The 55,503-nt window shown below is 36.2% G+C and overlaps 5 protein-coding genes across 5 annotated transcripts in view; 4 read left to right on the top strand and 1 right to left on the bottom strand.

The window, feature by feature from the left end:
- Positions 1-1,728: 1,728 nt before the first annotated feature.
- LOC123321058 lies at positions 1,729-2,892 on the bottom strand. The gene has a single exon (XM_044908564.1). The coding sequence runs from the start codon at positions 2,890-2,892 to the stop codon at positions 1,729-1,731; it is 1,164 nt and encodes a 387-aa protein (XP_044764499.1).
- Positions 2,893-8,841: 5,949 nt separating this feature from the next.
- On the top strand, positions 8,842-14,076 carry LOC123321057. The gene is made up of 2 exons (XM_044908563.1): positions 8,842-10,354; positions 13,787-14,076. The coding sequence occupies exons 1-2, from the start codon at positions 8,842-8,844 to the stop codon at positions 14,074-14,076; spliced, it is 1,803 nt and encodes a 600-aa protein (XP_044764498.1).
- A 22,504-nt stretch (positions 14,077-36,580) lies between these two features.
- LOC123321056 lies at positions 36,581-39,421 on the top strand. Its single transcript, XM_044908562.1, has one exon. It carries the CDS (start codon positions 36,581-36,583, stop codon positions 39,419-39,421), a length of 2,841 nt encoding a protein of 946 aa, XP_044764497.1.
- Positions 39,422-44,924: 5,503 nt separating this feature from the next.
- On the top strand, positions 44,925-46,811 carry LOC123321055. Its single transcript, XM_044908561.1, has 2 exons — positions 44,925-45,109; positions 45,175-46,811. Exon 2 carries the CDS (start codon positions 45,321-45,323, stop codon positions 46,809-46,811), a length of 1,491 nt encoding a protein of 496 aa, XP_044764496.1. The 5' UTR covers positions 44,925-45,109; positions 45,175-45,320.
- Positions 46,812-55,111: 8,300 nt separating this feature from the next.
- LOC123321054 (uncharacterized protein K02A2.6-like) overlaps positions 55,112-55,503 on the top strand; it is a 3,978-nt gene continuing 3,586 nt past the window's right edge. The window contains exon 1 of the mRNA XM_044908559.1: positions 55,112-55,503. This exon is cut by the window's right edge and continues 1,979 nt beyond it. Within this exon, the coding sequence (XP_044764494.1) occupies positions 55,112-55,503 (392 nt within the window).

The following is a 55,503-nucleotide window of genomic DNA, read 5'->3' as shown; positions in this document are numbered from 1 at the left end:
TCCAGGAGTTCACAGACTTCCATTTTTCAGTCAGTCAGTCAGTCAGTTTTCAGTTTTTCAGTCAGTTTTCAGTTTTTTTTTATTTTAGTGTTCTGTGGTCAGAACCGTTTATAATCAATGTATAATAATAGAAGTGTTTTTTCTAAATGTTACCGAATGTTCAAGTTATCGTAATCTGACATTCTATCACGGACTCTGAAGATTTTACCGAGATTTTCACTAAATAAATTTATATTTAGTGATATATAACAATATGAAATTCGTTCCGTCAGATCCGAAATATCTCTTTCAAGCAGAAATATCGGTTTATTTCGAAATAGATAATAAACCGCTACGACGGAGGTATTGAAGATCCGTAAGACGGGCCTGTATCGATCCATCGATCGATAAGTGAGCCTCCACATGCGAAGCTGCCATCTAGTGGTTCGCATCAAAGCTTCGTTCCCTTAGCGTTACACTACTATGTGGTCATAGATACCCTTGCTCGCAGTATAAAATATTTTTCGACATTGACAATTCATATTCTAAAGAAGAGACGTCGAACTTTTGATGAGGTGACGTTTGAGCTGCAGTCGTAGAATAAAAAACCAAAAATACGTGAAACACTGACATCCACTGACAGTCCTTTAATCGCATGTGATGTATATATTAAGCAATTTGAATATATTGATCTTGCTTGGGCGGTGTCCCATTATTTGAAACTATCCAATATACCAGCTTGGGTTGGATATAATAGTAGAAGACCTGAAGACAACAGTGTCAAACAAAAAATATCTTACCTCACCACCAATAATCTCCATCCATCTCGCTATCGCGAAAGTTGCTCTTCAACTGCGAAGCACAGAAAAACCGAAATTCGACAATTTATTCGTTCACCTTGGATCATTTCACATTAGGTCCTTTCGTTTGCACAAAAAGTGTAGCACTTTTCTACACTCGATTTTAGTATTCGTTTGCTGATTGAATTTACACCAGTTTAGAGGAGGTGTATAGTTTATCTACATCTCCTTTTGACTATGTGTAGATAAAATACACTTCCTCTACACTGGTGTAAATCATTTGATTAACACGAGTGTAGAAAAGTGCTACACTTTTTATGCAAACGAAAGGACCTATCATGATGGCGTATTTTAAAGCAGTGGGAAAATTCATTGATAATTGTGGACTGACAAACATTATGGAAAACGCCGATATATCAGCAAGTGGTTCTGTAAATTCAGTAATTTGTCGATCGTATTCCTTCAACTAAATGATTGATAGTGGTCGTGGGGTCGGAACAAATTTTGCAAAGAACTTCAACTTCTTTTATGAGCGACGTTTCGCAACTTTATTGTTGCTTTCTCAAGCTCTAAAAAACATACAAACAACAGTGAATATATAAACATTACACAACAATAAAAAAAATTCTCTACCTAGAATTCAACTGTGTTCCTCTAGTCCATGACAAAAAGATCGTAATAACATGTAGGTAAAACAGGTTCAGCGACAAACTCCTTTCCGTCGTCAAATGCATACTGAATTTCATATGGTTGAATATTTATTATTATAGTATATCTGAACGGAAAAGAAATGCGCTCCGTCATCGCTTTCATAAGAAGAGAAACATGAAAATACCGTTGAACAGAGAATTCACAAAATCTCACGAACTGGACAAATATTGGACAAACTAACTATTCTATTTTGAACATCAATATTTCTTCAATAAAATTAAATTACACCTAAAAAAAATTACCTGAATTTAATATTTTGTCGGGCGTACATATTTAGTATGTTGCTATATATAATGCTATGATTAGCGCTGTCACTTCTTAGGTTGACAGTGTCGGCCAAGTTTATTTGGATCATCTCCCCCACGTTGCGTTTAAACCAATTGGCCTCCCGATCTAACACTGTGACATCTTCGAATATAAAAGAGTGTCCAGTTTCAAAATGGTGTGAAGCTAACGCTGTTTTGTTTGGTTTATTCTGATTCTGGTTTTTACAATCGTTGGTATGTTGGCTTATCCGTGACTTTAGGTACTGTTTGGTCTGGCCAATATATGATTTCCCACAAGAACATGGTATCTTATATATTACGTCTGACAACGATAGTAACGGTGTGGGATCTTTCAAACGCGTGTATAAACACTTGTTGGATCTGACATTGTAAAAGGCCAATTTGGTATTGCTGTCAAACACTGTACTTATTCTCTGTGATAGCCCATCAATGAAAGGAAACTTATATAACTTACACAGAGGCTTTTCTGAATTGTTTAAGGCCCTATGTTGTCTGAGGTAAGAATTTATGCATTTATTCACGAAAGTATTCGGGTAATTGTTCACCTTGAGAATGTTTTTAATAGTTCTCAAATTGGAGTCATGAAAGGTATGGTGACTGAGGTTCATCACTCTGTGAAGTAAACCCTTAACAGTACTCAACTTATGGCCAATAGGGTTGTAGGAGTGGTGGTTTATAATTCTGCCCGAGCTAGTTGGCTTGGTGAACCAATTCGTAAGTAGGGTTCCACACTCTTTTCTATGTACTTCAACATCTAGAAAGGCCAGTTTATTATCTCTTTCCGTCTCCATGGTAAACTGAAGTTTTGGGTTGAATGCATTGAAGTAATCTAGGATGGTATCGAATTCGTCCTCGGGCACTGCTGTGATCGAATCATCCACGTATAACCAGAAGAAGGGAAGAACAAAAGGTAAGTTCGTCAACACCGAAGACCCCAACTCATCCATTGCTATCTCTGCTAGAATTGGGCTAAGAGGGTTGCCCGTGGCACTTCCGTCTAGCTGTAAATATATGTTACCTCCAAAACTGAAGTAACTCGAATCGAAATAAAACTCGATCATTTCTAGAAATATCTTCTTTGGAATGTTAGTATATGCGGATATATGCAAGACCATCGTTTAGAGAGTGTGCTCAGAACTAACCCTTTTGGAATATTTGTAAAGAGTGAAATGACATCTAATGAAATGAGCTTGTACTGATCAGGCAGCTGTACATTGTTTAAGTTCTTCACAAACTCAAATGAACTTTTTTACCTTGTAATTGAAAGTTATTGTTACTGGTAAGAGTATCTGATGTAAAAAGGTTGCCAAGTTATAACAAGGGGCGTTAACACAGCTAACAATTGGTCTTAAGGCAAAATTTTCTTTATGTGTTTTTCTCAACCCGTAGATCTTAGGGGGGACCGAATTGTGAGTCATAATCTTTTTGCCAAGTGTTTCACTTATAAACTGATTCTCTACCAAATTTTTCGCAAACTCATTCACACGTTTTTGATATTTCATGGTAGGATCTTTGCAGATTGGTTTATAGATGTTTCTATCACTAAGCATTTCGAATTGGTTCACCAAGCCAACTAGCTCAGGCAGAATTTTAAACTACCACTCCTACCACCCTATTGGCCATAAGTTGAGTACTGTTAAGGGTTTTCTTCACAGAATGATGAACCTCAGTCACCATACCTTTCATGACTCCAATTTGAGAACTATTAAAAACATTCTCAAGGTGAACAATTACCCGAATACCTTCGTGAATAAATGCATAAATTCTTACTTCAGACAACATAGGGCCTTTAACAACTCAGAAAAGCCTCCGTGTAAGTTTTATAAGTTTCCTTTCATTGATGGGCTATCACAGAGAATAAGTACAGTGTTTGACAGCAATACCAAATTGGCCTTTTACAATGTCAGATCCACCAAGTGTTTATACACGCGTTTGAAAGATCCCACACCGTTACTATCGTTGTCAAACGTAATATATAAGATACCATGTTCTTGTGGGAAATCATATATTGGCCAGATCAAACAGTACCTAAAGTCACGGATAAGCCAACATACCAACGATTGTAAAAACCAGAATCAGAATAAACCAAACAAAACAGCGTTAGCTTCACACCATTTTGAAACTGGACACTCTTTTATATTCGAAGATGTCACAGTGTTAGATCGGGAGGCCAATTGGTTTAAACGCAACGTGGGGGAGATGATCCAAATAAACTTGGCCTAAGAACCTAAGAAGTGACTGTGCTAATCATAGCATTATATGTAGCAACATACTAAATATGTACGCCCGACAAAATATTAAATTCAGGTAGTTTTTTTTTAGGTGTAATTTAATTTAATTTAAGAAATATTGATGTTCAAAATAGAATAGTTAGTTTGTCCAATATTTGTCCAGTTCGTGAGATTTTGTGAATTCCCTGTTCAACGGTATTTTCATGTTTCTCTTCTTATGAAAGCGGTGACGGAGGCGCATTTCTTTTCCGTTCAGATATACTATAATAATGAATATTCAACCATATGAAATTCAGTATGGATTTGACGACGGGAAGGAGTGTGTCGCTGTCACCTGTTTTACCTACATGTTATTACGATCTTTTTGTCATGGACTAGAGGAACGCAGTTGAATTCTAGGTAGAGAATTTTTTTATTGTTGTGTAATGTCTATATATTCACTGTTGTCTGTATGTTTTTTTAGAGCTTGAGAAAGCAACAATAAAGTTGCGAAACGTCGCTCATAGAAGAAGTTGAAGTTCTTTGTAAAATTTATTCCGATCCCACGACCACTATCAATCGTTCTGTAAATTGTTTTATAAATGGTAAACATTTCAACAGATGCAAGCGCCTTCATCCTCTCTTGTACTTAGCACTTGAGAATTTACATTTTGAAAGTTTTGTTGAGCGATGTAACATCCAAGTGACCGATAATATCAAAAATTATTTATTTGAATTCAGTAATGAAAAATCTAGGAATCCAGCAATTGCACATGATGATATGATAGCATTTTTCGAAAAATATGCCGAATATAAAAGACAAACATAAATTGGCGAACATGGTAAAACGCCTCAATTCTATATGATCTATATGAATTTAATTAGCCATTATTTCATGCTATGCCGAAGTATACGCACTGGGAATGTCGAACTCTTCAAACTCATATTACCTAATATTGCAAATATCTTCTTCGCATTTGATCAGCCAAACTATGGACGTTATACCGTAATATACAATGACAAATTAATGAAAGTATATGAAACACATCCAGGATTATTTTTGCGATTAAGTAGTGGATCAATGGGAATCAAACGCACTGACAAACCATTCTCTCGACAGCCCATAGACTTGACATTGGAACAAACCATAAATGCAGATGCTGCCAATAAATTGACAGGAATCAGTCACACTACCAATTCAATCAAGGCTCGTCAGCGATGGTGTAAAAGTCACAGCATATGTTCAAAAATTATTGCCCACGTTATGGAGGAAACCGACCTTTGGCCTGACCAAGACATAACAGCTGATCTTGAGAAGAGCAGAATAAAGAGACATTCCTTACAGTTGGAGAATTGTATTAATCATATAAAACAAAATATGAACCTTTTTTCGAAAGACATAGACAAAAATTCATCATATAATATTTCAACAGGTCAAGCCGTTACAAAGGACAATTTTTTGCTGAATGTGGAGACACTTGGGAATGAACAACGGAAATAATTTATATTAGAATGTTCGGCAGATCGGGAAAGATTTGAAAAAGTCATCAAGAGAAGTAACATCCTGAATTTCGCAGCGGCTGCACCGAAGCAAAAAATGTTGGTTGCCGGAAGATCCCATTCAATTCAAATGCTATTTTCACTTGGAACAAACTCTAAATATCGATAAAGTTCTAGCATATCCTTAACACCTGTCCCACTAGCTTTGTGTCACCTAGATGGGACGATTTGCAAAACCGATAAATCGGTATTGTTGAAAACTCTTCAGAAGGACCTCGACAGCATCCCACCATATCAGTGCGACGTAATTATTTATGACGGTTTTTTCATTATGCATTCAATCAGAGATGTGCCATCATCATTTAGTAAGATATCACAAAATCTGATGCCATCTGTAAAGGACAACGAGCATGCATTAAGAAATAGGGTCAGAGGGCAGCGATTTCAAATAAATGGACCCGATCAAATACGTCCAGCAAATTTCTCAGATGCATTGAAAAATATTTTTTTCAAAGAAGCACTTGTTGAATTTTTAATAGACGACTGGTCAAATGATCACATGGCATCGTGGATTGGGAATAAAACAGTTTTCGTAAACTATATAGAATGCCCCAAATATGAAGTTGAACAAGGTAAAGTTCAACCATCATCCGATCCATTGTTCGTGTCCAGGTCACGAAGAAGCAGTCACAAAGATGGTTTTCCATGTCTGTCACTTGAAGTCTGATGTTCATGTAACAATGCGACGTTCTGATACAGATATCTTGATCATCATGTTGGGAAATATGAATTTCATCGAAAAGAACGTCCAAATCTCGATGCATGATGGGACCAGCAATAATCAGACATTCATTGATGTCACCAAATTGTTTGTATCATTGGGTCCAAATTTGTGCTCTGCATTGCCAGGATTTCATGCCTTTAGTGAATGCGATTTCAATTCAGCATTTTACCGTAAAGGAAATAAAAACCGTTTGAAATTCTCCGGAAGTCTCCAACGTGCATCCAGGCACTGAGTGGCATTTCACAAATTCCCAATTGTGACATCGATCAATTGTTCACATACTTGGAAAGCTATGTTTGCAGAATATATGGATTGATGATATTAACACTGATCGTGTGTTAACATTCAATAGGGCATACGGCAATAAAGATGATTGCAATCCAATAAACTTGGAAAAAAAAATTACGGATCGTTATTCCTGCCCTGTAAGGCTGAACTGAATCAGCATTTCATCCGAACGGCATACATCGCCCACCTTTGGAGAAATGCACATCTCCCTGCGCCTACTGATTTATTACCATCCGACTATGGATGGGAGAAAATTGAAGACAAATATTTTTTTAAATGGTTTGTGGGAGACCAATTGCCACCATCCATTACGAGCATCAGTAATATCGACTTGAACATTGAAGGTATGAAATTTTTTTTTCGTTTATTTATATATGCCAAAAAAAGCATAAAACAACATGATTTTATTGATTGATTGATTTTTTTATTCCAGAAGAAAACGAAACAGAAACCGATGGAGTGTGCGACATAACCATCGATAACTCGGACGATAGTGATGGTTCGGATGAAGAGGATAATTTATAATTACTCAATTCAAATTTTTGTTCCTTCATGTGAATAAATGAAAAAATGATATTTGAATGTTGATAACTAAATAAAAATATGTATTACCTATTGCATATAATTAAGTATATTATATGATGTTGCTGCTTTACCTACTTGTATCATGGGTAAATCGTAACAAACCCGTTTGGTATCAATAAAAATCATATTTTCGATAAATATAAATGTTAAAATATCCGTAAGCTGATCAACTGATGAGAAAAAGTCATCAGTCATACCAATGAAAATTCCGCGCGCCGTATAAATGCATGAGCGCGCTCATACATTTTAGCTCTGACTGACGGTCTTTCCTCCGCTAGACACGCAGCTGACGGTCATTTCTATATTTCCATATATGTAAGGAATCATATGGAGGTGTTTTCATTCGGGATGAAATAACTTGATTTTCAAATTTTTTTCCCAACTTCACGCGCTCGACTGACGTATTTTCCACCCTCCGCCGATCGGCTGACTTCACTATTTTGTTTCTAATTATCATCAATATTACACATAAAAATTTTCAGCCGGGATGAAATCATTTAAAATTTTGCATTTTTTCCGAAGTTCCGCCGCCTCCCAGGCCCACACCCACCGATGGTATTGAAGCTGACAATCGGTTTCGTGATTTCCCATGTGACTACAACATACAGTATTAAATTCAGTCGGAATGGAATTCCTTGAAAACAAAGCCCCTGCCTCCCGGACTAATAAGGTTACGAAATGTATATTTGAAAATATGGAGGTTGGAAAAAAGGTAATGGGCATTTTCTTGGACCTTGCGAAGGCATTTGACATGTTCCAGCACGATATTCTACTAAAAAAAATGGAAGGGATTGAAATCAGAAAAATACCAAACCAACTATTCAAATCATACTTCAACAACAGAATACAAAAGGTAAAAGTATCAGATGCGAGAAATGGAGCCACGAATGTGAGTTGTAGAGTACCGCAGGGAATGGTCATGGGGCCACTTCTATTTAGCATCTACATGAATAATGTGCTTTCGATACTTGAGGAGCAATCAGTATTCTGCTATGAGAACGACACCGTGATCATCATAAGTGAGCAATCATAGGAGGGAGCTGTTGGAAAAGGGGAAGAAGCGATATATGCAATAAAGAACTGTTTAGACTACAACTTGCTATCTTTAAATACTGATGAGACTAAAGTCCTGATGTTTGGACTAAAGAAGAATAATCTTCTAATATTTCGGAAGTTGAGAAGAGTTCATGAAAACTATATAGAATGTAAGACCAAAGGATTTGTATGCGGAACAACATATAGAATACACCACTAATAAGATAAGAAAGTTAACATATAATTCGAAATTGGGATCACAGGGATAGGACAAAAACCATTGAACAGATTCTTCAACAAGCCGACGTTTCGCATATATATTTACGCTTCTTCAAGGCTAAAAAACATACAAAGATATAAAACAATTATAAGCCAACGTCAAGGATACACAAGAAAGACATAACTCACCACATCGAATAACTGTTAGGTTAGACAAACATTAGCTGAACGGCAGGTACATACAGGTGAAGTCTGCATTAAGACTTTACGGTTTAAAATTATAATTCGGAGTACTATAAATACTAATTACAAATTATTGCAATAGACCTTCTTCAAAACTGTACAACCCGATTAAAAAAGATTTCCAACAAACCAAATTATTTTTGAGAAACAACCCAGAATTGATTATTTCAAGGTAAGATAAGGGTGGCTCAACGGTAATTATGTATAAGGAAGAATACATGAACCTAATGCACGAAATGTTAGAGGACACATCCACCTACAGTAAACTTGGTGGAGACCCAACCGATAGATTCCAACGAAAGGGAAATGAGATAGTAAAAGAGATGGTTCTATGTAATGTTATTGATGATGATTCAGCTAAGAGTCTTAAATCCCACAATGCGGTCCCTCCTGAATTATATGGGTTAAGAAAGACCCATAAACTAACACCAACTATGAGACCGGTAGTTAGCTGTGTAAATTCACCAACATACAACTTATCAAAGTTCATCCAGAACATTTTAACACAGGTGTCAACAACTTCAGAATATAATGTGAAAAACTCTTTCGTGTTTGCGGAGTCCATACAAGGTTTGGTCATACCTGAAAATTACATCCTTGTGTCTTTGGATGTGGTTTCCCTATTTACGAACGTACCAAAAGATTTAGTTGTAGAGCTGACCAAGTCAAGATGGAGTTATATAGCAGCCTACACTGACATGACCAAGGAAATGTTCATTAGAGTAATTGAATTTATATTCCAGAGTAGTTACTTCTCATTTAATGACGAAATTTACTCTCAAAACGAGGGTACTGCCATGGGAAATCCTGCCTCGGGTGGTTTCGCGTACCTGGTCATGAACGATTTGATTAAGAAGTCTCTGAAAAGACTTTCTTTCCATATACCCTCACTCAAGCTTTACGTGGATGATACGTGGATGGCTATCCCAAAAAACGGTATTGATGAACTTCTCGCTGTCTTCAACGGTTACCATAGTAAGCTAAAGTTCACAATAGAAGTAGAGACGGACAGACAAATTCCATTTTTGGACGTTATGGTCTACCACCAAGATGACGGAACACTGAAGACCTGCTGGTATAAAAAACCTAGTAGCTCTAATCGAATTTCAAATTTTTCATCCAACCAACAGTTTTCACAGAAGATCGCAACTGTAAATAACTTAATTATTAGAGCTAATCAATTGAGCCACAGCGATTTCCATGACGATAATAAAAGAATAATAAAAAACATGTTAGTTGTCAACAACTATCCAAGAGGACTTATCAACGGTATTTTTAACAGTTGTACTAACACCCACGAGAATCGAGTAAACAGGACTGCTGAGAAATTTTTCAGATTCCCATATATACCCGACCTATCAGAGAAAATGAACAGATTGTTTAGATCAAAATTATCGGTAAAACTTGCCTGTTATAACTTAAAAACTGTTAATTCTGTTTTCACTAAGCTCAAGGATAAGACTAGCAGATTGAAGTGTTCCTGTATAGTTTATAAGATTAATTGTAAAGATTGTGAAAAGTGCTATGTGGGCCAAACTAAACAGTATATTACTAACCGGCTGAAACAACACGAATATGACGGTCGTAATGTTAATATGAACAAAAGGGAAAAAACAGCTTTAGCGGACCACCATTTCGAAAATGGCCATAGCTTTGATTTTGTTGACTTTAAGATTTTGGATGTGGAAAGGAACTATTTGATGAGAAACATAAGTGAGATGATTTATATACATTTAAATGAAACTGTTAATTTCAGGACGGACCCTATATCTCTAAGTTCACAATATTCGAACCTATTCAATATACATAAAAAGTTTCAGAAATTCTAGATGATCAATATTTCGAGTTAATATATGGAACTGAAGTGTGAATTTCTACGCCGCTGCATTGTTTCAATCTGATTTCTGGCGATTGCATTGATTTTATCGATTGTGACGTTCTGACTGATCCTTAATAATTGTCTCCTTGCGCGGTGGAATATTTTTGTTGTTAGGGTAAAAAAATTTTTTTTATAGACTTGCTTTCGATAACCTATGGACCTTTATAGTACTCCGAATTATAATTTTAAACCGTGAAGTCTTAATGCAGACTTCACCTGTATGTACCTGCCGTTCAGCTAATGTTTGTCTAACCTAACAGTTATTCGATGTGGTGAGTTATGTCTTTCTTGTGTATCCTTGACGTTGGCTTATAATTGTTTTATATCTTTATATGTTTTTTAGCCTTGAAGAAGCATAAATATATATGCGAAACGTCGGCTTGTTGAAGAATCTGTTTAATGGTTTTTGTCCTATCCCTGTGATCCCAATTTCGAATTCTTTCTGAGGACGTGAAATAACTCAATTATGTTAACATATAATCTCAGAGAACTGAGATATATTCTTCACAGGGGACTGATGCTGGGTATATATTGTGCACTTGCTGAGTCAATAATTAACTATGGCCTAGTAGTGTGGGAAGGAGATTACGGGACAAACACAGCGACACTATTCACAGAACAAAAATACCTAATAAAAACCATGTTTTTCAAGGAACGGAGATTCCCCACTAGACTATTTTTTGAAGAGAGCCAACTACTCACCATTCACCAGTTGCCTGGAAAATCATTATGTCGCTTGATGATAAATACCCCATCGTAAGCGAATCATTAACGATAACAGAAGATTGGAAAGAAGTCAAATCAAGGAAAAATAAACCAACGCGAATGAAAGGAACTATATGCAATGGTTCAATATCAGAAAATTCGGCGTTTTCGGGTGCTCCTTTGAGGAAATGGATCTATCTTGGCAGAGTCGTTGGAAAAGATGTTGAGGAGGATACAATTAGGAAATTTGTGTGTGACTCTCTGAAATCTCAAAAGGTAGAAGTAAAAAAACTTGTCTGCAAAGGAAAGAACTCATCTTTTAGTGTCGGCGTGACATAAGACAGGTATGATGAAATTATGAATAAGAACTTCTGGCCAGAAGGTGTCCTAATAAGAGATTTTAATATTCGAGGTTTTTTTCAAAAGAATTCGAGGTATTTTATGAATCCTCCGATATTAACCCAATAGTTGCTGACAAAGCTTTTCATCACAAGAACTCATGTTTCATGCATCAGAATCAACAGTCTATAGGGTCTTCTTTTAGTGTACTCCAGTACATTGTTAATGAACATGGTGTTGATTTTTTAGAGGTTACTGAACATTGGAGAACTTCTGAACAATTAAAACATTACAAACTGTTAGGTTAGGTTAGGTTAGGTTAGGTTAGGTACTCATCTTTTAGTGTCGGCGTGACATCAGACAGGTATGATGAAATTATGAATAAGAACTTCTGGATAGAAGGTGTCCTAATAAGAGATTTTAATTTTCGAGGTTTTTTTCAAAAGAATTCGAGGTATTTTATGAATCCTCCGATATTAACCCAATAGTTGCTGACAAAGCTTTTCATCACAAGAACTCATGTTTCATGCATCAGAATCTACAGTCTATAGGGTCTTCTTTTAGTGTACTCCAGTACATTGTTAATGAACATGGTGTTGATTTTTTAGAGGTTACTGAACATTGGAGAACTTCTGAACAATTAAAACATTACAAATTGTTAGGTTACAATCTTGTATCCTCCTTCTGCAGAAATGAGGGAGAGCATGGGGGTAGTGCCATATTTGTCAGAGATGATATCCCATTCAAGATGGGGGAGGATATGAATAACTGCAGAATTCCATTTGTCATTGAATGCTGTGCAGTCCAGGTACGCCTAAACACGAAAAATATTAATATTATCTGTATTTATAGACCTGAATCCTCAGTCGCCAATTTTGAAATTTTCTTGGAAAAACTGTCACTGGTATTAACCTGCTGCTTAAAAGAAAAATCTGAAATTATACTGGCAGGTGATTTCAACATACTATCGGATACGCCAGCAACTAGGAACTCTTGGTCTCTGATAGAAACTTTTGGGTATCGCATAACAATCCAAGAGCCAACAAGAATTTCAAAAAATTCTTCAAAATGCATAGATAATATTGTTACTAATATTGAAGGCACTGCAGCAGTTATCGAAGAACACATATCTAATTATTCTGCTCAAAAATTTGTCTTCTCAGGAAAGCAAGAGAACAAAAACAACTTAGAGATTTCAGTCAGGACAACATGAAGTTTGTGGATTGTATATCAGACAGTTTGGACTGAGCTGTTCGATAATGTTGATGGAGATGTAAACTTAATGTGGGATTCATTCTTCGGAAGATTCCATGAGGCTTTCACTTCCAGCTTTCCCATTAAAACTTTTAGTTTTCATAAGAACACAAAACAAAAATCTACAAATAGTACTGTTCAAGAGTATTAGAAACTTTTGGATTGTCTATTCCTTCTCTCCAGGGAGTCTGACAGATATTTATCCGCTTACAAAGAAACAAAGTATGACTCTATGATAAAAAAAAAATTGAACAATATAGAGAAATCGTCCAAAAGTCCACAAATAAATCCAAAACTGTCTGGAATCTTGTCAATAAATCATTAGAGAAACAACAAGTTCACACTGAACTCAAGGATGTGCTCTACCCTCAACAACTATTGGACAAATTCAATAACTTCTTTGTTAATGTTCAATCAGCACTTAATGATGAAAATCAGCCAAATGCAGAGTACGATTCTGATTCCATACCACATCTTGAAAAAATCATTTTACATGTTTGATATCACCAAAGAGGAAATAATTGCTACAGTAAGAAAGATGAAGATGTCCAAATCTACGGTTATGATGGAATACCTATCGAAGTGATACAACAATGTATACATTTGTATACTTTTATTTGATTTTGAAGGGTTTACAAAAAACAATCAAATCAAATTTTACGTTTCGGGCTCTGTGCCCTTTTTCAAATTTATAAAATTACATGACAAAAACAAAAACAAATAGTAGATTTATGATTCATTGGAACAAGTAGCTGAGGTTATGTATCAATCTTTTCTTCTTCTTTTGTTGGACTCAAGTTCTTCTCTTCTTTTTGGTGTTGTCAATGATTGTCGAGTATATGCAACTCAAGTTTCTTATGTCATCAAAATAGCACATAGACCACAGGTATATTCTAGACTAAAAGCACCAACCCCCAAGGAAGAATGTTCACACGTTGTATATAGGATACCATGTAATGACTGTGCAGGCGTTTATGTGGGACAAACACAACAGAAGTTAAAGGACAGACTGAAGGGACATAAGTACTCAAAGGCGCCGATAGCCCTATACAAACACACCATCGAAAACCAGCATTCTTTTGACTTCGGGAAAACAGAAATATTGGAGAAAGAAAAAAATCGAAAACCAAGGGAATTCCTCGAAATGATTCATATCAAACAAGATGTCAATTTCATCAATGACAGAACAGACATAAGAAACTTGAGTTGCATATACTCGACAATCATTGACAATACCAAAAAGAAGAGAAGAACTTGAGTCCAACATAAGAAGAAGAAAAGATTGGAACATAACCTCAGCTGCTTGTTCCAATGAATCATAAATCTACTATTTGTTTTTGTTTTTGTCATGTAATTTTATAAATTTGAAAAAGGGCACAGCCCGAAACGTAATATATATCATATGTGAACGATTTGATTGTTTTTTGTAATCCCATCAAAATCAAATAAAAGTATACAAAGTAAAAAAAAAGGGTAAATACATCCAATTGATGACAATGTATACATGTTATAGCAGAACTTTTAGCCCATATAATGATCAGACCATATATGGATGGTGTCCTGAAGCCCTTAAAATTGCTATTATAAAAACAATCTTTAAAAAAGGCAATCCGAAAAATCCAAGTAGCTATCGTCCAATTTGTATTCTTTCTAACTTTGCGAAGATATAAATTTCTTCAAGAAATTCAAGATATTTTCGCCAAGTCAGCATGGCTATATTCAGGGAAGAGGCACAGAGACAGCAATATTCGAATTATCAACTCCATAATAACAGCATTAGAAAGAAAGGAACTGCCAATTGGGTTATTTTTGGATTTGTCGAGGGCATTTGACAGTGTGGATACAGAGATATTATTGAAAAGCTAGAGAAGTACGGAATAAGAGATGAACAACTGAAACTCATCGAGAGCTATTTGAAGACAGACCTCAGACTGTAAAGGTGATTATAAATGGTAAAGAATATCAGTCCTCACCAAACTTAAGCAACACTGGTGTACCTCAAGGAAGTATCTTGGGACCATTGCTCTTTTTAATTTACGTTAATGATCTTCCTTCAGTGCTGCGTGATTATATCTTTAAGATACTTTTTGTGGAGCTTGTATCTTTTGCTGATGATACTAATGTTATCATGAGGTCTCCGTCATTTGTGTCTACTCTGGAGATGGTTCAAACAGTTCTGGCTGATATAGAGGACTGATGCAGCAAGAATCATCTTATGTTGAACGTGGCCAAAACAGAATGCATAATTTTCAGTACAGATAGATTTACAGCCGCAATCCCGCACACTATAAACGAACATATTACTGTTTCCACCTCTGCAAAGTTCCTGGGAGTTTATCTGGATAGTTCCATTTTAGGTGATTGACCAGATGAAGTAAGTCCATTCTAGTTTTGAAAACACGCACTGAATATTCAACAGAGTTTAGTTTTTTCACAAGATTGTCAAGACACAAGATACTTTAAAAATTGTATATTTTTCCAACTATCAATCTCTATTAGGATATGGCATAATTTTCTGGGTAGGAAGCTCCAATTCTGAATTAGTATTTTTGAGGCAGAAATCTATGTTAAGAACGTTGTTGAATTTAGGTTACAGAGAGTCATGTAGGGGTCACTTCAGAGAACATAATTTACCGACACTACATGGTTTATATATTCATAGATTTCTTGTCTTCATGTGCCTTCATCCTCACTATTTTGAGGATTATAGAAATGTCAACTCAAGGACTAGAAAAAAAGAACCTTTCTTTCATCCCTATCATAGCTTGACAATAACAGAGAGTTCTCTTCTTTATCTGGCAATGAAATTAATGAATGCACTTCCTAAAGTGATAAAAGAAATGAAAGATTTTGAAATTTTCAAGAAAACTCTGTATGAGTTTAGTATTAGGTCAGAACCATATTCATTGTCTGAATTTTTTTCCTTTTGTAAGTAACTGTGTGTTTGGCGAATTTCAATTTTATTGTATTTGTGCAATAATTCTTTATATGAATAAATATCTATCTATTTATCTATCTAGATCGAATATAGAACATGAAAAGAACAATAGAAGTGTATCAAGCCAGTATCTGTAGATACCCTACAAGAGACTTACGCTATGCCAAAGGCATCCTAACTTGGGCCTAGGATGTACAATCAGCTACCGGGAGAGTTATGAGCAGCTTAATATGGGACCATCAGAAATAAGATCATGGAAAGTAGCATACTTTAAAATTTCTTTGGATATGCTATTTGAACGGAGGAAGGATAGAAGTACTTGAAGATAACAGTAGGACTAACTATGTGAGTGTGACCCACATTGAGGAACGCTCTGTACACTCAGATCTTGATCCATCTCAGCTAAATGGCATTTGAGAAGACTGAACTTTAGGTGAATTATTATTGTTGTTATTGACTAATTGGGTTTATTATTGTTATTCTTTTATTATTATACATATATATTGTTGAAAATTTCAAAGTGCCAATAAATTTACAAATTCAAATTCAGAGTCCCCCAGAAAGAATTTCAATCGATATCTGAATGGGTTATGTTTGAATCTGGTACCTATGTCTTGTACGAAATGAAATGAATAACGATAAAATATGGTAACATATTGGAGAGGTATAGGAGAACTGATCAATATGGGTGGTTTCAAGCTGAATTCGTTATTAATATCGAAAACAATCAGGAGGAGAATATTTAATATTTGTCGCCAAAGAAATTGCGGTAATTCATTTATTGTATAATAAATACCTACTTCTTTTTTGAAAAGATGAAATGGAAAGATGCTTGATGATCTAATATAGTAGCTTATATACACCGTGTATATCGACCCCAGCAAAATCGATTGGTCAATATTATGTTGGGACCTTCATTACTTTTTTAGGCGTATCTTGAGAATTTTTGGGTTGGTCAGATGTCCAAAATTACTATAATTACCTTCAGCAGAACAAAGCAGAAGCTCCAGACCGAGTCCACAGAATCCAGCTCCTCTTACTCCGGGTATTGTTGATGCCTTTTTGATAAAATGACGCATTTTCCAGATTTGGCTGCCGATTAAAACTGTTGCAGTAAGAAGGCTTCCCAATATCAACAATTGGGTGCTACTAAAGATGACAGCTCCATATGTCTCTATAGTTCCCATTGTTTGTACCTGCAAATCGATTATGTTAGATTGTACACACGACCTTACATACATGATACTAGTCTACCCACTTGTGAAGTGTCTTTGAAATGATTTCAATATCGCAGTGGGTGTCAATTTTGAAATTCTATGATATTTTGAAAGCCCCAGTAAGAAGCACAACAGACAAAATAAACCATGTCCATATTTTCAATTACCTCGTAATGGGTGTTTCTAAAGTATAAGGTGATCTGAAAAAACTCTCATAATTTGGGGTTGCCATTCCATTTTGGAGATCAAATACAAGGTGTTATATTTAAAAAAGTGTAACTTTAGTCTATATCTTCGTTTTCAAATACCCTGTATATATGACAATAATTTTAAATTGTGCTTTTGAACACCCTAAACACACTCAAAATATCTTTATTTACTCCCTCAAAATTAGCGCCGAGTCTGCTGTGGGCCACCAGCTACAGACGAGCAGCACCCCTAAATCACAAAAACTTATTTTGGATGGTACAGATCGTTTGTCAAACCTATTCATTCATTCATTGCTGTATCCCGTTACCGGGAATAAATCTACAAAAAGACATAAAAAAAGAACAGACTTATAATTTCTTGGGGCTAATTGCGACTTTGTGCCCTCCTGTAACTGAAGAGACCCAACCGTGACCTACAGATCCTTCCACACTCCGGGCATGGATAGTCACCAACCAGATCTGGCCGCATCTGAATTATTCTCGAGTCTTCATTATAACTGTGCATAGATCTCCACTGTGACCTGTCCAACGCTAGTTAATCCCAGTTATGATTGGCATTAATTGATTTTAGGGATTGATGTAGTGTATCCTTAAACCGCTTATACTGGCATCATGGTTTCAGGGCTCCCTCTGTGAATTCGCCATATAGAGCTATTTTGGGGAGTCTTGTGTCTTGCATCCTCAGAATGTGGCCGCTCCATCTGAGTCGGGCCCTCGTTACTTGAGTCCCAATTTTCGTACAACTCGCGCGTTGCAAGACATCTGCATTCGAAACTTTGTAGAACCATCTGATGTGCATTATCTGTCTTAGATGACGTTGTTGCGTTTGTTCAAGCTGTTCTATGTCGCCTGTAAGGCCTCCAGCCTTCGCTTCCGTAAAGAAGCGTTGGGAGGACGACTGCTTTGTAAACAGCTGTCTTGGTCTTCAGATTGAGGTCATGATTTCGAAACACTCTGACCTTAAGCTTGCAGAATGCCCGTGATGCCGAATTGATACGGTTGTGTGTTTCCGTGTCTAGGTTAGCCCTAGTACTTATGAAGCTTCCCAAGTATTTGAACTGCTGTGCTGTGTGTGTTCTAGGGTTTCATTCTCTAGGCTGACATGTGTTTGCAGGCTTTCTGGCGGACTTATCAGGATTTTGGTTTTGTCGATATAGAGTCTAAGGCCTAAAGCTTCGTATATATGTTTATAGGTGTGCAGCATTATCTGTAGATCCTCTGGGCTGCTAGCGATAAGTGCGCAGTCGTCTGCATATTCAAGTTCCGTGATAAACTTTCAACGGGTTTTTGCTCTGAGGCGCTTCAGGTTAAATAGGCCTCCATCAAATCTGAATCTTATTCCAACACCTTTTACAGGCATACTCATGTCAGCAATTATCGAGACAGCTATGGCGAAAATATTGAACAGTAAAAGCGCTGACACGCAGCCTTGTTTTATTCCAGAGTTGGTTAAGAAATGGTCGGTTGTAGAGCCATTATGCTGTATTCTATCAGTGTTGTTGGTATGAAGGCTTTTACACACTGCTAAGAATTTTTTGGGTACTCTAAGGCGGGCCATGATTTTCCATAGCGCTCTTCGATTCACCGAGTCGAAGGCCTTACTTAAATCGATGTAGGCTGTTAAGATAGATCCTTGATTGTTGTTAACGGGCCTTCTCTTGCAGCTATCGCAGTTTGAAAATTAGGTCCACCGTACCTCTATTTGGTCGAAAGCCTCACTGGGATTCAGGTTGAATCTTTTCTAAGAGTGGAATCAGAAGATTAGCCATAATCTTCGAGAGAATTTTGCCGGCCACGCTAAGCAACGATATGCCCCTGTAATTTTTGCTATTTGACGTAAGTCCACTTTTGTTCACCCACAGAATCATAAAGAAGAAGAAAATTTTAGAAAGTGTGAAGTTGTCACCTCCAAATAAAAATTTTCGAACCGAAATTACAGGATCGTTCATCCATCGTAGGTCCATGTTTGTCCACCTTCTGTATTTTGTTTTCTTGATTATGCTTTCAACATGCTTATTCCATCTCATATTACAGTCATAATCAATTCCTAGATATTTAGTAGTTGAAGCACGAACAAGATAAACCCCATTAACCGAAGTTCGGAAGACATCAGGAACTGAGTCACTATAGATCCTAAAAGTAACAACATAACACTTGTTGACGTTGAGAACAAGGTTATTATAATACAACCATGCATAAATAGAATCCAATCTTTCTGACAATTGAAAAGCAAGATCATTCCAGTCAGGACCACTCAGAGGAACAGCGCAGTATCATCTGCATAATCTGCATAAGCAAGCAGATCACCTTGAAAAACCAATAGATCATTAATATGTAAAACGAATAGTAGTGACCCTAGAATAGAACCTTGCCGAACACCAACATTAATAACGACTGGCTGACTTATAGTGCCATTTATTTTAACAACTTGAACTCTATCTTTGAGATAACTCTCAATGAGCTCCAAACAATTCCCCCTCACTCCCATATTATATAGCTTTGATACTAAATTTTCGTGATTGACAGTATCAAAAGCTCTACAATAATCTAGGAAAGTAACTGCCGCTGGTTTACTGCAATTAAGATTTTTATAGATGAAATCACTTAATAGTGCTATTGCATCATCTGTGCCCTTATTTTTCAGAAAACCAAATAGTCTTGCACTAATTAAATTACATGATTTTTTTGAAGTTATAGGTGTTTCAGCTAACAAATGAAATTATATGAACGAAAAGTTTCAATTCGTGTCATAGAGATGGGGATTTATTGGGAGAGAACAATTTTGAGGTCAATGGTTTCATAGAATTCTATCAAAAATGCAAATTTCACTAAAATGTTGATTTTGCCTTTAGTGAGAAAGTAATATATCGACATATATATATATTTTTTTGAAAAGCTTATTTTTTTTTTATGATATGAGGTCAAAACAAGAATGCATTCGTATTTAAAATAACGAAGTTGTTTTTTTTTTCCACACTTAGTACAAGAGATACAAAAAAGTTGAATACGGTATCGTATTTCCAATGAAAAAGGAGAAAATTTTTACCGGCACATTTCCGAAATCGACAAAATATCAAAATTTGGTCATATCTTCAAGACAAATGCAGATGAAACGGTGAAACGGTTTTCAGTTATGAAATTTTCACGAAAATCGAGCCCAGGACTCCTTTCAAAATTTTTACCCATCTAGTCTAGAAATACCAGAAATAGCCAAAATCAAGCAATTTGGGATACTCTGTACAGAGCTTCAAGGTAATGGTTGGATCCTCGATAGTGGTGCCTCTGCTCACATGACATTCAGAAGAGAATTTTTTGCAGAACTTTTTGAATGCGAACAGAAATTTGTGATATTAGGCAACAAACTGTATGTGAATGTATCTGGAATGGGAAAAATATTCTTTAAGAGGTACATCAATGGTGAATGGAATACAAGTGTTTTAGAAAATGTGTTATATGTACCAGACCTGAAAAGAAACTTGTATTCAGAAGGGGTGATAACGCGTTAGGGTTACACCATTATCAAGAAAAATTGTAAGTCTTTGATTTATAATGACAATAAATTAATTTTGGTTGCAGAAATGACAGAGAACATTTTATATGAACCCAAAATAACACGGTAGTTCAAAACTCTGTATGCAATGTAGTTCAAAGCGATCGAAATAATATACAAAATAGCATGCAAGATTAGGTCATGCTAACCTTAAACAAATAAGAAATATGTGTTCAAATGAAATAGTGAATGGCTTGAAAATTGAGGATGTAGATGAGAAAGAATTTATTTGTGAAGCTTGTGCATATGAAAAATAATATAAATTTTCATTTAAAAAATCTGAAAAAGTGAATTTGAAACCCGGTGATCTTGTATATGGTGATGTATGTGGACCAATGAGTATTTCATCAATTCGAGGGTTGAAATATTTTGTTCTGTTCAAGGGTGCTGTCACCAGCTACAGACATGTGTACAGGGTGGGCAAAATTCGTTGTCTACTGAGGGGATCTCGAGAACTATAGCAGCAGGAAGAAAAGGGACGGCAGATACTCTAGCTCTTCTTTTTGACCAATCCAGAACTGAAAACAGATCCAGGCTAACGTTCATAGATTTTGAGTTATGAACGATAATTGAGAAATTATCATTTTTAATGAAGCTGAATAACTCTCTTATTTGAACTCGTATTCGAAATCTGTTTTTACATCATACAGGCACTTTTTTATGAAAAATTCGAATATGATATCAATAAATTTTTTGATCCAGTCATTTTCGAAATACGACAGGGATTTCTGATTTTTCAAATGTAAACTATTGTTGAAAGTTCTTTCATCTTGCTGCAATTTTTTTGCTGATTTCAAAAATGTATCATATGTCGCTATTCACATGAATATAACGTAAGAAAAAAAATTCAATACTTTTTCCTGCTTTTCGATTCCCTGTTGAATTTTCAGGAGGCTGGCGTAACCATAGCGACCGTTAAAAATCCATTATGGTTCGTGAACTCCAAATAATCCCATGTGAACTCAATCTTCTGCGATAGGAATCACCGACTGACGAATAATTATTTCTTTTATACAGGGTGGCCATTTGAAAACGAAACAGACGAGATTGCAGACGAAAAGAATTTTTTCGATAGAAATGCTCGGACAGGTCGATTTCTGTTTCGAGGGGGACAACTTAAGATGTAGGTTACGGACGCATAGCGCTTCAACCCTTGCTACTACAACCCTCACCCCCAATTTTTGAATAGGGAAGATGGGGTGAGTTATACCTCATTTGAAAGGTATTTTTATACTGATTTCAGCACAGTAATTGTTTTTTCATTTTATGCATTAGTTCTCGAAATATTCCTAACTAAGTATTTGAAAATGAAGTGGTGTTTTCATGGCACTTGTAGTGTTTTTTTGTGAAAAATCGACATTTTGAGCTTCAAAACAACCATGACTGTGGCTTCCTTCCTCCAATCCACTGACATAGAAATCTTTAATCAAGATGTCGAACAAACAAAGCGTATTGCGAAAGAGCTCAATCTTGCTGAAACTCAATCTAAATCATCTTCGATATAATTTGCAGTATTTCCAATAACATGCGGTAACACTTGATCGATAGAAATCTCTAAAAAGTCCAAAAACGTACATATCTCTAATCAGATTACCAGGTAAGAAAATCAAATCATTAATGATGCCACAGAAATATTCCAGTCCCAATTCGTGAAACGATTTCCGACTTAATTATGAAGTGTTTTCTCAGTTGGCTTCAATAATGTTTTCATTTTGTTGATTATTGAATTCATATCTTTTTCAAAAAAATGAGAATCGATAATTTTTTATTTATTACGAACAGATCATTAAGTTGGCTTACTGGTTCTTTGACATGTGAATTATTCTTAGTTTTGAATCGAGACTTGTATGTGTTCTAATTCATTGTTCGACATGGTTTATTCATTTGCAGAGCGGGTGGAAATAATTTCACTTTTTTTTGCAAACAATCAATGTGCGAATAGAACCGCAGAATTCTCCAATCAACTTGTGGCTTCAAAGGAAGCCACAGTCATGGTTGTTTTGAAGCTCAAAATGTCGATTTTTCACGAAAAAACACTACAAGTGCCATGAAAACACCACTTCATTTTCAAATACTTAGTTAAGAATATTTCGAGAACTAATGCATAAAATGAAAAAACAATTACTGTGCTGAAATCAGTATAAAAATACCTTTCAAATGAGGAATCACTCACCCCATCTTCCCTATTCAAAAATTGGGGGTGAGGGTTGAAGCGCTATGCGTCCGTAACCTACATCTTAAGTTGTCCCCTTCGAAACAGAAATCGACCTGTCCGAGCATTTCTATCGAAAAAATTTATTTCGTCTGTAATCTCGTCTGTTTCGTTTTCAAATGGCCACCCTGTATATCGATAGAAGAATATCGAGACCGATATCCTTTTAAAGAGAGTAAAAGACTTTCTTCTGATTAATAAAGAAGAAAATTTATTCAATTATCGTTTTTCTATTTATGAAAAAACTTTAAGAGTTAGTAATATTATAAATGAAATACGATAGGTATCTATAATTATAATTTTTACAGAAGTAAGATGATGAAAAATAGGTACTTCTGTCAACGGTAGTGTTTGAATTGTGGACCATCGTAAGATAAGCATGCCAAACATCCCAAGAACAAACGATGGCAAATAAATCATCAAAATATTTATTCAGCAATCCGTGATTTCAATCATAGAGGCTCAGGTTCACAAAATATAATGCATAAAATCAACGGTTGCTATGGTAAGCCAGCCTACTTATAATTCAACAGAGAGTCGAAAAGCCGGAAAAAGTATTGAATTTTTTTCTCGTGTAACATTCATGTGAATACCAACATATGATACATTTTTTAAATCAGCAAAAAAATTGCAGCAAGATGAAGAACTCTCAACTATAGTTTACATTTGAAAAATCAGAAATCCCTGGATGAAATGACTGGATCGAAAAATTTCTCAATATTATATTCGAATTCCACATAAAAAAGTGCCTATAGAATGTACCAACGGATTTCGAATACGAGTGCAAATGAGCGAGTTATTCAGCTTCATTGAAAATGACAATTTCTCAATTTTCGTTCATAACTCAAAATCTATGACCGTTGGGGCTAGATCTGCTTTCAGATTTGGAATAGTAAGGAAAAAAGAGCTCGAGAATGTGTCATCCGTTTTCTTCTAGCTGCTATAGTTTTCGAGACAACGAATTTTGCCCACCCTGTACTTTATTAGAAATAAAAGTGATGTTTCTGAAATGTTCAAAAAATATGACTCTATAAGAAGAATAAGAAATTCAAGAACAACGTGAAAGTTCTCCACTTATATAATGGAGGAGAATATGTGAAAAGAATTTTCAAGGATTATTTGGACAAACAAAGAATTGTTCACGAATGTACTGCTCCATACACTCGTGATAGTATACCGTGTTTTTATAGAATTGTTATCCGTCAAATAAATTCATATGAAAGCACCAAAATAAGGTAGCATCCTTCAGATTATAAATTATTTGACAAATTCACATTTATCATATATTCAAAAATTATTCGAAGATGAAAGTACCTGGCCTTAGAGTATTTATTTCATTCGAATATGAATGAATCATAATTAATCTTCCGCTTCGTCATTTCAATTTCATCAAACTGTCGAAATAGAATCTGAAATTTTCTGTTGGTTTCAACTAATGTGAGCAATCAAAGCTAGGATTAGTTATTTTGATAGTCTGGAAAACCATACTTGTTGGATAATCACTTTGGTTCTTTCCATCATTTCTTCTGAATAGTTCGAAACACACAAACCGAAGAGATGATAAAAACAGCCTAAATAATTATAAAGTTTGAGTAATTAACTCAATGTTCATTATCAATAATTTCATGTTCATACCTACGGGGTCTTTCTGAGCTTCGATGAGCATTTAAGATATCCTTCAATCTGGACCTGGATTTTTCAATTGACCAGTAAGAAAATAAATGGGTGAAATTGACTTAACACCTTTTCTTTTTCGATAATGGAACTCGAAAAACATGTGGCGTTTTTCAAACACTCTGGGTACCTAATTTACACACCATGCTGGAAGCACTTTTCCTATACAATTGAATCTAAATCAAATTAGTCACCTGAAATTCTGTGGGAAGAGCTTGTTGAGACATCAATATTCAACCACTGGAAATAAACTTTGCGAAGATTGTTGTCTCCGTAACCTATTATATTGGAAAAATGTTGGGGTAGGCCAAACACATGTTTTGCGGAACAACAGATGTTCCTCGACAATTTCATAGTTTGAAAAATTCCATTATTAATTAACACGAGACCAAATCCATTATTCTAGTAACCGTTGAAAACGAATAAATTAACACCCAATAACTATGAAAAAGTGTTTTCGTGTATTTCTCGTTTTGAGGAAATGCTTGTCATTTCTCTATTTGAATAATTGTTTTCTGAATAAACCGTAAATAATAATTCATGAGGGTCGACAATTTTGTTCACAGTCAAATCAAAGCAAGGAAAACACGATTCGAAATTTTCCTGGAAAAAATATATTGACATTGAATCAATGAGAACTCCTAATTGTAGTTGAAATAATTGAATTATTTTTGTGCAGAATTTCTACTTACGATAATTCGGATTAACGAATGAAAAACAGGTAGATAGATAGATTTGACTCCTACAAGGCGATTAGGGGAACAACCAGTAGAGAAGAAAAGAAATTTTTACTCTCGAGAAATTACGGAAAATCCCGGTGATCTTTGTTGAAATACAGGGTGAGTCTTGGACTTGTACATTAATTTTGAGGGAAGATTCTTGACGTCAAAAGAAACTTTTCCTATTCGTCTTGGTTGAAAAGATAGATACATGCTGTTAAAAATGAATGATATTTTCAGTTATATCACACAAACTATTTTTTCTGAAGCCGTCCCGAAAATGGAACTTCTGGTATGTTTTATTGAATCGAAACTAAAACTTTACAGAAACAGTACCTATGAGAACGAATTTGACAATAACTTTGTCTTATTATTATTATGAGAGCGCTTTCCATGTAACATTTTTGTGTATTTCTTCTCTTCCCAAGTCTAAAATATTTAAGGGAATAACGAACATAAGGCTGCAGAAAAAAATATTTTACGTAACAAAGTGATTCCACCAGACTCGCTGGAGATTCTACTGTCTAGGTAAAACTCTCGTAAAAAAATGAAAAATAAATAAAACAGCCTTCATCGAAACTTTTCTGATCTGAAGACATTATGATAACTAAAAAAAAAATGAATTTCCTGTTCTCCAATTGCACTGTAAAGAATATAATCTCTGTGTCATAAACCTTCTGCAGATTTTTGTGAAGGATCACTCTCGTCGTTAAAAATTCCTTTAGTAATTAATAACAGTCCAAACCTTTTTTTTGACCAGGAGGGTCTTGCAACCAGGTCCAGTCTTCCAAGTGATGATTCTTCTGTTCTTCATTTGTTCGAGGAACACTACAGGACCCTTTAGTTATTCATTAGAAAATAGGAAAAAAAGAGGGAGAAATTCAAAACTACTGGCACTTCACTGGTTTTTCATGAATCCAATTAATGTTTGTGTTAACTAATTGAAGAGATTTCTAATATAATTATTTGCATGGAAAGGACAAGATATCAGTTTTTGAATACATGTTAGAAATGAATATTGGCCGAGGGTAGGTACAACGTTTATTTTAGTTCAAAGTTGAATAAGACTTTTTAGCACGAAGGTAAGTAGACGAAGAGGGTTGGGAGTTTGAGCCCCGAGCTTCAGTGCTCTTCGAACATAGAATATTCGGCGCATGCGACGTACTGCTTTTACTTGATAATTATGGTCTCAGTATTGAACACTGAATATTTATAGAAATTATAGTACTTATTATTATTATGAATTAGTAACACGGCCATACTGACTATTGAAACGACCTCGTTCAATTTGTCAAATAGGTGGCAGCACTGTTCTATGAACATTGTAAGGATAAAATGAAGATAATACAAGCAATTGATTTCCTGTGAAGCAAAGTTATGTTTGGCCCTGGCTCATCGCTGTGGTATATTATTATTACTGATGGAAAAAAAGAGCCAGATGAAAAAAACCATCACCCCTTCATGCTCACAGATCGTGAGAAAAAGACACTTGAAATCCCAACAATTGATTGCGATTGTCATTTGTAACATACAAACTGTGAAATCGCTCAGATTTAGGGAGGGACCTCCCGTCCGTGTCTTACCTGTCAATGTCACTACTGTAAAATTGCTCAGAGGTAAGCATCAATTAGGGACCTCTCGTCTGGGTCTTACTTGTTAGGGTACGTTCATACCGAAGATGCATGGATGAGCGCGGTGGAGGTCGCGGTCGCGGTCGAGGTTTACATCGATGCCTGGCAGTACATGTCGAAGATGCTTTCCTTTCAGTCAAAGCTCATAAACGAACTGAAAAATGAATACGTTACCCTGGTGAATGTCACGTGATTTGAAGAGCGCCAATAAGCGTGCAAGGTACCTCGCGGCAACTGCCCGATCGCCATATAAAATCAAACTATTTTGTTCTGCTATCTGCTATGCAAGATTATAAGGAACTATCTGAGGAATAGAAACTTTTATGTGAAAATAGATGGAGCAACCTCTCAAATCAGACAATTAGAAGCGGGAGTGCCTCAAGGATCGGTACTTGGACCTCTGCTTTATGTAATATACGTCTATGATATCCCGAAGAATGCTAGAAATATGCTCACATTGTACGCAGATGACACAGGAATAGCGTTCAGACATCGACGCCCAGAGATCATACACCGGAGACTGCAGGAAGCCATAGATGAATTACTCAAATGGTGCATCAAATGGAAAATCCAAATCAATGGAAGAAAGACTCAAGCAATATTACTGCAAAAGAGAAGATTGAGGATGGAAGAAAACCTTGAAGTTGATGGAGAAGAGGTTGAATGGAAAAATGAAGCAACATACCTAGGAGTGACGCTTGACAGAGGACTTACATGGAAAAACCACATCAAATGTGCAGTTGATAAAACAAAAGCCGCAATGAGTAAACTTTATCCACTCATAGGCAGAAGAAGTCATATGAATAAGAACATCAAGTTGACGATGATTAAAACAATTGCGCGACCACAACTCACATATGGATCGGCGGCATGGGGCTTCGCAGCCAAGACCCACATCAAGAAAATACAGGCCACTGAGAATAAACTCCTTAGAATGGCGATGGACGTACCCTGGTTTGTTAGGAACAAACAAATCTACAAGGACTTGGAATGGGAACCAGTTACAGAATTTATGAAGAGAAAGGCGGAAAGGATATTCGACAAAGCCAAACAACATCCAAATGAGAAACTACGAAGATTAGTCGACTACGATCCAACGGAAGAAGCTAGAAGGTCAAGAACCTACTACCGAAGACCCAGAGATCAGGTAAGGATTTAAATGTAACCAAAGAAGAGCTTAACCTATAAAAGCTATAGGCAGCATACAAATATCAACACGACTATGATCGTGTGAGAGTCCAGAAACCATGAGAGTCAACTGGTTAATAGGCAAAATGCCCGGAACCTATGAAGAAGCAGTTAAGGGTTTTTAGTGGGTCTCGAGCTCGGAGAGTGAGAATCCCCACACTGTTCCCCCTCAGGAGAGGGTGTGTTCGTCTGTTTGCAGATTTTCCCCCTGCTACACCAAAAAAAAAAAAAAAAAAAAAATCTGCTATCGACATCGCTGAAAACCGCGATGATGAGCGGCGAGGGTGAACGGGTGAAACATCCTTGGTATGTACGGTCTCATTAGAATATGAAGGTTTGTTTTGAAATCGATGTAAAGATCGCGACCGCGACCTCCACCGCGCTCATCCAGGCATCTTCGGTATGAACGCACCCTTACACAGTTGGGAGTAGTGAAAACTCATTATGGAGTTTTAAGTGCCTTGGACAACATATTACATGAAATAAACATGAAAAACCACGATGAATCATAACATAACAAGAACAATCTCAGAAGGTACAGTATAGAACATGAAATCTGTGAGAATATTTCACTTCATCATAGCACATCATTGAAACTAGCACCCACTCACTATTTGCTTGTCCGGATATAGTTCTATTCTGGCCTCCTACTCTTCTCAAGGCATATAGATCGTTTGGTAGGACAATTCGAAAGTTTCAATAAATGTTGGCTTCAGTTTTCCTTAATTCGATAGCTGTAACCACAGAGAAATTTTCTGATTAACATCATTCGGTAACCTAACCTGATGTTCGAGACCTGTAAGCGTTATGCTATACTCCAGGATTGCTCAACAGGGACATTTCACTTTCTTGAGAGCGCTTGTCTTGTGTGAATCTTCATAAGAATTCACGTACAAAACAGATCAAATCTTTGCAATTGGCTTTGATTTTTGTGAAACATAACAAAGCGCCAGTATCTTATTTTCACTAGGTATATTCCGACTAAGTTAGTCGACATGCTTGAAATTTTTGTTTTTTGACAATATCCGAGTTATTCAATATGTTACTATATTTTGTTGAAGAGTAGTTTAGTTGGAAAATAAAGTCTGTATATCCTTTCAAACCATATATTGCTTCCTTGAAAGTAACCTTCGAAACCTTGCTGATACGTAATTTTTGTAAGATATTCTGGAGTTATGACTTCTTTTCTTTTTTGATGCGTAAAATGTGTAACAACCCAAATCTGTAGGACGACGAATGCGTGTGTTGCATTTTTTTTTTCATAGTCGACTCCTGCTACCTTTCGATGAAACCCGATTTGTTATCGCACACATTGGTATTTTACCAACAAACTTCAATAAAAAATTAATGAAAATTTAACCATTTTAATACCGGCAGGCCGAATAGACTGCTCCCTTTTCTAAAATAATTTAAATCCCCCAAAAATAAATACCAACATCCGACACAATATTTTACTAGTCGCTCCTCCAATACTAACATGTCTAGATTCAAATCTAATGTACTAATTGATTTTTTCGAACACTGGTTAGGTATCTTAAGTTTGACTGAATTTGTTTCTCTCTTTTTCTTGACAAAATAATCTTCAGTATGTCCTTCGTTAAAAATTGAGCGAAGCCCCCCTCCGACCTTTCCCTAGTCGACGCTCTTGACCAACTCCGGTGGCAACGTATAGTACCCCGATTCTGTGATGCGCTAATTGAATGAAGCAGCAGCCCGGGATCGGTGCGGACCTAACCAATTTCGATTCTTCCTGGTGGCGTGTTATTTCCCCTATTACAAGGTGGTGAGATAGTTGAAAAACAGGAGTCGGATTGTTACTTTTTGATTTAAGGTTTCATTGGGATACTGTTAAGTTATTTTTCATTTGTTTTTGGGGTTTTTCTTGCATATTTTTTTCTTTCTTATATACCTATTTAAAACTGTACGTGAAGTACACTTCTTTTTGAGAGTTGATGAAAAAAGGAAAAAACATCAGTAGAAAGGGATAAAAATGGCAAATAATAGTCCGGGGATTTATCCCCGGATAAAAACGGCAATTACTCCGAAATCGATAAAAACATTGGAGAATATACAGGAAAATAGTGAGCAGTTTTCTTTCGCAGATTTAATAATACTTAAAAATGAATTAGATGAACTGAAAAAACAGGCAATTTTGAATGAAGACAGCGAGTTGAATACTCAAGTCGACATATTATCACAATCTTTAACATCGAAAAAAGATGCGAACGAAAATAAACACATATTCAAATACGGAGTTAATGATAAGGGACCATATGTTGTTTTTGTAGAAAGTAAGATTGGTAAAGTGGGAAATCTAAACCCATTGACTATAGGAAAATTTTTTTTCGAAAATAACAACTTTGAATTAAGAATAAATAAAATATCCAAAAAAGGCAGAAATAGAATGGAATAGAGTTTACCACGGCCGAAGACGCAAACAAGTTTGTATCAAATAATACTTTTCCAGCTTATAATGTATACATCCCTGCAGTATATTTAACAGTCAGAGGTATCATTTCGGGAATAGATGTAGATATAGATGAACAAGAAATTATAGATTTTGGAAAATCCGATTACGAAATAATTAATGTTCGAAGACTAAAGAAAAGAGTTATAATCGATGGCGAAGTACAATACAAAAAGACTAAATCTTGCGTAATTACGTTTAGAAGTACTACATTACCTAACTATATAACATTATACCATAATTTTTTAGAAGTCTCGAAATACGTCTATCCTGTTATACAATGCTTTAATTGCATACGTTTCGGACATACGGCACATTTATGTAAAAGTAGTAGGAGATGCAGAAATTGTGGTGAGGATCATGAATATGCAAACTGCTCTAATGAAACAAAATGTATATTTTGTGGAGAAGGGCATACGGCGATGGAAAGAACCTGCCCGGAATACGAACATCAAAAATTGATTAAAGAAGCTATGGCAGTATATAAATATACCTTTTATGAAGCGAACCTCATGCTTCGAAGACGAAAAAATTTCAATATAGGTACGAGTGCATTTCCGAGTCTTCCGAAATACGAGGAGGAAAATAACATCAAAACACTCCCGGTAACAGTTAACAGAATATCATATGCGGACAAAACAAAAGCATCAAAAAAACATTCAGATAATAAAACAAATAAACCCCACAGAATTACCACCTTTTCTCCTAGGAAAAGAATAGCTCCTCAAAAACCAGCATATGACAGAGATGAAATTAAAAAATGCCTGATCGAATATGAACCAAATTACAACATGAATAATAAAGAAAAAATTTATAATACCCAAAACTCAGAAATGGATATATCTATAAACTTAGATGATATTAATCCAACAAATGAAATAGAAACTCAGTCGAACTATTCAAATTTCGAAGAGAATATTATAAATAATGAGAGAAAAATAATTATTCACGATGTACAAGTACATAAACCTCCAGAGAATAAAATAGAAATAGATGATACATCTATGGATGAAATTGGAGAATATTAACCCTTCATTATATCCTGCCCACCGACAAATATATGTGTATATGTAAACCCCTTTTTTATTTTGTTTACCTAACTAGTCTCAAATATATTCAATATGTTTATTATACAATGGAATATAAGATCAATAATAGCTAATTATAACGAACTTATGGGCAAGCTGACAATGTCTATGCCGGATATGATAGCCTTGACTGAAACCCTTCTTGATAAAGATAAAATAATTAAAATAAAAAATTATAAAATTATCAGAAATGACAGATATGACCGTTGGGGAGGAATAGCCCTCTTAATCAAGGAAAATATAAAGTTCAAAATTATAAACATAAATATCCAAAATAAGCCAAAAAAATTCCAATTTCAGATAGTAGAAGTAAACAAGGTCTGGTTTATTAACATATATAACCCACCAGATACCAAATTAGACAAGAAAATACTGATTAAAATAATAGATTCAAGCCCAGGTCCTTTTGTGATCATGGGAGACCTGAAATTAACAAGAAAACAAACAAAAAATGTTGAAATCTACAAAAAAAACAACAAGGAAAAACAACAAGAACAGTTGACAAGTTCAAATAGCTTCAAAATATCTTTTAAGACTAAAAATAGATATCTGAAAAAGATCAATCTACGATGCATTTGCCCCTTTTATCGCTCGTGCAATCGGATTATTCATGGCATAATTAGTGGGGTTATATTCGATGTATAAGAGATCTCTATGTCTAAGGAATACATTTTTCGCATTAAGTTTTATCTTAGATACTAAGTATTCACAATCAATGTAATTATTGATTAGTTTATATACAAACATTACATCAAAATTATTCCTTCTTATAGATAGTGGTTTCATTGATAAAGACACGTGTAGATGGTCGTAGTTTATTGAGGCCTTGGGAATACTCATTTTGTAAGCAACCCATCTTAAAAATTTTCGTTGCACGCGCTCAATATTATTTTTGTGTACTTCATAATAAGGAGACCAAACTACAGTTGAATATTCCAATATACTTCGGACATTCGCAAAATAAACACTTTTTAAGGCAGAGATATTATTAAAATCTTTGAGTTTTCTCTTAATAAATCCAAGCATCCTCATAGCTTTTTGAGTTATGATGAAAATATGCTGAATCAAATTCAGTTGGTGGTCGAGGTGTATTCCTAGATCTTTAACAATTAGGCTTGAGCTCAGTTTGACATTGTTCAACTTATAATCGTACTGGATAGGTGATTTAATTTTGTAAAATCTCATTACACTACATTTACCGATATTGAATTGCATTTCATTGTCAACACACCACCTTTCAACATTGATAAGATCTTCTTGTAGTGAAAGACAATCTTGAATACTCCGTATGATCCTAAACAATTTAAGATCGTCAGCGAACAGTAGAAATAGACTTCCTCTAATATATTTTCCTATATCATTTATAAAACATAGGAAGAGTAGCGTAGAAAGGGGTGAACCCTGACCAACCCCAGAAAGAACGAGAAACTGCTCGGAGATAATTATTATCTCTAAGCTTAACCCTTAAGGTACCATCACGCAGACGATCAGACAACCAGTCCAATAACGGAGGGCCGATACCGATCCCTTCAAGTTTTTCAACAAGTAACGAATGTGGAACCGTGTCAAAAGCTTTTTGAAAGTCGGTGTAAATGCTATCAACCTGAAATTTTTCTTTCATTGCATTTGAAATGATGTCTATGTACGAAACAAGATTAGTTGTTACCGATCTCTTGCTAATGAATCCGTGTTGTTCTGATAGAAAAACATGTGAAAGGCAGGGCGAAATCTTGATGTTGACAAGCTTATCGAAAATTTTAGGGATGTGAGAATATTTCAATACTGGTCTATAATTTTTTACATCTTTTTCATCTCCAGACTTGTGTACAGGAATAACAAAGTTATCTTTCCAGATCTTTGGATAACTTCCGCAATTAATCGAGCTATTGAATATAAGGCATAAAGGTTCAGCTAATATATCACCGCAGCGCTTCAAAAATATCGCCCCAATATTATCAGCACCCGAGTCATTAGAGTCATTCAAAGTCAACAACTCTTTAAGTACTTCATCTGGCGTAAAATATACATTTCCTATATCGACTAGATTATCCTGCGGTGTATTCAAGTGTTTTGGTTTGCTCGCTTTATAAACTTTGGAAAAATAGGAACTAAAAAATTCGGCTATTTCTTGTGGATTTTCTGAAATTTCATCTTGGAAATACATAGTTGAGGGAAGACTCTCATTCAACTTGGAATCGTTCACAAATTTCCAAAAATACTTTGGGTTAATTTCTATAGAGTTTTCGACAGAATTTATATATTCACGAAAGCAATTTTCCGACTCAATTTTACACTTTTGTCTCAATTCAGCAAACTGTGTATATATTTCTAAGCTATTAGATATCTTATATGATCTATGTGCCGCTTTTTTCGAATAAATTAGACCTTTTAGGTGAGGTGAAAACCAATTTGGGAATTTATATTTTTTTGATATTCTTTTGGGAACATATAATTCAACTGCTGAATCAACAATATAGTAAAAGTTTGAAATGGACTTTTGAACATCCCTTTCAAAAATAATTTCGTTCCAGTTTATTGTCGAAAAGTAATCTAATAAATCATTGTAATTTGCGTTCTTAAAATCCAGGAATGTGTAATTTTGTTCTTCCCTTATCGAACATCCGGAATCAATGTAGAAACATAATGCCGGATGATGTACATCACAAGGAAGCAAGATATCAGCCGCTTAAGAAACCGTCGTGTTATCGAATGATGAAAATATTAAATCTTATAACACATTGTTCATGTTTGAGATTTCGTTCAATTGCACCATATTTAACAATGCCATCGACTGTGCGATTACCGTTTGAGTTTTTGTTATCTTTACTGAGTTTTTATTAGACTCGGTTTTCCAACTGATACCGGGGAGATTAAAGTCTCCACAGCATATAAGGTTTGCGTCAGAATATCGATCAGATATATCTTCTAATTCTTCGCAAAACCTCTCGTAAAGAGAAACGTCGCTATTTGGAGGGAAATATACATTTGACAATAATATATCTCCGCGCTCAGTATGAACTAAAACAAATATAACTTCTATATCATTATGTGAGCTTGATATAATTCTTGAAGAAATCGATTTCTTTATGGCTATCATGACACCACCTCCCCTTGATTTACAGCTAATTACGGAATCTCTATCTTTGCGGTAAATATCGAAATTATTAATACCTAATTCTGAATTTGAGATGTCTTTACACAACCAAGTTTCAGTTAAAAATATAACATCATAATCTGAACTAATTATTGATACAGCAAGATTAGTTATCTTTGTACGTAACCCTCTGACATTTTGGTAATAGCAATATAAACAAATATTCTGAGGTAAGTTTGAACTAGCACTACAACTAATATCGTTCACCTTACAATAACTTCCTTGGTACACAGCTTCATTGTCAGATTGGGTTACTCTTAGCTAGATGTTCTGGAATGGTCTGATTAGTATACCCTCAGGCCATGCTTCTGGGTTAAGTAACTCCTCCAAATCTAGATCTTTGCTACCTACCTTAAAAGATTTTTTGCTATTTTTAGACTTCAAGTCGAAACATAAAAGATCGTTTTTCGGCCATCTCTCAGTCATGTATGATAATATGTTGGACGGCGAAGTTTCTCTTGATAGACCACCAATCCATATCCACCTTCTACCCTTCGGAGCTGGTTTAATATTGACATCGGGTTTTCCTTTTGCATGGATTGCCGGATCTCTTGTGAATGTCTTCCTTGGATAGGAAGGCTTAGGATGTTCCAAGACCTCTTTCACAGGATCCAAAGTCGCCACTCTTTCCTTTTTGTCAGACTGGAGGACACCTCCTTATTGCCTGTTTTCTGCTTCAGATCTGATGGTACCGACAGCAATTTGGATGATGAGTCTTTCTCGACTATAGTAATTTCCTTTGATCTGGATGTCCCAGCGTTCTTGTATTCATTGGATGACATTAATCGAACTAAATCCTTATTACTATCCTTCAGAGCCACAATTTCTTCCTTAAGGCTATTAAACTTCATCTGGCAGTCTTCTACTATAGCTTTGGTGTGTTTCTCTATCAAAGCGCTCAATAAGTCTCCATCACTTCCCATTCCATGAACGTTCTCAGGCTCATGTTCCAGTTTGGCCTTCACACGATCCAAACAATCAAAACAAAAAAAGCAGATGTTTACAGACTCGGCCAAAGCTTTCAGGACGGTATCCTTTATTTGAACGCACTTTGGATGGAAATCAAGTCGACAGGAACTGCACTTTATAGACTTTGTGTTGACAATAAAGTTGTCGCTACACAACTTGCAAGTATTAGACATATTTATCGTGTTATGTATGCTGACCCCTAAATCGAAATCAAATGCAGGTCTTGAAATTGCAATTTTCAGTTGTTGGGGCCTCAGGATGACTTCTAATATCTTGTTAACGTATTAGAAAATCAAAAAAAGTTCTTTTCGCCAATATTTCACTGCAAATTAAGACGAAATCGAAGAAACAACCAAGACGCGTGTGTACTCGCCAGACATACGACGACATGTATGTCGATAATTATACTAAATGATGGATCTGCGACAAGACTGACGAAACCAAATGAAAAGAAAAGTGCACCAGACCTGACTATTGTACCGACTAATCTCGCCAACAAGTTTTCGTGGATGGTAAATCATGATACAGGACAAAGCGACCACTTCCCAATTCACATACATTTTTCAGAAGAACAAAACATAAAAACGACAAAATTTTATTCTACAAGAAAATTTAAAACTTCCAAAGCTGATTAGCCTAAATTCCAAACGAATATAAACAATTTCATGAGTGAGAATGAAATAAACAACTTAAGTGAATTCGATGATATGGTTAAGATATGTGCGGAAAGAAGCATCCCCATCAAAATGGATAGAAAAACCAATAACCATAAGATAGCGATATGGTGGACTGATGAACTGACGAAGGCAATACTCCAGCGAAAAGATGCCTTTGCGGAATATATAAGAGAACCCAATTTGGAAAATTATATCAGAGTAAAGGAATTGAAAGCCAGAACCAAACGTATGATCAAGACCGAAAAAAGGAATAGTTTCAGAAAATTTACCGAAAGTATAAATTTCAACAATAGCAAGAAAGCATGGAATACCATACAAAAATTCAAAGGTAGTAAAGATGGACATACCTGCACTAACCAACCCGAGGTTGAAACCGTGGAAAAATTAATGATCAAACTAACAGAAAATAAATCACCCCTGATATCTTTTAACCTAGAGAACAACCTTTCCCCTATGATCACCCCATTGGAGATTCGTAAACTTATACCGGAAAAAGACTCTGCTCCTGGAATGAATTCGCTGACATATCCAATGTACAGAAATCTACCTATAATGGCTTGGGAAAAATTAGCGGAAATATTCAACAAGTTACTTGTAAATCCACAAACTATAAATACCTCAATGAAATTTTTAATACTCCCTTTCGGCAAACCAGGTAAAGACGTCAACAATGTAGACAATTTACGACCCATCTCGTTGGCACCCTGCTCAGTGAAAATATTGGAGTCAATAGTAAAACACAGGATAGAAAAGATAACAGAGGAAAATGTAGAAAAAAATAATCCCTACAGTTTCGGTTTTAGACGAGGAAAATCTATTTACGACAATCTCTTGGTGGCATGCTCCAGCATCTATGAATCCTTTATACGGAGAAAATTCACTATCATTATTTTTCTGGATATAAAAGCAGCTTATGATAATGTAAACCTACATATTCTTAAGGACGATTTATATGATATCGGCATACCAGTAGACATCGCAAATCTGATTATAGCTTCAATGAATTATCGGGAATTATATTTTCATGATAAAGATGCAGACAGCATAAAGGGACCCTGGATAGCGCATGAAGGATTAATACAGGGATCATTACTTAGCCCTACATTATTTAATGTATATCTCTTGAAAGTTGGGGTGTGCGCAGCGGGAAATGTTAAGATCTGTCAGTACGCTGATGATCTATTTTTAGAATGTACAGGATGGGACATAGGAGAGATATGGGAAAATCTAGATAAAACCTTAAAAAATCTAGGAGAATGGCTGGGAAAGAGAAACCTCAAAATGTGTGCAGAAAAATGTGCTGCAATGTTATTTGCACGTAGACCCATACCTGAGCAAATACCAAAGTTCTCCATCGAAGAAACAGAAATCCCCTGGAAACAAGAGATAAAATATCTAGGAGTAACATTAGATCAAAAACTCAATTGGACAAAACAAATAGATAAGGTCTGCGGCAAAGCAATGAAGAACTGTAACATACTGAGAACATTATGTGGAACCTGGTGGGGTGCCCAACCTAGAGTACTGTTGGGGATATATAAATCGCTGATCCGACCACACTTGGATTTTGGGGCTCTATTATATGGAACATGCTCTGTGACCTCTCTGAGGAAGTTAGACAGGGTGCAATATCATGCACTGAGAATAAGCTTGGGACTCATGCGATCTGCACCAATAAACATTATCCTTTCAGAAAGTGGAGAAATGAAACTAGAAAAAAGAAGAATATTACTATCGTCAAAATATATACTAAAAAGAATGAGATGCAGAAATGACCCAATACTGCAAAACATTGAAGAACTCACACTTTTCAAAGGTTTTTGGAACAATAATAGAAAACCACCCTTTGTAGAAGCGTATGAAAGAGTAAAGCCCAGAATTAAACTCATGGAGAGATCACAAAAACTTCCAGTCTACAACTTGAATATTGATATGCACATCAGAGACCATGATATAGTGGTAGCTCCAATAAAAAAAAATTGCATCGACGCACCTTTGAAGTTCCAATCCTTTTGCGAGAGGCATATTAGATCCCCATATCAGGCTGTTTATACCGATGCATCAAAACAGGACAATCCTCGGACCGTTGGAGCTGGAATATACTCTGAAAATATATCGGCATCTCTCAGATTACCAGATCATTGGGCTATATACACAGCAGAAATGTTCGCAATTGGATATGCCTTAGAGTGGTCCCTAAAGAACAACCCTAGAACAAATATCATCATTTTCACGGATTCACGAAGCGCAATCATGAAACTCAAAAACTGGAAAATAAAAACTGACATACATGCTATAGAAATTAGGGTTAAAGCACTGCTAATAAGAGCAGAGGAGATGGGAATTAATGTTAAATATGTGTGGATCCCCAGCCATTCTGGCATAGCTGGGAACGAGGAGGCAGATAGGCTGGCTAACAGAGGGAGAGAAAAAGATGTAACGAATTACGAGGGTAGCTACCAGGATGTTTACAACATGATTAGACAAGAAGTCAAGAAGGAATGGCATATAGAATGGAAGGAAATGGGCAAAAGTAAAGGAAAAACCTACGTCAATATGGTGGGAGTTAAGGATAACATTACGGGAAACAAGTTAATAGGGACAGATATTTCAAGAAAAACATTAACAACAATGATTAGATTGAGATCTGGACATGTGCTATCACCCCAACACCTATACAAAATAAAAATCAAAGATGAGGAAAAATGCCATTGTGGCGATCGCGGTGATATAAGACACATATTTTTCGAGTGTTCATTAAATCAGGAAAATTGCTCACTATTTTATACAAGATTAGAAGCATTCGCCTTTCAACGCCTAATTAATCTGAATGAGGTCATTTTCAGCCCCTCTCCTGATGTAGCAAAGCTCATATCTGAGTTCCTCAGGGCCTCAAACATTAAGCTGTAATTTTAATTTGACTCCTGTTAAAAGACCTAATAACATATCATGTTTGTTTGTCAATAACAAGTTGTTGTTTTCCTATGTCAGTGATGTCAACCTATTCCTGTGTAAACACCGAACCCGAGACCGAACGTTTTGACATATGATACTGGGTGCATGTCCAATGGACGAGCCCAAGGTTTCCCAACTTGAAAGCTTGGGAAACAAAGAAGAAGAAGAAGAAGCAGCAGCCCCACTCTCAGTGTTTTTCAGAAGCGAAAAACTACACATTACACATTTTCTTATCCATTCTCGTTGTTTACTCTGTAGAAATCACATTTAGATTTTTAACACCTCTTCCCATTGTTCATCTCATTCAGTTATCATTATTTCAAGATTGTTGGTCCGGTACATCCATGTTTGATAATACAGTGAATTATTGCGGGAATGTGGACAAATTAGGCTGTGCTTCTAAATTTTTTATTCAGAACTTTAGAACCACAGCCTAATTTGTCCACATTCCCTCAATAATTCACAGTATTATTTCTAGTCTTCGCGGTCAATTCTGGTGCTCGTTTTATCTTCTCACAAGCTAAGGTACGCACAGTCTTCTCAAAATTATTAATTTTACCATTTTCATATTCATTTCATTCTGATGAAATGAGTCCACGTGCAAGATATTTTAAAATCTTCCAACAGATTTATAATTCTTGCAAGTACCGCTCAATTCAAATGTTCAGTAGAGACAAATCAATTAAATGCCTCCTCAGGAATATGTATTTTATTGTATATTAAAATTTACATAGATTTTCAGACCTCTCTAGATCTTCTCATATGAAAATGAGTATATAGCACCAGGATTGAATCTTCTCAAGTCTTTCTCATTGATAATGAATACTGATTTATTGTCTTCTCATGCTACTTTCGTTTATTTGAATCAGTTTATTTTATTTTTCAGTCAACTCAATTACCTGCAGTTCAAGTGAATCCTTCATGGTGAGCACATGTGCGTAAATTGATAAGATAATCTCAACGTTTCTGGTGAATTGAAATATTATTTTTCGTCAAATTCGTCAAATAAGACAAGTCAGAATTGCTGAAAACATTACGGTGAGCGCCGCGGACTTTGAGGATTTCTACGAATCAGAAATGTCTCAAACCTGCGGCACTTCTACTTATAACTCTTCAGGAGAAGAAGAGGGAGGAAAAGTTCCAACTCCTCAGGAAGCTGTTAAGGAAAAAAAGCGGAAGAAAAAACCAACAAGTAGCGCTAAAAACACTAAGAAGAAAAACGATAATAAATCCCCTGATATTATTTTCAAAAAACCTCAATTGAATACACAGAAAGAAAATAAACAGTCAACATATGTCCAACAGACAAAGATAAATCCAACACCGAATAATTCGATTCCCACACAAATGGAAATTGATAAGGAAGATTATACACAATCAACTTCAACAAAAAATACACAACAAAAGACACTGAAAACCAAAACAAATCCGCCTACGAAAACAACAAACAGGAACATCTCTGCTAGGATGAACGAGATAAAGAAGATGGAATATGCGAATTTATATTATATTAACACAGAAGACGCTGAAATGGATAGAATTCAAATGTCAACTATTTGGAATGCGAAATTTCCGTCATCCCGTGATATAATCCTCAAAACAAAACTAGGTTTTATTCTCAAATCTAATAATAATAAATCAATATTGGAGCATGCTCTTACCGAGCTCAAAAGCGAAAAGAAAATAATCAGTTTCAAGGAAACAAACTCACAGAAGATAACTAGCAACAAAAGGGAACCTCAACAGACATATTCAGTGGTGATATCCAATGTGGAAACATGCATCAAAGATGAAGATGTTAGTCTTCGGTCCTTAAATATTAAACATAGGTACTGCAAAAGGATAATATCAAGAGCTCTTGGAAAACCAACAAGATATATAAGAATTATCACAGGTGAAATCGAAGCATTCGAGACACTCTTAAACAATGGATTCTTCTTCATGAATCAGCACTATCTGGTATATCCCAGCCATCCACCAGACCCTACTCCGATTCCATGCAGCAAATGTTTACAATTTGATCACAAAACCGAATCTTGCAAGAGTTTACCAAAATGTTCTAAATGCCAAGGCCCACACAAAATGACTCATTGCAAAACTAATAATGCTCCTAAGTGCTTGTCTTGTGGTGCAGAGGATCATATAGCATGGTCAATTAAATGCCCAAAACATCCAAAAAAAACCCATAGAAGGTATTCCAAACACCTATGTTAAGCCACTCAACAGAAGAATCAGAGAAGTTGAAGAACTCCACAAAAAACCAGCCGTATCCATGCTCCTGTGACTGTACATGATGAAATAATAAATACTTACAATCGCAAAATAAATAACCCAAAGAACACCGACAGGAATGACCTAATAGTCAAATTAAAAAAGAGGTTTATCAGTCAATTTAATATAGACACAACAGTTGTCTTTTCTGGAAACAGATTTTACATCCTGATGTTTGACTTGGAGGATCCAGATGAACCTTCTTCTACAGAACCAATCAACAACGAAGTCAATAGGCAAATTCAAATCGATAATTAGGATTCTCTACAACAATATAAACAGTTTCATCCCAAAAAAAACATCTAGTGAATAACTATATCGAAGAAAATAATGTCACATGTGCCATGTTTGTTGAATCAAAAATCGACCCATCACACTCCGTCGATTATAGAAATTGGTCAATAATAAAAAAAATTGGCTATAAAGAACAATATACCAGAGGAGGAAGTATAGTGCAATGTCATCCATCTCTGAAATGTACTAAAGAAAATCCACCATCCATAAATTACCCCAAGAATGAGGTAACACACTTCTCTATTCCTTTTAAAAACGAAAAGTTGCATTTCTTTCTTGTGTACTTTCATCCATTATGTCCTATTGAAGAGACTATTTTCACAAAGGCGGCAATTATACGCAATTATAATAGGAGATTTTAACGCTAGCACAACTACGAAGAAGAGGCAGATAAACAACGTCCTAAGAAATAGCCAGTTCAGCAAAGCTTATACTGAACCAATCTTTTTGAGGAGTCATGGCGCTGATAGTTCGCCTGATTTGATATTCTATACAACATTAAAAGAAATCTATCAAAAATTGATCTCACTCCTGACCTTGGAGCTAACCATCTTGCAATGGTGATTGACTTTGAGATGAACCTGGAACCTGTGGAAATAAGGGAGGAACTTATATATAACTACAAAATGAGCAGATTAGACAGAATCAATGAAGAAATTAACGAATTTCTTGAACAGAACGAGAATACACCAATTGATGAACAATATATCGAAGTATTCAACAATCGTCTATCAGAAACCATAAAAAGACACACTCCAATTAGTAATAAACATCCCTTCCTTCATGAACTCCCCCCATACATAATAAAGCTGATTGAATATAAAAGAAAATTATACAGGGAATACTGCTTGAATAAAGATGTAAACTTCAAGAGAGACATAAACAGATATAATAAGAACATCCAGCAAATGATACGCCAATATAGAGAAAGTACATGGATCGATGCATGTAATAAAATAAATGAATCAAAAGGGAAAAAATTTTACCAAGAAGAAAATAAATTATCTAAGTACATATGTCGTCAGAAAATACCAACTATAGTAGTAAATAATATAGAATATAAAACGGATGAAGAGAAAGTCGTGGTATTTGCAAATTATTACAAAAACATGTTCCGGTTTAAAGAAGATAACAGCTTTGATCAAGAGAATTTACAAAATATAAACTGCTGGTATGCTCGTTTCTTCCATAATTACAATGACCCCAGAGGTAATTACACAATAGACGAAACCCACTATTATGAACTACTTCACAGGAGCAAAAACAGCTCTCCTGGAAATGTGAAGCAACACATAAACACCTCATCAAAATCTTTGAGTACTGCATGAATAATTGTCTATTTCCAGATATATGGAAAACGGGTCTCATAATAAATGTTTCAAAGTCAAAAGCAGGAAACAATAAAATTGAAAACTATAGGCCTATAACGCTGCTGCCAGTATTGGGAAAATTGTATGAGAAAATAATAAAAAAAGCTCTATCAAGTCATATAGAAAGCTGTATTCCAACATTTCAATTCGGGTTCCAGAACAAGAGATCGACTATACACCCCTTAACAATCTTGGTATCTAACACGCAGAACGCCTCCTTGAGGAATTACAAAACTACAGCACTGAGTTTGGATATACAGAAAGCTTTTGATAGCATGTGGCATAAAGGATTACTATATAAAATGTACAAAAAAACGTCCCTGCACAATTTATCAGAATACGCCAACAATTTCTGAATGGAAGAAGGCCAGCAGTTAAAATCGGGCCTTGTATTTCCAACCTGAACAGGGTACACCTCAGGGAAGTCCCCTTTCAACTCTTCTCTTCAATTTTTTCTGCCACGATATGATGCCTGCAACTCTCCCAAATGCGTATGTATTACAATATGCAGATGATACTATACTAGTAGCTCACGAGAAATCCGTCAACAACTGCATCAAGAGTAGTCAACTTCTGTCTGACAAGATTTGTCTATGGTTCCAATTGTGGAGAATGAAGCTAAATGCAGACAAATCCCGTTTCATGATTTTTCATCATAGATTAGCCCCAACATCACCATCTATATGTATTAACGGAGTTAACATTGGACCAACACCCTCAATGAAATATCTGGGAGTGCAAATTGATAATAAGCTCAACTTCAACCTACAGACAAAGACAATAAAAAAGAAAGCAATCTCTAGAGCCAAGTATTTTGCCAAACTCATACAAAGGAAACAAGGAATTAATTTGAAAAGTGTCGCCAAAATTTATAAAACTATCTGTCGACCTCTACTAGAATATGCGCACCCGATATATATAAATTGCAGAACTCCAGCATTGAAAAATCTCCTTGTGGCAGAAACAACCTCACTAAGAATCATCTCCAGAATCAGGCATCCCAGCAATGCTCTTCACAACCCACCTAATTCAATGTTATATTCTAGAACTCAGATTGAACCAATCAACAACAGATTCAATAAACTAAATAAAAAATTTTACACCAGACTGAAGGTAAGCACGGTTATGGTTGATCTATACCACAAAGATGAACACACAACAAATAGAAAATACCCCACACAAACCCTATTGGAGGCACTAGAGAAAATTTGAAATTGATAAATATCATATGTACATATCCATTCAATAAGTTATAACATAGCATTTACTCAAATGTAAATTATGGGCTGAAGGACCTCAGGTCGATGGCCATTAAAATAAACTTTTTCTCTCTCTCTCTCAATTGCCTGCTCAAATACTTATGACTAATTAGTGTTGACGAGTTTCAGATGAATGAATTCTCATGTTCTCCAGGGTGGACCCTGGATTTAGTAGTTTTAGTTCAGAACATGATATGTTGAGATGATATCTCAACTATGGTTCAACGATGCATGGTAAACCATGATACAGGTTGATACACTGAAGCAGAACGTATAGAATAAATGATTTTGTTGAGCAGTTTAGCTTGTTTCGGGATTGTGTCACGGAGGCGACGAAGAATTCGCGCATTCTAAGTTTTCGATTGACTGGCGCTGGAGGTAACTCGCTACAGCCATTTTAGAGTGTGCAAATTTTTCGTTACCGAGATAATTTGTTGTTCTAGGTGTAGGTAAGAGAAATTGTACTTATTTTCCTTTTATATAAATTCTAATTGTACCCATTTCTTGTGTTTAGTTTGTTGCGTTCAGCTCTAGAACAACCACAAGTGGCATTCATATTGTAAAAGAATAAAGCCTAGTAAGGGAGGAATACGATTTTCTTTCATCCCCATCAACCCTTTACAACTTGGCGCCCAACGTGGGGCTAGGCTTCTTCACAAAATGCCACTGCAACATTCACCGCAACAAAAAGAAGATCAGAAAGGCGGATATAATTTGAGAAATCGTTCTAAAAGTTTCAACAATATTTTGGAGGAAAATCGGACAGGGGCTGTGAAGAAAACAAGGGTAGTATCATCGAGGAGCGACGTAAGTCCAGAGAACACATTGGAGCGAGAGAGAGGTAATTCTTCTCCATATGCAAGACAAAGAAGGAACATGCCATTTTTGTCTGAGACTCACACAGTGGGTGACGAAGTTGATAAATTAGACGATAAGATTCCAAGACAAAATTATGATGCGGATTTATCTCTCGCATATGTGTGTGATGCTGATAAAAACCAATATAAACAAATATCGCAACCGATGGGTATTGCGGAAGATTTTAATTTTCAGAAGAGATTGTCCACATATGATGCGCGAGATAGGTCAGTAAATAATGAATTGTTTATTCAGGATAGTAAAATAAGACATAATGAAATGAAAACTTCGAATCCGAATGAGAGAACAGTTATGGATATGGATGAAATATTCAATTACACACTTTATAATGTACCTAAGGTTTCTTCACAGGGTCAATCATTTAATAATTTAGTCAATGATAGTAAAAAAAATCACAATCGAATGATGAAAGATTCTTATAGTCAATCACCAAATGGAAAAGATCAATATAAAAATAATGTACAAAATATAGTAAAACAAGGAGACAATTTAGAACATTTATTAAAGCAGGTCATATCGACAATGAATCAAATTAATTTAAATGTCAATAGAGATAATCAACAAGATGTTTATAATATTCCACGTAATAATGTGAACAATTTTGAGGCAAGCAAAAAACTGCCAGTTTTTGATGACACAGGGACTCTCCACCCTATGGAATTTCTTGAAGTTTTAGAGTATGCAATGATATCAGAAAATATACCGTTTGAGACTTTCAAATTTATCATCAGAAATCAATTCAGGGGTGCAGCATCTTTGTGGTCACAAGCTTTTCTTCATACTTTCGCGGATTTTGAGTCTTTCAAAGTAGCTTTTAAGGACCAGTTTTGGTCAGAAACGAAACAAGTACAAGTAAAAATAGACCTTCAGTCGCGATGTTATAGGGAAGGTCAAAGTTCATTAGTAAACTATTTTATGAAAAATGTAGCTATGGCTAGATATTTGAACCCACCTTATAGTGAATCACTGCTCATTAAAACGATAGCAAGGCACTTTCCGCCTAATATTTCAGCAACTCTGATGGGTGCACAATGTTTAGCTGAAGCTATGGAACGTTTAAGACAGGCGGATTATTATATGAACCATATCTCGAATACGAATAAGAGTTCGTTTGTTTCTAATGCTGGTCATTTTCAAGGTCTTCAAAAGGATAATAGAGTAGCTTTCCGGAGAGATAACTATGATTCAAAAAACAAGAGAATCTCATTCATGACCACTGAGGCTGTGGACGAAACACAGGCTTCGGAAAACGAGGAATTGCCTCTCGTTTAGGTCCTAACGTGGAGGCAGTTCTAAAGAGGACCATAGGTTCCCAGAACAACCCACGAGAGGACCTATTAACCGATGATTGTGAGTTCGAACATAAAACTGTCAATACTAGATCTCCTATTATACTAATTAAGATTTTTAATTTCGAGTTTCCGGCTCTAATTGATACTGGAAGCGAAGTCTGCGCATTCAATCAAGATGTATGGTCACAATTAACACCTTTTCATGATCAAATAGTTTTTTTTCAATTGTACCGGAGTGAAAGTTACTGGTGCTTTTAAAAGCAAGCAGAGACGAGTTACACAACAGTCTCTAGTTCCTTTTGTTATTGAAAATGTTGAATTATTTCACGAATACTTACTCATACCTGATCTCGTTTACCCAATCATAATCGGTTCGGATTTGTTACGACTAATTAATGCAAAAATAGATTTAGCCCGAGGAGAGATAATATTTTTTCATTGCGATAAATGGCTATCGGTAAAAGAAGTGAATTTTGAGCATCAAATCAATTCAGATGAGTCGCCATCAATAAAATGTATACAGGGTGCGAGAGTGGCGCATGTAGAACCTAACATAATCGGAGAGACTTTCGCAACAGATGAGGAAATAAATAACATCGTAAACAAGTGTGATCTTGACTTCAAACAGAAACAAAAATTTTGCCAATTATTGAAAAAACATAGAGAAATATTCTCTGAGATACCGGGGCGGACGGATAAGTACGTGCACCATATCAAATTAAACGATCCAAAAGAATTTTGCATAAAGCAATATCCTGTTCCGATTGGTCATAGAGACGCGGTGCAGAAGCAACTTGACAATATGGAAGCTTGGGGTGTAATTAAAAGAATGGCCACTCCTTATGTCTCGCCTATTATGACGACATTGAAACGTGACAATAGTGTGCGTATTTGTTTGGATGCACGGCATCTCAATCAGGTGATGGAAAAAGAATATGAGACTCCGACCCCAGTGGAAGAGTTGATGCATTCTATGTCTGGAGTGAAATTTATGTCATCTCTAGACCTCACTCATTCGTACTGGCAAATACCACTATCGGAGGAGTCACAAAAGTTCACCGGGTTTAAATTCAATGGGAGAACTTACTGTTTTTGTGTTCTGCCTTTTGGTCTATCAACAAGTGTTAGCGTTTTCGTGAGATGCTTAAGATCCATATTTGGTGATAAGTTCCACGAGTTTCTTAGGGAATATGTTGACGATCTTCTTATAACTTCACAGAGTTTTGAGCAACACTGCAGTCACTTAGACGCGGTTTTTTCACGGTTGAAGGAATGTGGGTTTACTTTAAAGTTGAGAAAGTGTTCATTTTTCCGAGAGAATATGCCATTTTTGGGTTATATTTTAGATCCCACGGGTTATCACCCAGATCCTAATCGAACACAGGCAATTGTAGACTATCAAACTCCAAAGAATCAGAAGGAACTACAAGCTTTCTTGGGCCTTATAAATTTTGACCGCTCATTTTCTCCTAATTTAGCCGAATTGATAAGCCCCTTAACTAGGTTATTGCGTAAAAAAACAAAATGGAAATGGACCGATCTAGAAGATGAGTACTTCAAAAAGGTGAAAGAGACTATTATTGAACATACCTTACTCTATCATCCTAGGGAAGATCTTCCATTTGCTCTCGCAACTGATAGCTCTGATGTAGGTATTGGGGCCGAATTATTTCAAATTGTCGATGGCAAGCATCAAACAGTAGCATGGGCCAGTCGTCAATTGTTGGATAGGGAGCGAAGATATAGCATTAACGAAAGGGAAGCCTTAAGTGTGATATGGGCGTTAAATAAATTCCGAATTTATTTGTTAGGGAAGCATTTTACCATATATACGGACAATAGCTCGATAACATATCTTAAAACCTGTAGATTATTGTCATCGCGTATAGCTAGATATGCATTGGCCATTCAGGAATATGATTTCGATATCAAACATATACCGGGTAAAAAGAATATCGTTGCTGATGCATTGTCCAGATACTCAGCAATACGTCCTCCAACACCTATTGATAAAATGTTCAGGGTTGTGACCCTTCTTAGGTTACCGCAGAAGTTTATAAGTTCGTTGATAGATTTACCTGAACTTCAAAAATCCGATCCTAAACTGGGAGATATTCGCGATAGAGTTGAACATGATGTTGAAATACAGAAAAGGTTTATTATGCGTGAGAATATTTTGTACATACGTAATGAAAATGATGGTTTCTATAGATTATGTGTTCCTCAGTCAATGATACCAAAATTTGTGCAGGTTTTCCACGAAACCATCGGCCATTTCGGAAGTTACAAGACCTGGAAGGTGTTGAAAAGTGAGGTCTGGTGGAATAATATGGCGCGTGATATCAAAAGAGTCATCAAACGTTGTGATATTTGTCAGAAAGCCAAATGTTCGAAAATGCCGAAAGCGGAATTGAATGCTATTATTCCATCTACCAAGAATACTCTAGTGGCTTTAGTAGATATATACGGACCGCTTCCAAGAAGTCGTGGTGGAAGCGAATATATTTGCGTTATGCTAGATGTGTTCTCAAAATACGTTACTTTATACCCTTTAAAAAGGGCCAGTTCTGTAGCTATACTCAATCGTATTATACATGATTATTGCCCAATCATGGGTCATGTCGAAACAATTCTAACTGATCATGGCTCACAATTCACCTCTAGGAAATGGAAAGAAACGCTGGAACATTTGGGCATCAAACATATTTTTTCTTCCATTCGTCATCCTCAAGCTAACCCATCAGAGAGGGTTATGCGAGAAGTCGGTCGGTTGGTTCGAACCTACTGTCATGAACAACAATCGAAGTGGGCCTTTGAAGTAAAATTGTTTATGCAACTTTTCAACTCTTTAGTTCATGAAAGTACCGGATTCAGCCCACAAGAATTACAATTTGGTACCGAATCTTTGAAACTTTTGCCTGATAAATATAGACTAACTCAATCGGGTGCGGATATCACTGTGGATGAAAAATTAATACTAGCAAAAGAGAACAAGGCGGCACGTAGAATCATACGACATAAAATGACTATCAATCCTCATAAGGGATTTGAAATAGGAGATCTGGTATTGCTTCGCGCGAACCCGACGTCATCTCTCCTGAAGGGTGAAACGAAAAAATTTCTTTTACTTTTCGAGGGCCCTTATGTGGTTAAAAAAAAAATTGGAACATGTTCCTACCTTTTAGTACATGCTCGGGGTCAGAAAGAAAGAGGAATCTTTCATATCAGTCATCTGAAAGAATACTACCCTCCAATTAAGTGATTTTTTTTTTTGATTGGTGTAGGGATTTTATCCATTCGGTCAGCTTTGTTGCGTTCTTTAGTATAAGGTCTCATAGTCTCGACCTATACTTGGCGGGAGCAAGTTGAAGCAGAACGTATAGAATAAATGATTTTGTTGAGCAGTTTAGCTTGTTTCGGGATTGTGTCACGGAGGCGACGAAGAATTCGCGCATTCTAAGTTTTCGATTGACTGGCGCTGGAGGTAACTCGCTACAGCCATTTTAGAGTGTGCAAATTTTTCGTTACCGAGATAATTTGTTGTTCTAGGTGTAGGTAAGAGAAATTGTACTTATTTTCCTTTTATATAAATTCTAATTGTACCCATTTCTTGTGTTTAGTTTGTTGCGTTCAGCTCTAGAACAACCACAAGTGGCATTCATATTGTAAAAGAATAAAGCCTAGTAAGGGAGGAATACGATTTTCTTTCATCCCCATCAACCCTTTACAACACTCCCGTCCCTGGCTCCATACTGGAAGGCTTGCTCTGCTAATCGTGCACACTCAATTGGTATGATCTACTCATTATAACTTGTAATCTCATGATACATTTTCATGCATTTCTCGAAACAAACGATTAGTGATTATCTCAGTACTTTCGATTTGTACATCTTATAATTTATCAGTTGTATCTTCTATTTTTCTGCTGGACCTTCTAATCGTGCTTACTTGTAAACAGTCCGTCTTTGTGAATGTTGTATTCATAGAAAAATTTTAGCACTCTTCAAGACCAACGAAATAAATATTACTCAATACTATTCTTGCTCTTCTCAGATTAATTTGAGGCGTTGTTTTGTTTATACGTAAGTTGTTTTCAAATCATGAATCACTTTGTCGTATCATGGATTGCCTATGGCAACAATTCATTGTTTAAACTCAAAACAACATATGTGCTCCATATATGTTTTATCTTCGTCTCGATTTTGAGTCTTCGAATTGATTCGGTATAAAATCATAGCGTCATAATTTCAATTGAAAAGTGAACTTTCGTCGAAATTCCTCAAAGAGGTTTCAAGAGACTTGGTTATTCTCAGGTCATATTTGTTATTTAATATTGATAATTAATTAATTGTAACTTTTATATGACTAACTATTAATTCTCAGTGGAATATAAACTACGCCTTATCTGACTCTCCTATCAGCACACCTACCCCCTGAACCTTATCTCAGCACAATTATCATTGTTCTACTCATTTTATTGATTAATTTTGATCTTCTCATTTCATTGTAATATTCTTGCACTTTTCAAATTAATTGATTTTGCTTTTCTTATTCAACTTCGATTCATGCACTACTCTTGTTCAAATCATAATTATTGTTCAAATCACATTTAATGTTATGATCTCTCTGATGATCAGACTCAAACAATGTAGTTTCACCTCTTGGTCTACTTCACTGTTACAACTCGGTCTTCTCATTGAAATTCATTATTCCAACCTTCTGTTTTTCTGATGGAATAGAGAGGCTTTCGCAATCAATTTTCATTGATTGCTCTGTCACTGTGAAGGCTGTGTTAATTTTGAATTCATTCAACTAGTCTAGGTCTGACCTCAAGTGACTTCTCATTTGAACTGCTCTGGATTATCTCATATTTTAGTTGAATAATGTCTCTCTGAGTCTATAGATGTTATGACTTTAGCCTTGCGGCTTTCACACTCCTCTCCAGAGGAAAATTCACTTATCCCAGATATCTTAGATATCAAAAGGATTAAGCTCTGTTGGAACCCTTTCCAGGTTTTCGGGCTCGTGGTGGTGGTCGGGTCCGGGTCGCTCTTCGCCTCCCTACTGTAGGTTGGATTCCTGCTCAACCCGCACTTCCTGTCGGCGCAGACGGTGTTCCTCTGCATTCCCCATGTACTTGCGTACAGTTCTCGCCGTTCCGAGCAGTACCGCCTTCTGCATGACTCTATAGATATTTTCGTCCAACTGAAGTTTCCTCAAGTTCTCCAGTAGTTTCTTCGGTATCAGGCCTGTAGATGAAATGACAATAGGGATGGTCTTGATATCTTTCAGCTTCCACTGTCTTCTGGTTTGTTCCTCGAGATCTCTGTATTTTGAAATTTTTTCAGTGTGCCTATCTAGAAGATTGTTATTATTTGGAATCTGGAATCGCCACATCGATGAAAAGTGCTCTGTCCTCATACTTATTGAGCAATATGAGGTCTGGTCTATTATGGGTTATTTTCCGGTCTGTCAGAACCGTGCGATCCCAGTAGAGCTTGTGATGTTCGTTTTCCAGCACAGCATCTGGATGGTAATTGTAATAAGGAATCCTTTTCGAAGTTAGAAGTTGGTGTTTTAGTGCCAATTCTTGGTGAAGAATCTTGGCAACAGCATCATGTCTATTTTTGTACTCCGCGCCCGCGAACTTCTGACATCCCCCGGTGATGTGCTGGATAGTTTCATGTGTCGCACAGCCATAACGACAGCTATCGTCCGCCACTGAGGCATCCTTGGCGATGTATCTCATGTAATTTCTTGTTGGAATCACCTGATCCTGGATGGCGAGCATGAAGCCCTCTGTCTCAGGAAACAACCTTCCGGAAGTCAACCAGTAGTTCGACGCAGATATGTCGACGTAGGTTTTTACCTCGTTCTGGTGCCTCCCATGCAAAGGTTTGCCAATCAGTTTCTGCATTTTACTTTCTGCAGAGTGTTCGACGGTTTCCAAGTGATCCTGCTGTAGCTTTAATGGTGTAGAACTATCAGCAACACAAACTATTCGAAGGAGTTCTGACGAAGCTGCCTTCCTCAAGAAATATTTTCGAAGTCCTTCAATTTCCTGGAACATACGGTTGGACAAATCAACAATTCCTCTACCCCCAAGATGTCGTGGCAGCTCTGTCCGTTCTATTGAGCTTTTGGGGTGATGTTCATTGTGTTCAGTCAGCATCGTCCTTATTTTTCTCTGTAAAGCTGCTAAATCGGTGGTCGTCCAAGAGATAATACCAAATGAATAGCTCAGCGCCGAGCAAGCGTAGGTGTTAATCGCTTTTATCAGATTCTTGCTGTTGAGACCAGTTCTCATTATCCTTCTCAATCTTCGGGTGAACTCCTCCGTTAATTCTTTCTTCATCTGGGTCTGATTGATTTTTCTGGCCTGTCTTATGCCTAGATACTTGTATGTGTCTCTTTCCTTTAATGCTTCAATTTCTGCACCTTCCTTGAGTTTGAACGTACCATCTTCTATTTTCCCTCTCGTTATGTTTAGCAGTCGACATTTTTCTAGTCCAAACTTCATTTTGATGTCTTCCGAGAATCCTTCCACCATTTTCAGCATCAGTTGCATTTGTTTTTTGGTAGATGCGAAGAGTTTCAAATCGTCCATGTAAAGGAGATGATTCAGTTTCATCATAGTTCTACTGCCGCTCTTGATGGAAAATCCGTAGTCCGTAGAATTCAATTTATGAGACAAGGGATTCAGGACCATGCAGAACCACAGAGGGCTCAGCGAGTCTCCTTGGAAAATTCCGCGTCTTATTGGAATAGGTTCTGTTGTAATGGAGCAATCTGCTGCTTTCATTTGAAGACTAGTACGCCAGGTTGACATGGGATCGACCTTGTAAATCTTCAAGATCGTCAAGAGCCATTCGTGAGGTATAGAATCGAATGCTTTCTTGTAGTCTATGTACGCAGCGTAAAGATTCCTTCGCTTGGAGAACGCTTGATTGCAGATAACTGAATCTATTATTAGTTGCTCCTTGCACCCTCGGCTGTCTTTGGTGCATCCTTTCTGTTGCATGGCGATGATGTTATTCCTTTCGCAATGGTTGTGAATTCGGTTTGAAATGCACGATGTGATTAATTTGTACATCGTTGGAAGACATGTTATTGGTCGGTACTTGGATGGGTCTTCTGTATTCCTTTGGTCTTAAGGTAACAGGTATGTTGTGCCATGTGTAAGGAATACTGGCATTCTTTCAGGATTTTCAATGACATCATTTATTGCGGAGGTAAATTTGTCATGCATGATCCAAAGTTTCTTAATCCAGAAGTTCTGTAATCCATCAGGGCCAGGTGCTTTCCAGTTGTGCAGTCCTCTGATAGCTGATTTTACTTCTTCAATTGTGATCATGTCATGCTGCATCGGCTCATATTTTATAGCTTCAGATTTTTCATCTTCAATCCATCCGGTTTCTCCATTGAACTGAGGTTTTGATGATAATTGTTCGGTCCAGAATTGTTCAATGGCTTCCTTTGGTGGTAACTTTCCATTTTCTCCATCAGACGATGTGAGTGACCGGTAGAAAGTTTCTTCGGACTTTTCGAATGAATTATTGTCTCTTTTCCGGCTATAGTTGCTTTTATATCTCCTCAGACGTTCTTCATACAGACTTAATTTTTGCTTCAGAGTGTCGAGGCAATCGTGAGCTGTAGCATTCTCCGTCTCTCGTTCTGTGTGTGTCCTGTTTCTATCCATGATCTCTTTGGCAGCTTTCACAACCTTTCTTCCTCGATTCCCGTTCAAGTACTCAGTCAGTCGTCCAATGTCTCTTCTTAGCCTTTCTGTTTTGTGTTGAAGACGTTTCTGCCAAGCTGGCGCGTGTAATTTGTGTAATTTTGGACCATCGTTGTTCGTTCGGCGAATTTTTGCCCCTATGGTTTTCGCTGTCGTTAGCGCAGCACAGTAAAAAACTAGATGCAGATATTCCAATGAACTTCCGTTCTGTAGGTTGTTATATTTTATATTTTCAATACTATTTCTTTACGCATTTATGTGCGCAGCGCGAAGTAGGAGGGATACGAATCCGGCGCAAGCCGATATTATAAATGTAATTAACCAGTTCGAGTATTGTAGCAAAGATAGAAAAACACCTGTACGAAGTTTTATTTTTATGAGAAATAAAGTTGTAAAACGAGTGGTTCTCATTTCATTCATTTCTTCATTTGATTACATCAGAACACAACAGTTGGCGACGAGAAAGAAACGATCCTGCATTTAATTGGATAAACTTAACTACTTAATTACGTCGAACACGTGAGATTTGCGAAGATCACAAAATGGCTGCCCCAACACATTCCATTCATACAGTATTTTCGATCGAGACCTACGATATTACCAAAAAATTCGATCGTTGGTTAATGCGATTGGAAAGCGCATTCCAAGTTTTTCAAGTGCCTGATGATAAAAAAGCGGCCTATTTACTCCATTATATGGGGCCAGATGCTTATGACGTTCTATGTGATAAAATATCACCCCAAAACCCCAATGATACACCTTACGAAGACCTTATAAGAGAAATGAAGAACCATTACAATCCTGAGCCGTTGGAAATTGCAGAAAATTTTAGATTCCTTCAAAGAAAACAAAATGATGGGGAAAGTGTTCAAGAATATTTGACGGCCCTACAACGCCTGGCAACAACTTGCAAATTTGGTGATTACTTGAAGAA

Source organism: Coccinella septempunctata, chromosome 9 (genome assembly GCF_907165205.1).
Source record: "Coccinella septempunctata chromosome 9, icCocSept1.1, whole genome shotgun sequence".
In the NCBI taxonomy this organism is placed as follows: domain Eukaryota; kingdom Metazoa; phylum Arthropoda; class Insecta; order Coleoptera; family Coccinellidae; genus Coccinella; species Coccinella septempunctata.
Note: the sequence above shows the minus strand (reverse complement) of the source record. Positions and strands in the feature narration are given on the sequence as shown.

What these genes read in the sequence shown, in the direction of transcription:
- LOC123321058 (XM_044908564.1), bottom strand. Translation starts at nt 2,892, where the DNA reads ATGGTCTTGCATATATCCGCATATACTAACATTCCAAAGAAGATATTT.
- LOC123321057 (XM_044908563.1), top strand. Translation starts at nt 8,842, where the DNA reads ATGTATAAGGAAGAATACATGAACCTAATGCACGAAATGTTAGAGGAC. An exon ending in CTATTTGATGAGAAACATAA is followed by an intron (nt 10,355 to 13,786) that starts GTGAGATGATTT and finishes ATGACTGTGCAG; the next exon opens with GCGTTTATGTGGGACAAACA.
- LOC123321056 (XM_044908562.1), top strand. Translation starts at nt 36,581, where the DNA reads ATGGATAGAAAAACCAATAACCATAAGATAGCGATATGGTGGACTGAT.
- LOC123321055 (XM_044908561.1), top strand. Translation starts at nt 45,321, where the DNA reads ATGCCACTGCAACATTCACCGCAACAAAAAGAAGATCAGAAAGGCGGA.